This window comes from Acomys russatus, chromosome 13 (genome assembly GCF_903995435.1).
Source record: "Acomys russatus chromosome 13, mAcoRus1.1, whole genome shotgun sequence".
NCBI lineage: Eukaryota > Metazoa > Chordata > Mammalia > Rodentia > Muridae > Acomys > Acomys russatus.
Window position 1 is genome coordinate 55,282,939 of NC_067149.1, and position 71,788 is coordinate 55,354,726.

The 71,788-nt window shown below is 40.7% G+C and overlaps 3 protein-coding genes and 1 non-coding gene across 5 annotated transcripts in view; all 4 read right to left on the bottom strand.

Annotated features, from left to right (window-relative positions):
• Positions 1–323: 323 nt before the first annotated feature.
• Positions 324–24,160, bottom strand: Clec1a (C-type lectin domain family 1 member A). 2 transcript variants are annotated; one of them, XR_007831692.1, is made up of 7 exons: positions 23,854–24,157; positions 14,746–14,844; positions 12,504–12,680; positions 9,967–10,118; positions 6,643–6,709; positions 5,639–5,785; positions 324–541 (listed from the first exon to the last, which is right to left on the bottom strand). XR_007831692.1 is itself a non-coding variant. In XM_051155453.1 (7 exons), exons 1-7 carry the CDS (start codon positions 23,963–23,965, stop codon positions 496–498), a joined length of 852 nt encoding a protein of 283 aa, XP_051011410.1. In that variant the 5' UTR covers positions 23,966–24,160; the 3' UTR covers positions 324–495. The 2 variants fall into 2 exon arrangements, 1 of the variants encoding a protein (XP_051011410.1); XM_051155453.1 differs by having other exon boundaries at positions 6,643–6,761; positions 23,854–24,160.
• LOC127197786 (small nucleolar RNA SNORA17) lies at positions 9,474–9,599 on the bottom strand. The gene has a single exon (XR_007831751.1). It is a non-coding gene; the product is annotated as a small nucleolar RNA SNORA17 (small nucleolar RNA).
• A 5,302-nt stretch (positions 24,161–29,462) lies between the features above and the next one.
• Clec7a (C-type lectin domain containing 7A) lies at positions 29,463–46,818 on the bottom strand. The gene is made up of 7 exons (XM_051155672.1): positions 46,752–46,818; positions 40,896–41,012; positions 39,241–39,339; positions 38,097–38,231; positions 36,764–36,915; positions 35,095–35,213; positions 29,463–29,620 (listed from the first exon to the last, which is right to left on the bottom strand). Exons 1-7 carry the CDS (start codon positions 46,816–46,818, stop codon positions 29,494–29,496), a joined length of 816 nt encoding a protein of 271 aa, XP_051011629.1. The 3' UTR covers positions 29,463–29,493.
• Positions 46,819–56,329: 9,511 nt separating this feature from the next.
• The window catches only part of LOC127196869 (oxidized low-density lipoprotein receptor 1-like), a 15,564-nt gene continuing 105 nt past the window's right edge, over positions 56,330–71,788 (bottom strand). The window contains exons 1-8 of the mRNA XM_051154608.1: positions 71,774–71,788; positions 69,405–69,506; positions 67,039–67,284; positions 63,664–63,801; positions 61,689–61,826; positions 57,497–57,633; positions 56,779–56,894; positions 56,330–56,491 (exon numbers count right to left, since the gene is read on the bottom strand). The exon at positions 71,774–71,788 is cut by the window's right edge and continues 105 nt beyond it. Coding sequence (XP_051010565.1) covers positions 56,341–56,491; positions 56,779–56,894; positions 57,497–57,633; positions 61,689–61,826; positions 63,664–63,801; positions 67,039–67,284; positions 69,405–69,506; positions 71,774–71,788 — 1,043 coding nt within the window. The 3' untranslated portion in view covers positions 56,330–56,340. The remainder of the gene's footprint in view (positions 56,492–56,778; positions 56,895–57,496; positions 57,634–61,688; positions 61,827–63,663; positions 63,802–67,038; positions 67,285–69,404; positions 69,507–71,773) is intronic.

Consider the following 71,788-nt stretch of genomic DNA (forward strand, 5'->3'; position numbering starts at 1 on the left):
AGATCTTCCCTAGATCCACAGGTTAAAAATGCTCCCTCAACGGTGGAGAATGTCCTCTCCACCGTTGAGTGGGGAGGGAGGTCTGACTTTCATACAAACTCTGGGGCCCCATTTCTGACCATGTCCCCTTGATGGGGAGGCCTGGTGGCACTCAGAAGAAGGATAACAGGTCACCAAGAAGAAACTCAATACCCTATGAGCATGTACAGGGAAAGGAGGTCCCCCTCAGTCACAGACATAGGGGAGGGGAGGAGGGGGGAAGCGGGAGGGAGGGAGGAATGGGAGGATATGAATATGAATATGAATAAATTAAAAAAAGAAGTGCTCCCTCTCTGGGCTGAATGAGAACAGCTGTAAGATACGCTGGGCCATCCACTGTTTGCCAACACCTGGCTTGCTTAGTTAGAATGCTGCCTTCCACAGATTGTTCCAGCTATGGGAGCAGTCACAACTGGAGCCTGTCTTCAGCCATGGGTTGATGGTACTCTTGAGCAGCTAGAGTGTTGCGATAGATAATCTTGTATTATTCAAATGCTGACTTCTGTAAGGGGAGAGAGTTGAGAAGAGGCCAGACTTTGATATTGTTATTTTTATGTGGCAACACCTGTCTTAGGGCTTTGTAAACATTCTTCTCCATAACATTCTGCCTGGCTTAGTAAAAAGCTGCATGGCTTATAGTAAGGCAGGAGAGGATAGGCAGGACTTCAAGGCAGAGAGAGGAACTCTGGAAAAGAATCAAGCATGAGGAATTCAGACACAGAGGAAAAAACAGATCTTAGGTAAGCAGGTTAATTTAAGTTATAAGAGCTAGTTAGGAACAAGCCTAAGCCAAGGCCAAGCTTTCATATGGCATAGTCTCTGTGTCATTACTTGGGTGGCTGATGGGTCAAGACAGTTTGGCCATACTAGAGTGTCCTCAAAGTAAGGTGCCCATACTGTTAGCCTGTCATAAGGGTAGTCTGGCCAGTTGTTAGTAAACAGGCCGCTTGGCTGACAACTTGAATTAGTCATTCACAAACATTAAAAGCATGTCTACAATAAAGAATTAACAAGACCTCACTATATTATAGTTCTAATAGCACTTAACGGTACTTAATAATATAGCCCAAAAGCTATAGAGTCATTGAATCCCTCTGCCCTGTCTCAAAAGGAACACAGGCCTCCTTCTGTCTGTAGCGTTGGGCTGCAGAGTTCTGCTGGGAAAGAATCTCCCAGAACTTTGTGTAGGTGAAGGAACAGTATCGGTGTGCCCTACAGGGTATGCGGGACCTTCCATCCTACTGCTCACAAATCAAGCCAGCTCGCTGCACTACCCAGATTAACAGCCTAGCACTCCCAGCTGCCTGTCTCCGTGCCTCAACTTCCTTGATATAAAATTGCAATATGATTCACTTCAAAATCGTGCTTAAGAGTGCCATGCAAACTATAGGAAATGAAAATGCTTTCCATTTACAGGAAAGAAAATGTGCAAATTTCATTGTGTTCCTAAATCTTACTACATAGCATGCTATCAATAAATATTTGCTGAATTCAATTTGATTGTATTCCCTTTTTCTTTCTGACAAAAAGAAGCCGAGTGGTACGAGAATTTCATAATTCCCTTCCCATTAAAAAGGTGCATCTTGGATAAATAATTTAAAGAAAACTTATTTACTGAGGCAGCAGAAATTATTTAAATGAAACTAAGCTTCTTTTAACCTGAAGGTCATTTCTCAGTGGCCATAGTCCTGGAGCAATGAGAAGAGCATGCCTTTTTCTTGCTTTTGTTTATTTACTTCCCATGGTATATAAAAGATGGAACCAACACACACACACACACACACACACACACACACACACACACACACATCCATAAACACACACACACACAAAGGGAAAAGAAATTTCTCTAATTTCCTGCTGATGCTGAGAAAATAAATAGCCCACAGACCATAAAAGTTGTAGGCTTCTTGGTTTTCTCACAGCTGGCAGCTGGTAGCTAAGTATACTAATCTGGAAAACGGAAACAATGGTGAATTTTAACAGTAAAGACTGTCTCTGAGATTCTTCAAAGGCTTGTCATAAAGCTATGTTTAGAGAAAGGATGCAGAGCACTGACAATTCTTCTTCTAAAAAAAAAAAAAAAGCACAAGGAAACTAAATTCAAACATCCTCCTGCTGACATTATCCGGCCTGTATATATACAATGCTGTATTTATAAGCCACAGATTTATCGCTTACAATATCCCAGGCAACATGGCTGCACCTACAGAGATGAGGCAGGTGGGAGACTTCTCACTGACAGTTGCTTGCTAGTGATTCAGGACACCTGTCCTTTTTTTGTGGTAATTAGCCATGAGAGGACCAGTTTCGTGTCCTAATCCTACCAATGATGACTAGGTCCTTTTAATCCATCTCATTGAGTGAGCTTTTTAAAAAGAGAGAAAAATAACAATTCCTCTACAGTTGGAAACAGATTCTGCTACATAAACAGATTACTTCACACTAAATGCATCAATAAAATACAGAAATATTAGTGGTAGAATAGTAAGCTTGTTGTTAGAGTCCAAAGATCTATTCATACAGTGGGTTTTGTGCATCTTAAGTCACATGGTACTTTTGTGTTTGTATCTCTCAAACACTGAAACATTAAGGCTGGCTCCAGGACAAGCACTCAACTCTTGCACCTAGTTTGTCATCTGTTTGTATTCCCCAAGTAAAAGCTGCCCAACACCCTTCTCAAACTTCCTGCTGTCACCAGGCCCCTGACCTGCTTCCTGCTGATAAGTCCTGAGTGTGTTCAATATCCTCAGGAAAAGAAATAGCTCATTGTGTACCCGAGGGAGCTCACTCCATGGGAAAAGCCACATTCTCTGTATGACTCTTCCTGCATTTTCTTCACAATTACCTACGCAGCAGAGACTAGAAAAACATCTTCTCATCCCTCTAATTCTGGGTGACCCAGTTCCTGCGGCTTCCTTTCTTTTTTAATCAGCAAGCTTTTTCTTCAAATTTATTTTATGATCATTTCTTATGTCATAACTGCTTGTGGAGACGATAATGTACCAACCCCCCTTTCTCATCTTTTGAAACATTTGTCTATGACGTTAGCAATATTATGAAGTTTGGACACAGATTAAAGGCAATGATGAAGAATACGCTCAAGAAAAGAAAATATATCAAACAAATACAATTTTTCTCTTTTTCCAGCTGAAATGTCATGTTGCTTGAGGTCTCAGATTGCAAATGAGAATGCTCTTCATCTTCTGGATTGGCTAGACTCTTCCAATCAGTGGTAATTGGAGGCACACATGCCATCACTCCTGAAGCCCAGAATGCCAGGAGTCAAAACTTAAATGAGAATCATGGCCCTAGTTTACATTTAAGTACAAAAACTTGTTGACTTTCTCTTGCTGAGTACCATTTCCTTCTGCAGAAGGTTTATAAGACAATTGCTTAATGATAAACTTGATCGTTATTTCTTATTTTGCAATATTGTATTAGACACTTTATCCAAGCAGGGGAAATGGTTATCGTTTTGTTAATTATGCAAAATATTTGAGAATACTTTTCCTCTTTAATGAATACAGATGCTGCATTTGTATTCCTTTATATTTAAATAAGAATCACTAAACCCTTTTAAATATTTTCTTAATTTCCAATACATTTTTATTACAACCTAGGTGATGAGACTAAATTCACACTTAATTCATTTTAAGTAGCATCATAGGGAAATTATGAATATTTCTTTTTAATAAGCTATCTGAAGCGAGGTGACTTGTTCAGTTAATAAATCAAATCAAGAGAGACTTCAATCACTCAAGTTTTAAAACCACAGTTGCGCTTCTGCTTGCTTGACGCAGTAAACCTGAACAGAACCCGACTCATCATTGGAGGAACATGCTAGCTAGTCAGAAGGAAATCTGAGAGAACACTCGAGCAGCCTGCCAGCAATGTTTAGATAAGTGACAGTCAGCAAACTAACTAGTATGAAAATTAATACAGAATTGGTTTTCACCACTAAGTGCTAATGTAATTGTAACTCCACCACAAAGCAGAGGTTTCCCATTTTTTACTGCTGAAAAGTAAGAGTGTAAAGTCTGATGCTGGTACAGCGAACCTCTAATGCTGGTTCATCTATAACCGATGAAGCCAGTTGACATGGTACTATTCACCAAGACCCCTGTTGTAGCTTTGAATGACATCACCCAGAGAAACTTATGAGTAGTCAAGAGTCTGGCTGCGTAGACGTCACAGCTTCTCTTTTTCCTCCCACGACTGTTTAGAAATCATGGTGTCTACCACACCTCAGTTAGTCAACATACCAACCTCGATGTTGTAATTTTGTCTCAAACATTTCACTTTAAGAATCTTTTAAAGCCTTCTTTTTAAAAGACAATATGCTTTGTACACTTTCTTATCTTCAAATAAAATCATAAACACTATCTTTATAGTGGCCTCACCAATTGTCAGTGCACAGGTATTCAGAGTGATTGCTACCATATTGTAAAGAGCATTCTCTTGCTGACTGTCATTCAAATCACAAATCCATCCTAAAGCCACATCCACTTCACATTATCTACACTTATTATTATTATTATTGTTAAATATTCAGTACCTGAGAAGTATAAACATGGTTCAAACATCAAACTATTATCTGTGCATGTGAAGAGACTAATTGTTTGGGGTTTTGTTATTTGTTTGTTTGTTTGTTTTTCTGTGCTTCAGTCTCCTCGTTGGAGTACAGGGACATTAATTCTAACTAAGATCAGAGGTGAGGTGGCCTCTTTCCTAGGAGACATAATTAAGGGAAAGATACAATTGAAGAAGAGGGGATTGACAAAATGAGAACCATCTCAGTTGGAAAGCTGGCCACGGTCATAGCAGGGGAAGTCATTTTTGAAAGGCAAAGTGTGAGCTGGAAATAAAAATAATTGGCTCTGTGTACAGCAGCACAGGAGTGGAGACATCGGCTAGTTTCTCTTGAACTGCCTGTCAGGACAAAAGGATGCTACTTCCTTCCTCTGTTCTTTCTTTTGCTTTGCTTTTCACATTTCTTCTTTCTTCTCTCTCTCTCTCTCTCTGTCTGTCTCTCTCTTCCTTGTCCTTTGTGCCTTCTCTCTGTCACTTGAGAAGATGTCCTCTTGTAGCATAGGAATAACCTCCAACTTGCTATGTAACTGAGGCTCTCCTTAAACTTCTCAAGTCTTGCCTCCACCTTCCAATTTCTGAGACTTGTAAAACACCAACACTTGTGTGGACACCAGCCAGTTAGTGGCTTTGTATCAATTCCTCTGTTTTCTTATGTTTCTCACTTTTCCATGTGTAAGGAAGACATGAAACAGAGGCTGATAACAGACACTGAGAAGGAGAAGGCTTAAAGTCTTCTGCAAATCAAGGACAACTGTATGGCTTCCCAGGGCTAGTTGGTGGTTCACGGGTAAGAATCTTTGTGACTGCTAAACGTGTGCAAGAAGTAAAGCTCAGGCATGGGTGATGTTGAACTGGAACCAGGAGAACCTCTCTAGTACTGGTTCCAGCAGCTACCTCTCTGTTTTCCAAAGTTTTGCATGTCCTTTGCATTGGCCTCACTTAGTTCTTTTGCTGGTGGTTGAAGATGATCCATTGACTCCCTCCACCCAATGTTCACGTCACCTACAGGAGGACCTCAGGTACCACTCTCCCTGCTGTCCTCTCACAGGCACACCTCCTCAGCTCTTTGCAGTCTTTTGAGTAAGCCTTTCCATTGAAGATGGTCATACAGTCCCGGTTTCTTAGGTTGGTGGGATCTATTATAATCTCAAACCTTAAGAAAGAAAAAAAATTAATTCAATCAGTTTATTTATTAAATGGAATATTAAGAAACAACAAAAAAGCATTCTTCTTGTGACAAAGATCATAATCTATATCCCCAGGATGTTTTTGCTGAGGAGATGGAGCCAATTAACTCTATTTTCAGCCCCTCTGTCTCCATCTCATTCTTAGAAGTCACAGACCACGCAAAACAACAAGAACTGTTCTTAAAGCAGATACTCACTCTGATTTTACTGCTAATTTAAAGTTATCTACCTTTTCTAGGGCTCAGTTTACTTAACTAAAAATATGATTACATTACTATGTCTTGTTCTCTCATAGAAAGAAAATGGAATCTGCTCTAACAAAGCTTTACATATAATAAACTTTCATTAAAAAGTAGATTTACTCCCATAATAGAATTTCATGCATGGCTCATCTGAATGCTTCTGTAGTAAATAATATTTTAAATTTAATTTTACAGTGTGAAGAGCCAAGACATATCTGAGACCATAGCCTATCCTGGCTATTGACAGATTATATTTCCTTGGCTGACCATTATTACATCCAAGTCTCCTAGGTGTCTCTTTAATTATTTGTCCAAAAGAAATCTTTTCTTCCTTTTTTTTTCTTTCTCCTTCTTACTCACTCATTTCTGAAATCAGTGAGGAAAACATCTGCTGATTATTTGATAACCCTCTTCATCATCTCTCTCACCACTTTTTCTAAGCCATTTCAACACAAGCACCTCTGGGCATCCTCCTGCAAGCACACACTCCAATCCAAAACAGATGCTCCCTAATTACTACTAAATCTCACTGCAAATCTCTATATCAAATGCCTCTCCCACAGAATGTTCTAAAGGCTTACAGTTCAAAGGAATAAGGTGTGCCATCTGTCCACAGCCAGGCCTTACCACTGCCATTGCGGGAGAGACCTGTCCAATAAGAGTAGAAAAACTCAGAGTAGCTCTGAGGCATGGCAAAATCCTGTGAAAGGCACACAAGAAAACCATTAGCTTTGAGATGTTTCAGTGAGGAATACAGGGACATGTGGCCCTAGCACAGATTCTAAAAGAATAATATGGAGACTTCATATGTCTCACACACACACACACACACACACACACACACACACACACACACACACACAGCAGAGTCAAGAAGGAAAGACACATGCCATGAAGCCCTTTAGAGATTTGTCCAGTAAATACCTATTCTTAAGGACTAAGATTAAACACAAAATTGGTATAAAATATGAAAGGAACTGAATGTGATGGTGCATGCCTTTGATCTCAGCATTCAAAAAGCAGAGGCCCATTGGCTCTAAGATAGCCAGTATATAGTGAGACCATGTCTCAAAACACAAATGAAGGAGAGACAGACAGACAGAGACAGAGAGACAGCAAGACAGTGATAAAAAAAAAATAATGAGTAGCCTGTAATATGGCTCTCTTAGATGAGGAGTGCTTGCCTAGCTTGTGTTGTGCTTTGAGTTCAATCCCTGTCTCTAAAAAGTAATTTAATTTTAATTAATTAATTAATTAAAATTAAAGTTATTGCCATTACACTTGGTTAATGAATTAAAACAGAACAAAAGCAAGTGGAAGAAGGATTTACAAAATAAAGTGAAATTATTCTAGAAAATGAAAAAATTGAAAGTACAAAAATGGAGAAGTAATTGCTATAAATATCAGGGAAAAATTATGAGTGAGAACACAATTATGGAGCAAAGAAAAGAGAAGAGAATTTAGAAAGAAGACATGAATCTCATACTAGGCAGAAGGGAAAAATTTTAATTTCTGTATACACATATGTGCTTCTTCCATACACATAGAGTCATACACTAATATATGACAATTCCTTCTCCAATATTTCACTGTAAAAACAAGCATTGTAGTCTTTCTGTTATATTGGGCTGTTAGCCTGGCTTTGACTATTCATGTATGTGTGTTTAAATTGGGGCAATCAAGAGGCAAGAAAGTAGTAGGAGCTCATGTAGATTCCAAGAAAAAGGAAATGAAAGTGGTATGAAGGCAAGAAATGGAGCAGGAAGGGAGAAATGGGGTGCACATGTACATATATACATATACATACACACATACATACATATATACATATTTGATTACAATTATTTGATGGAATAAATTTTCTTTTTCTAACTTTTTATTGTTTCTCTGAATTTTGCATCATGGCCCTCATTTCTACTCATCTCCCCCTCTCCTTATATCTGCCCTCGACCCTTGCAACCTTCCCCTCAACAGAGGAAAAAAAAGAAATCTCATTGCTGAAGCTGTAATGTGTCACAGCGTGCCCCACTGAATACCCTTTAATCCGCACTTCTTTGCAAATGTTCATTGTGATGACTCATCAATCCTGGAATCTCACTGGACCCCTCCTGGACATCGTATTGATGCCCAGTGTCATGGGGGTTCTGTAGTTTTGGATCTATAGGACTGGTTCCTTCATGCATTCTAGCAGTTCATCAATGGAGTAGATGTTGGAGTTAGCCAATTCAAAGTACTGAATCTGTGCCTAACAGGTATCTGAGCTGGTCAGCCTGCTGGCTCTCCCATTTCCATGCCCTCGCGGCCAGTTTACCAGCAACCCTTATTACCAGAGCCAGCTCTATCCTGGAACAGGTCCTGTTCTCGCAAGTGTTGCAGCTGTTGAGGGACATGACCAGTTCTCCCACTCTCATGACCCTCGGGCCAGCTCTTTTCATAGATGGTGAGGGATAAGGGAGGAAAGAAGGGCATCTCCCCTCATTCTCACCACCACCCAGCAAACAAGAAGCAGGCCTGGCTCTTCCACCCTTATGCCATCAGGGATGGCTCATCTGCAACCCCCACATCCAGGGACAACTCTCCTGTAAGGCCCAGGTGAGATGCAGGGTCTGCTCTCCCACAGCTGGCTAGTGGAGGCCTCAGCTCTTCTGCTCTCATGCCTCCAGGGCCAGCTCTCCCATAAGGCCCAGTTGAGGGGTGAGGGCAGTTCTGCATAGCCCTCAGACATCAATATGTCCCTGGGCCACAGCCCAGACCAGCCAGTGACATCTGCCTGGCCTATGGTGGTAACAGACCCTTGCTGATGCAAGGCCATGGAACCAGATGTGACTCCTGGTGGCAGCACAGGACAGGACACCACCATGGTTTCAGATGGCATCATGGGCTGGCTACTGACATCAGGCTGTTCCTCACTCTCCTCGAGTCTCTGGTTCTGCCTCTCTTTATTGTGCACACATCCTTCTGCTTCTCTTTCTCTTCCATTTCTCCACCACTTACTTATTCCTCTTAGAGGTGCCCCAGTCTCTGAGTGTCTGAGGTCATCTCAGAATCTGTCTCAAGAGTGCCGTGTCCCCTTGTGCATTACGGCTCTGGGCAGGGGACATGTTAGGCATGGTCTGCCCCTCCCAGCTCCACCCCCTCCTCCCAGGCCTGTACAACATCCCAGTTGTCATCTGAGGTTAGCCCCCTGTCTCATGGAGACACTCTGGCGGCCATCTCAGCGTGTCACACCTGTCCTGGGTTCACTCCTGGCTAGGGCCCTCAGTCTCAGGTGGGGTTCTTCTAATCTCTGGCTTGCTTCTGATCCTGGGAGCCATCAGGACCTTCCTAGCACTGGTGGTTGTTTAAGATGACCTCCATATCCGAGTCCCCTGGCATGGTCCTGATGATTGCCTGGAGCTCATTTTTTTCAGGGAATGCTAGGCTACTAACTATTCAGATGTGCATAGGTCAGAACACTGAAAATAGCCTCTCTCTGCTCTGCCACTTACAGAGGGACATGTGACACAGTAGCCACACCTGCAACAGGTCTAGGGGCAGGGACAAAATATTTTTCAATTCAAAACTGTATAACATTTATAATGAAAAGGCAAGCAATACTATATCACTTTTCTGAGATAGCACCAATATTTATTTTCTTTCCACCCCATCCCAAACAGATAAATTAGGACATTTTCTATGTGACCATTGATTGAAGGGGTAGTTGAACTATTTCTCATATTTGTGTGCAGTAAGTATTTTAGTAGAACACAGATTTTACCTTCTTCAAGGATCATTTGGATTGGTAGGAGTAAGATCTGAGCTGTTAGCAAATGTAGAAATCTGTGGGTCACAGGCTTGACTTCGTACAATGTTCTTGCCCTGTTCTTTTGTGGAACTCCTTCAAATACTAAAGCTCAGGAACTCACCAGCTCTTCCTGTGTGCTTATCTTCAGCATGGTGGCATTGTCAGTCAGGCAGAAGTATTCACAGCCCTGCCAGTTTTTACTCTCTTTATAGAACTGGTAACATTTGTCCCCATGCCACTTCCATTTTTCTGGGCAAGGACTGCATCTGTGTCCTTGGAAGAAAGCAAACATACTTTGGTTAGCTATTTCTTCATGGATCTGCTGCTTCCTCTTTTGGAAATAAGCTATATTTGATATTCCATGAAGTGGCTTATAGCTCTTAGATATTTGAATGAACACCTGTGCTACCCATCCACTCAGCACCAGGAATGATCTATAATTGGTGGTGAGTCAGTGAAAGTTAAAGCAGACAGTGCAGTATTGGATTTGGTGATGAATGACTGAAGCATCCTTGCCTTTGTCACATGGAATGTGGACAGAACATCCCTTCATGGAGGGCCTCGTGTGACTATGCTGTGGTTAGGATATGAAATTCTTCCATAGGGCTCATGAGCATTGGGGCCATAGTTTTGAGCTGGTGGGCTTTGGGCAAGAGATTGGACCCAGGTGGCTTTGGTATCATTAATGGCCTGATTTCTTGATTGGCTCAGAAGATAGTGGAAGGTGGTGGAAATAGGAGCTAAGTTAGAAGTCAGCCACCAGAGCATATTCTTGGGGCTACATCGTGCACAGCACTCTCTGTGTATGCCCTTCTCTCTGTTTCAAGTGTGGCTTGATGTAAGCTGCAGTGGCCTTCACTGCCACCATGGGCTGGAATGTCTGAAGCTGAAGCTAAGCAGAGTCTTTCCCCATTTCAAGTGGTTTATTAGGTATTCTCAGGAGTATATCTCTTTTAACTGTCCATGGTTGCATCACTGTTTTCTTCTGGAGAGGATGGAGATTTGGATACTGTTTACTATACATTTGGGCTGCATACTGAGACATATACTGTGCTTTCTGTTAACATTTTGTTTTGAGACAGGGACTTATAAAGTGACCAGACCAATAATAGAAAAAAAAATTCCCCAAGACACAGCACACACATGAATGTTATATGAGCAAGCACATAAACATTGACATGTTTCAGGGGAAATGCATACTTTTGATGAGCTATATGAATGGATATCATGAAATGTACTGCTTTCATACATTTAGCTCATGACATATAGAACTAGTGAAATAATGGCCATAGAGTTCCCAAATTGAACATGTGTACTCCCTTTGAGCTCCTCATACAAAGTCCCTGTCTATGTAGAAGGCACCACATGACAATATCTACCCCATGGTGAATGCAGCAAAAATGTTCAGCAAGGCAACACTCTAAGGCAGGTCAATCAGTCTTATGATGCATGGAAACTACATTGTCCCAAAATATGTGGTCATTTTTCATTTGTTTTTTCTTTTTTCACTAGATTTTGAGCATACAGGATATTACTCAGTTTATATCTGTGACTCAGGCTTTCTTTCCTGCATATTAAACTCCTCACATAGCATTCATCCTTAGTTCCTGACTTTTATATATCACCTTATATTTAAATTGAATATAGTTTGCATAGATTTTTCCAGGTTTTGTTTTGTTATTATTGTTTTGTTTTCTGTTTCTGTTTTTGTTATTTTTTGTAGTCAGCTGGATGAGAATCCTGGATTATCTTTTTGATTATTTTGAATCCTATAAAGAAAAAAAAAAACTCCACTGGGCTGTCAGAGAAACAAGAAAAGAGTGAGTTATAGTAAATGAAGCTACTAGTCATGTGGAAAACAACAACTTAGAGAAGTGTGCCTTGAGACACTGTTTACCAAGAAAATCACTGACTAGTCTGCTTACGGGGGAAGTGGTGTAGGGAGGGATGATAATGCAACTGTGGTGTTTTAGAGTTTCCAAAGAAGAAACCAATGAGGCGTGAGAAACGTAGGTTGCTTCCTATGCTTGCGTTGTAGAGAGGGCAGAAGCGAGGGCTGACTTGGATATATGTTCTACAGTGAAACTTTCAAGAGAGGAGAACAGTGAGACTGGGGGGGGGGGCAAAGGCTGAAGTGATGTTTACAGTTATAACCAGTGATAAGTTTGGTTTGCCCATTACTGTCATTGTCACTACCCTTGATCCTTTGTGAGATTCACGATTTGAAAGAGAAATAAACCACAGTGAACTAAAACATCTGTGACTTATTTCATGTTCTCTGAAGTTTGAAACAATCCCTGCATGAGTCTAAAACGTTGAAAATTGCAGTTATAACTTTCATTGTGCTAGATTAGTATGCCACTCTAAGTGAGCCACATTCCTGTGTTTATTTGCTGATGGTGCTGTTTTGATCACTCTAAATTAACTACCTTTCTTGTTTTAAATTCTCACATTTGAAAATTCCTTTTCTGTATCATGGCACAGACATGTATAAGCAATTATATTCCAATGTCTGATTATGATTACGCAGCTCAAACTGTTTATTGAGGTAGCAGGAAAAAATACTTCTAAAAAATACATGGTTCTAGCTATGCAGATGCAAAACTGAGATTTAGGTAGAACAGTTTCTGGAGGCCAGAGTAAGAGGGACATGCTCACCTCCACTCTTGTTGTAAAGTTCCTGACACAGTTTTACAGCCACCTGCTGCAGAGTTCCCACGAGCTTCCTGTTCTGTGTCTGGAGAGACTGCAGTTGTCGGGAGATGTTCCCCAGCCTTTCATCCTTTTCAGTGATGCTGTCTTGCTGGATATTGGAGAGCTGGTAGAACTGAAAAACTAAGGCATGTGACCAAGTCAGACTCCTCATATGATGATCTTATGTCTGTTTCTATTTTCCACACATGGGGGAGACAGTAAAGCATAAAGTTTATCAGCTTAGTACTGAGAGATCATGGTGCCACATAAAATGGCATAGTTAATTGCATTATCTCAGGCAAATTTGCATTTATACTGCTGTTGAAAAAATGTGAAGCCGTAATAGTGGTTCTTAACTTTAGAAGTGAAGAATCCAATCCCAAACTATTTTCCTGCTCAATAAATATTTTATGCACAGCCTAACCAATCTAAAACTATAAATCTCTTCATCTATTGACTATTTATTATATTGAATATTGGAAATATGGTATATGCTATTGTTCATTCCATTATTAAAATATTCAGATCTCATTTCTGCATTTTTGTAGATTGGCAGTTAGTGTCCATGAGGATAACTAACTTCCTTAGTGTCACTCAACTAAAAATATTTCAACACAGATTTGACCTTTGCTTTTCAATAGCTCAAGAAATGTGTCTTATATTTTGGTTGTGAGCCTAGCCTTTAACGGCTGAGCCATCTCTCCAGCCCAGGAATTCCCGAAATTTGTGGATAAATGGATTGAGCTAGAAATTATCATAATGAGTGAGTTAACCCAGAAGCAGAAAGACTCAAATGGTATATACTCATATTTGCATACTAGCCCAAGGGGCATGTCCCACGAAAACCTTCACTTACCAGGAAACTGGGACAGAGGGGAGGACATCCTATTGGGACTCTAAATGAGAGAAGCATGAGAGAATAGCAAAGTAGAAGGATCCAGAGGGTCCTAGAAACCTACAAGTATCACATTATGATAGGCAGAGCTGGGCCCAGGGGTCCTGCTCAAACTAAGGCACCAGCCAAGGACAATACAGGCAGTAAACTTTAAACCCCTACCCAGATCTAGCCAATTGTCAGAACATTCTCCACAGTTGAGTGGAGAGTGTGATATGACTTTCTCACGTACTCTGGTGCCTCACATTTGACCATGTCCCCTGGAGGGGGAGACCTGGTGGCACTCAGATGAAGGACAGCAGGTTGCCAAGAAGAGACTTGATACCCTATGAGCATATACAGGGGGAGGTAATCCCCCTCAGGAGCAGTCATAGGGGAGGGGAATAATGGGAAAATGGGGGGGGGGAGGGAAGAATCGGAGGATACAAGGGATGGGATAAACATTGAGATGTAACAAGAATAAATTAATAAAAAAATTTAAAAAAAGAAAGAAAGAAAATAAAACGTGTCATGAGTCATGAGAGTTACTTTGCATCCTTAGAAAAAAGGTGATTACAAAACAGTGCTATATCAAGATTATGCAAATGTTGCAGTAGAGAGAAGTAACAGGATCTCTTTTTAATTTTCTAATTGAAGTTCATCAATTCAACTTTTACTTCAGACAAAATCAACTTATGACCCCTGATCCACTTTCCTGTGTGGCATTTGCCTGTAGTCACCTTCAGAAGTTCAGGAAGGGCCTGTGCATCCTTACCCTAATGAAGCAAATTTACCCAAATCTATTAAGGAACATACCATTGGGGCTTTGAAATGCAAAGTTATTACACAAACAATCTTCTTTATTTGATTTTTTTACACTGTTTTCCAAAACAACTGTATCACTTCCCAGCCTTTTTTTCCCCACAAATGTGACTTAGCACTTCTATGCTCCCTGTGTAGAGAAGGTGGATGCGTGCAAAAATGACTTTCTCCTGCCATTTATGCTCCCTAAAGTGGCGATTTACATACCAAAATGTAAACAGACGCAGTACTTATCTCAAGCAGAATAATTTCTGCTGACTGAAAAATGCTTGCTCTACTTCAAGACATATCAACTCCTAGTCAATTAAACAGTTGTCTTTAGAAGGAGGGAGGGTGGGACCGGGAGGAGAAGTGGGATGTAAAGTGAATTAATAAATGAATAAAGAAAGGAAGGAAGGAAGAAAAGAAAGAGGACAAGGCTCCAGAATTAAGGTTTTTAAAAACTCATAGGAAGTATTCTAGACAAAGCGAGGAACCAGGAACCTCTGCCAGGGTAAAGTGCAGACTTACACACAAGGCCCAGGGCTGCCAGGCCGATGAGCAGCACCAAACACAAGGTCAGCAGGGTCAGGGCCACTGGGCGCCAAACTGATGAGGGTGTCCCACTCTCTGCAGGGAACAAAGAGAAAGTAAGGTTGCCTTTTCTTTCTCTTGGGTTAAAGTCAGTCATCATCAGGCACAGAGGCTGGAGCACCGTCTAGATGCAAAATGAAGGCAGGCAGGGCTTTGCCTTCTGTCCTCAGAATCTTTACCACAAAACTCATTTAAGCCTCACTTTTACGTTTGGTTCATTCACAAGCCCCACCCTTTATCCTCTCCTTGAGGCACACATTATGCATTACCATGACATTCAAATGGTTGTTTTAGAACTTAGGCTTGTCAGAATTCTGACTGTGTACGCCAGGTGTGATACACACCTCCACTCCTAGCATTAGGGAGGCAGAGATAAGCTGTTCTCTGTGGGTTGGATGCCAGCCTGGTCTAATAGTAAGTTCTAAGCCAGCCAAGGCTGCATTGTGAGACCCTGTCTCACAAAACAAAACCAACAAATCGAATGTGAAAGATCATTGCATATGCCTGACATGAAATTAAACACGGTGCTACACACCTGTAATCCCAGCGGCACAGGTAAAGGTAGGGGCATTAGGAGCTCAAGGTCATCTTTAACTATGTTAGAGAGTTAGAAAGAAGCAACCAGTGTTGACACAAACAAAGAAACAAACAAAAACCCCAAAGTCAAGAATCCCAAACCTTACCAAGGGTCAACTTTTCACATCATCAGGAAAACCATGCAATTAATTTGTTCTTAATTTTGCATAAAATGCCATGCCCCCAGTGTTCCACCATCAGAAAGGATGGTTTTATTGTTTTGTGTGTGTGGTGGGGGGAGGTTCTTACACGAAAGTTGCAATTGGTAGGAATGTTACATATTCACTTACTAGATTCATATCTTCCCCAAACTAAAATATAGAGGGACATGACCATCAGTTTCTCAGAGATGAGTTTACCTATATCAAGCTTCACACCAGTCAAATACTAAATAAAAACAGAGAATGAAACACTATCTTGGGTTCATGGGAAGTGTAAACCAACTTTCCTATAATTATGGTGAAGTGCCAGGATTCATGCTAACATGTGGAGTGGAGGCTTATTTGAAGCCACGAATCTGCTTCAAAGCTATCCCCTAGTGAGGCATCTGGAGATCCACAAAGGTACTTATTGCAGCCTTAAACTCTCTAAAATTGTTTTAGAAGATCTAAAGCAATTTCACTATTAAAACTATTTGAATCAAATCAGGAATTCCATAATCAGGGATTGATTCATCTGAATGACAAAGAGTACACTCTCAAACAATATCTTGTAGGAAGTTTGCTCAATCAGAGCTGGCCAATACCTAGGAAGTAACAGTTCACACCAATGCCAGATATTTTTTCTTTTTGGTTTTTCATGACAGGGTTTCTCTGTGTAACCTTGGCTGTCCTGGACTCACTTTGCAGACCAGACTGGCCTTGAATGCAGCCTTAATTGTCCTGGACTTGCTTTGTAGACCAAGCTGACTATAGACTCATGGTGATCCACTTGCCTCTGCCTCCCTGGGTGCTGGGATTAAAGGCATGCCCCACCATGCCCGGCTCTAATGCCAAATTTTAGAGAGATGCAGCAGTGCACAATTGACAGGGTAGTCAGAGGTTGGAAGCAGTTCTGGAGTACATCAAGATACAGACCTTGTGAATACCGGATCACCTCCTAGATGGCTCAGATGCCTAGTGAGCTCCTTTAACAGGATGACTCTTTTTTTAAATTAGTTTATTCAGATTACATCTCAATTGTTATCCCATCCCTTGTATCCTCCCTCCCTCCCACTTCCACCTTATTCCTCTCCCCTATGTCTGTGACTGAGGGGGACCTCTTCCCCCATTATATGGTCACAGCCTATCAAGTCTCATTTTGGTAGCCTGCTTATCCTTTCTCTGAGTGCCACCAGGTCTCCCCACCGAGGGGAAGTGGTCAAATATGGGGCACTAGAGTTCATGTCAGAGTCAGTCCCCACTCTCCACTCAACTGAGTAACAGGATGTCTCTTGACAGAGAAGCTTCTTCTGGCAACAGAGAACCACAGCTAATGTGCTGAGAATGAAACCTTGAAACACTCAGTCCTAAATGGTATGCCTCCATCAAATCCCTCCCCTCAGGGTCAGAGAATCTTGCCAAAGAGGAGCCAGGATGAGTGTAACTGCCAGAGGGGATGGAGAACACCAGGGAAACAAGGATGTATCAACACAGCTGGACCAATGCACCTATGAACTCACAGACTGGCAGGCAGCATGCACAGGGCCTGCATGAGTCTGCATCAGATAGGATTCCAATACCAAAATGAGAAGTGAATACATGCCTCCATTCCTAACCTAGAAGTTGTCTCTACCTGGTAACCACTTGCAGATGAAAAATTAGTTTTCTCCAATGGAAGCTCATTGGAGAAACAAACCACTCTTAAGAGCAGGCCCCATGGCCAGCAGTAGATAGACAACACAAAACGAATTCAATGGCAGCTTTGGCTTTTCTTTGTCTCATAATGTTTAGTCAGGGCACTTATTTAATTTTACTTTTATTGTTAGTACTGCTGCTGCTGCTGCTGCTGCTGCTGCTGCTGCTGCTGCTACTCTTTAGCTTACAGATCCTTTGCATATAAATTACAGATTCCAGTTCTGTGTTTTTATGGGATTGCTGTGTGTGTGTGTGTGTGTGTGTGTGTGTGTGTGTGTGTGTGTGTGTGTGTGAATATGAATATCTTGTGGGTTTTTTTGTCTCATTTTCTTCTACTTGTTTCGTCCTATTCAATTTATTTTATCATTATTATCTAGATTCCTATTTGTTTTCTAATGAGAGACAGAGAGGATGTGGATTCAGATGGAAGGGGAGGGACGAAGAGTGTCAGAGGAGTTGGAAGAGGGGAAACTAATCAGAATATATTGTATGAGAAAAATCTATTTTTAATAAAATCTAATAAAAACACTGCCTTCCAGAGACACCCTCTATATTATATATTCTAGGCACAATGACGTGAACTGGCCACTATTGCCATAGAGAAGAAGGAAAGATAGCAGAGACACAGGACATATGACGCCTATCCTCCTGAACCTACATGGAGTAAGGAAAATAAGTCAAAATTCATAGAGGACATACATGAGTGTAATTTATTTATATTTTAAAATATGACTCATTTTCTTAACAATAATCTCAGTAGTTAGAAGCATTACAAAGCCCTTTTCATTGATTATAGCAATTTTATTGTTACACCACCTGATTTAATGACCACCAGTAACTTGAATTGCATTTGAGACAAAAGTCACAGAATGCCCTGCTCTTTTCTTAATTTCTCAAGAACACTGATGTTCTAATGCCCTACTCATAAAACCCTTCTGCAACATCGCTGCAGCCCTCAAACTTAACTCTACCGCAGTTCTCTGTGTTCTCCCTGCCTCTGCTTCTGCAACCAAGCTCCCATGAGAGAATGGAGATGAACTTCACAGCCCTTTTTTCCTGGATGCTGTTTTCCCCCTCTGGCTGCTTTTTGCTGTTGTTATGAGTTTAGAGTTTCTTAATTCCGCCCCAAGTATTCCTAACAATACTGAACCATCTCTCTAGGGACCACCTCCACCTTAGTAAGAGATTTTTCACAAAAATAAGCTGCCTGGGAGGTGCTTAATTTTGGCTTGGCTTCCTTGTAGTTTTGGAGGAGAATCCTCTGCTCTCTCCTGAGGCATGTTTAGAAAGAGGCATGAGTAGGCCAAAGAATGATATAAACATTCCCAGGAATGCTGAGATATATATAGGAGAGAACATCATCTTCCTGTGTCCTCTTAAAACCACTCTGCTCTAAAACACTGGAGTGCCAGCATAAAGTTTTGAGTACAAACCCTTTTGTTATTACAGGAAACTTGGAAGATAAAGAATACTGTCACAAATGGCTAGTTATTCTTCATCGGGCAGCAGAGGAAACCTCTACATTCCTCCAAACCAAGAGCACACCAGAAATGAAACAGACATCACTAAATAAGGGCTACCAGGAAAGCCCTGAAGGGCAGGTGGTCTTAGAACCTAGACCAGAAGCAGAGCTTCACCAGTTTGTGCAAGGCCATGCTGGATACTCACGGCAGAGCTAGGATGCACTCATAATGTTTAGCGCTCCATTTCTTCCTAGGAAGAGTCCCCTGTGACCCTTCGTAATAAGTTCTAGTAATTCCAAAAGCCAGTTTATCCTGATTTAAATCCTAATCCAAAATTAGCACCTTGTTTTCCCCCTCCAAATTCTTGTCTTAATTTCCCTTATAATACATTCTGTCTCTGACATTGTACACCAGGCTAGATGTCCTCTCCACACTACTATCCACAGAGTGGAAAAATCATCTGGTGCTCCAGCTTGCTTTTCTGGCAAATCTAGGCTGAGCCTTGTAGATCTGGCACAACTGATACCTTCTCTTAGGATGCACAAAACTAAATAGTCATCAGTTCAGTCCTAAGTGCCCTCCATCCATGGTCTCCGACACGACTTCAACAACACTAAGAACATTTCTTTTAACCGTTGATTGAGATTATTCTGTGTTTTCTAATGCCTCAAAAATAGGACCTCCTCAGTGCCTACCATGGTGTTTAATATTTAGTGGGTATGTATGAAAGATTTATGATATCATGGAAATGTGACTTATGCCTTATTGCTGCAATGGTAGATATTTAGAAATGAAACTAAAAAGCTGGCAGAAAAATGCAACAACACTGCGATAACAAAAGTAAGGCAAAACAGAACTCGAATTAACTTTTAAGTGTGTTTTGCAAATTATTACTAATGAAAGTGGGTTTTTTTTTTCATATCATTTTGATAGGATAGGATTTGCCCTTCAGCAGGAATCTTGGTCCGTCTGTGACAGGATTCCACTACTCTTGATATTGTTCAGGTGAGCTGGCCATCCTGGGTTTCTTTTTAATTTACAGTGTGGTTTGGGTGTCTCTCATCTTAAAAATCAAATTTAAGATGTCTTCATTCAATCATGTGGCACCTGAGCAATAACATATTATATTTTCTACAAATAATAGGAAGAAATGAAAAGAGAAAAAAATAATGGTTTCACTTCATCAGGTGCCTTTTTTTTTTGATACATTGCTATAAAATAACCAATAGCCTGACCTTGGGTGGTGGCATACAGCAGTGATCTCGGCTCTTGAGAGACAGAGAGGGGATGATTTTTAAATTGAGGAGCATTCTGAACTGTGGACGGAGTTTCAGCCTTTAAAAATGATGACTATGATGGTAATAAACTTCTATTTTTCCCCATATTGTTGAAATAGTAAATTATGTTTAAATGATTTGTGGTATTTACTATTTTTTTTTAATATTCCACTCTTGCCACCCGTTGTCTTTGCCATTATTGAGTTAAGTCTCCCAATGCTAAGGATGCTTCTTTCTGCCAGGGTCCTGCTTCTACCTTTTCTGCTGCTCCTTTCTAGTGGCCTCCGGGAGTCTTCCTCTCCAGGCCTTGAGGATGATGTTTCCTGGGTTCATTCCTACCAGTCGGTTTTGTTTTGGAGATTTCTGGCTTTCTGTTCCCTCCACTGGTGATCTGATTAGCTCACGTAAATTTTAATTTCCTGTTCATATTACTTCAGTTATTTATTTATTTATTTATCATGCCAGTTATTGCTAAATATACATTTACCCAACATTCTTACCCTGAATCCACATTCTTATTACATACATATTTAGCCAAAAATTCTTACTGTGATCCCACACTCTTGAAATATATGTGTCTGTAGACAGCTCCAAATGTGTCTCACCTTCCAGACCCTTGGACTTAGGCTGAATTTGTCACCCTAGGGTTCTTCCTGTGGTGTCTACTGCAAGTCAAGACAGCGCCTGCCACACAGTACCTGACAGAAACACCTATACCACGTCTGGCAGTACTCAGTCAACCTTGGACTGACATCCCTTCCTTATCTCCTTGTGAGTAGCCTGGAGCAAGGCTTTCCCCTTTCCCCTCACTCCCTATCCAATCACCTTCTCCTCTTCCTTCTTCCTCGTCTTCCTCAGATGGTGATTCTGACATGTACATTGACTAGAGATAATACAGGGCATTAGCTCAGGCAGCTCTGTAGATTCTCCTTCAGTCTATCCTCAGCATAGCCTAGGGATACTTCTAACAACACATTTGTCTCACTGTATCTTTCTCTCCTTCACTGATCTCTTTTAGACTGAGCTACACCACTTCAGATTGCTTCCTTAGCTTTGCAGACCTGCTCCTCATAGCTTCTCGGCTCTGCACATGAGCCATACTTACTATTCAGAGTTCTCTGAAAACACAGAGGTCCTTAAGGTCCCCCTTATTTTCCTCTCATAAGTCTCTCTGCAGAGCATCCTCAGCCCTGCATACTCCCACCTCTGGTTCTTTATAAGATGGAAAGTCCTAATATCAACTCTGTGCAGTGACCACTTTTTCCAGATCTTTCTGTGTCTCCTTTAGCCCCATACACATAAATGGCCAGTCTTTCATGTTCTTGCATATCCTCCAAGGTAGAATGTTATTATACATAAAGCTGAGCAGCTGGGCACCAGCTTTCCTCAAAGCTCACACCAGAGCATCTACTGTATTTGGCGCTGTGTGCCCAGTCCTTCGCATGCTTGATCTCAATTTGTGAAAATTCTGTGTATGGCTATTTCTTTTAGTTTTGACTTTCTGTCTTCTTAACTGTTTGGTATTTTTATACAAGCATGATTGTTAAATGGATAACACTAAAATCTCAAAAAAATACCTGTAGGGTTTATTTGTATTAGTTCAAACCTTCAAATTGAGTCTGAAATTGTCAAAAATTCTGATTTCTATTGATGTTTCTACAGTAGAGGTATATCAGAAGCGTTGTTAAGAAAAAGAAGAGAGAATTATGACATTCCTCTAAATATTGGCATATCACAAGATGAAACCAAGATATCGCACAGGCAGGCTGAGGAAACCTTTTCCAGATGTTTGCCTTGGAGTCACTTCCTTATAGCCTTCTCGCCCTCTGTTCCAATTTCCATTTCTCTCAAGGAGGCTGCCGAAAGTTGGACCAAGGGCTTCATCTTGCCCCACCTCTGCCTCCACCTCAATCTCAAGGCACTTATTTGTACACGCTGTTCCTGCTTGTGCAGATCATTCGCCATTTTCTAGGCAGAGGTTAAAAAACAAAATCACACACTCTCCTCTTGAAAGCACAGTCCTGGGAGCTGATAGCTCATGAGACTCACTGGAGGAAGGCCTTTTCCCAACTGTATCACCAACACCCTGCGTCATTTTCCTCCCTCCTATAGCCACTTGGTTCCAGGTGGAGGAAACTGGAAATCCCCAACATCCTTTAAACAGATCTCCTGGTAGTTTAGTGGGAAAACAAGAAACCACATCATTCAGCCTCAAGTGCACGGTCATTTATAAATAGAAAGTGTACGGAATGGCCAGAATGGCTTTATGGAGGGAAAGGGGGAGCCTAAAATTTATTTAATAAAAGAAAGAGAGAAGAGTATGAAAATATGTCCTGACTCACAGACATGAACAGACCCTGGATCTGGTCACAAGGGAAAGTACCTGACTTGAAGACCCAGGTGGGGCATAGTTATTGCTGATAGAGGCTGACATGAAAGTGTTAAACAGAACACTCTTGGAATTCACAAAGGATGGGATGTGGAGAAAAACACTTTCAGAATGTCTGTTTTTGTAGGTCTTGATAGCCTTGGATACTTTATAATGGGGTTTTGTTACTTCTGCTTACAGTTAGACGAAGTTAATATGAACAAATGTGCATAAGGTACTTAAAGCAATGCCAGACGTAGCATATGTATTGATGCCCACCATCCATCACTAAAGCTTTATAAGCAGTGAAATCAAAATCCCAAGACACTAAGGTCATGCAGTGGCAAGTGGCCTACTTGATAACAGAACCTAACCATATGGCTCGGTATCTGAACTGTGCAGTGAGGCCTTTGCTCTAGAACCAAGTCCCATGTCTGCTGTAGACCAAACAGGGAAGTTCCCTCTATGTGTGTGGATTATGGAAATGAGTAGAACTGGAATTTTCTACTCTGTTGTAAAGCAGATAATAGTAAAGAAAACTGTAAGACATAGCTAAGTTAAACATCTTCTAAATGTGATCCAATCATTTTAATATTCTGAAATCAACAGAGCAAAGGTGTGGGGACGGAATATGGTGGCGCGCACTTAGAACCCAGCTACTGAGGAGACAGAGATATAGGAAGGTTGCAGATCTAAGGCCAGTGGGCAACTTAGTGAGATACTCTCTCACACTGAATTAAAAGGAGTCGACAGCATAGCTCAGTGCTATACTGTTGCCTACCTTGAGGAAGACCCTAAAGGAAAGGCTTGTGGGAGGGACTAGGAATCTGATGTAAACGAATCTGCTCTCCCTATGTAGATTACCAAAACCATGGAACTTCAGACCTAAGAGGACTCATTAAGAAGGATTTACTTCCAACGACCTTGAGATCACAGAGGGTAAAAGCCAACACCTGGCGCTGACATGATTCCTCCAAGGTCTTGCAGATTCAGGATGCAGAAATTTAACAGATAACCCAGTGAATTAGCCTGCTAGGAAATATCTCCCGTAAAGTCAAGAGTTCGAAACTGGCAAAAATAATATGGTTACTTTTATTAGCCTAAATTTCTAAATCACGTCACAGTGGACAATCCTCATAGACAACAACAACAAGCTGACCTCATTAGGCCTTTGTGGGAAAGGAAAAAGGAAACTGATGTTGCTTTAAGGTATACACAATCTTATCTCTCTTTTCCTGCTATATCTAATCAGAAAGCCCACGTTCCCTCCTTGCAAACTGCCAAGCCAACGATAGAATATTGAGAATCAGACCTCTGTGTATATGCTGTTTCCATTTTCCAAATGTTCCATGCATGTAGACAAGTTGTGGAAAGTGCAGTTAGCTCTCACTGCAAGGCAGAGGGAAAGATTCTTCCCCGCCCCCCGGCTCCCCCCTTGCCTTGCACATGCTCAGGAAAAGTGCTTCATCTCACACATTTCTACAGGGCTCTATTCTGCGTGGACTCTAAAAGGCAGGAGTAAGTACCTGAATGCCTGGGCTCTGGCCGTCTGGTGACAGTGGAGGCTCCAGAATACAGGCTTACGGTGGTGTCATCGTCATCCAGCATGTCCCGTGTGCTGCTGTATTTGGCCTGCATCCCGATTCCTGCAGAGCTGCGGGTGAGAAGTGCTCAGATTGCTCCAGGCTGCCTGCCTACCTTCGGATACCTCAGGAAACCAGGCACTGAGAGGCATTCTTAATGGTCTCTCCCTGCAGGCTGCAGGGGAAGCCTCTGACTCCAGTTCCTGCGTGGAGAGGCCCGGCCCCTCCCCTGTGAGCCTGTATGCAGAATGCCAAGTTGTTCTGGCTGAGGGGAAATTGCATGTGTTTTCTGGCTGGGCAGTCCCCCGAACAGTTATTACAATATCCTCCTATTTTCAGACCCCGTGTGTATCTGTTTACAAGTCTTTCAGAAATGCAGGGTGGGGATGATGAGCCCTCCCAGCAGCACCGAGGGCTCTCTGACACTAAAGCATAATCAGAGCTGGGTCACGCCTTACCCAGCATGCATCACAGGCTGATTACTCACCAGTACCTTTGGAGAAGAAGGGGAGACTCTTCCAGTCTCCAAGGGCAGAGTGCAAAGCACCATTTACTGAACGCCCCCACAGGAGGCCCCCTGAGAGCATCCAATCAATTTCATTCTTTGACTTTAATCTAAAAGAAATTGAAGGCTATCTAGATGAGGTGATTTCGTTAGAGGTCACATAGATGGCTAGGGTCTGTTTAGTTCTGAAAGTTCTTTCCTGTTGTCAACTTTATGCTCTTTCTTCTCACAGTATCTGGACTTCATTTTATAACACACCAGGCACATTGTGATCATGAGCTCTAATAGCAGTCCTGACTTGCAATCCTGTTACTAACCCCTGTGCAACTTTGCGAAGACAACTGGCTAGGTGTGCCTACACTTGTTACGATAATAAATGAGAAAAAAAATAGTCTCATTCTTTACCCAGAAGGTCCTCCTGAATCAGTACAATATGACTCTATTATTTGTTGTGTGTGGTGTGTTACAATAGCTGAATACCTGAGACCAGATAATTCATACATAATAAAAAATGCATTTCTCATAATTCTGGTTCAAAATCAAAATGTTGGCAAATTCAGTGGTGAAGTGAGGGATACATCCTCTAAGGGAAATACTGTACCATCCTATGTTGGAAAGTGTGACATCAGGCGTATGTATATATGTATGTATGTATGTATATACATGTTTATACAAATGATGAGCTATTGTACTCTCCTCATTCTACCATGGGTACTCTACATGAGTAATGGCTGGTTAAAATAAGCACACTAAACATCAGTTAGCGTAAAAACAGGGTTAGAGCAGCCAGAGCATATACAAGACCACCAAAACCACAGACTGTGAATGCATATGTGTTTCAAGTTGAATATTGTTCACCCAGTTATTATAAATTCAAGGTGGGTGATAATGGGAACCACTTATTGAATAATGACTTTTTAAAAAAACAAAAATAAAAATATTTCTGTCTGTTTGCACTGGGGTATTAGAATGCTGTGGAAGGAAGCAGACAGTAAGAGGGGTGAAGGTCAAGGTATGTGAACCACAGAGTGTGATGAAGTATCAAGAAGATAGAACGTTAAAAAAAAAATTACAGAGCAGCTGTGGGAGTACACAGTTGTAATCCTAGCACTGACAGGGCTGAGCAGGTAGATACCAGGTTCAAAGACAGCCTGTACTATGTAGAAAGATTCTGAGAGAAAGAAAGAAAGAGATGGCAGTGGAGAGGAAGGGAGAGAGGGAGGGAGGAAGGGAGGGAGGAAGGGAAAGAGGAAGACAAGGCAGTGGGAGAGGGAAGTGTGGAGTGTGTGAGAAGAGGAAAGAAATTACAAATAGAGCAGAAAAATAGTTTCTCAAGAAACAAAAAACAGTAACCAGACTGCTTGTCATGCTGTAGTTATTCAAGTAGGACCCTTGCCAATGTTTTGACCACACGCGTGCACATTTGTATTATGTTCCTTAAATTTATTCATTACAACAATAATGAGAATACTTTTTAAAGCATGCTGTGCTATAGGGACAAAGTCTTTTGGGTATAAAAGTATTTGGCTCTTTTAAACCCTATCTCCTATGGAGAAAATTTGACCAAGGAGTCTAAGGATGGTAATGAAAGAAGGCTGGTGCTTTGACAATAGAATACCTGGAAATATGCCTCATTTTCTTAAGAGGTGATGTGTGTTCAGACTTGGGAGATAAGACAGAAGGCTCTGCAGCTATCTCAGGGAGGCCTATTTAAAGAGGGAAGAGAAATCACTAAGACTTTGAGGTAGAAATATGCAGATGGGCCCAAGACACCACAGAGAAGCCAGTATCCTCACTGGCAAAGTAGAAAGGCCAGGGGAACCTCAATGGATGAAGGGACTTAAGCACATGAGGTCTTAAAGGCAATTGTAAAGGCACTTTTTGTTATAAGATTTGGTTTTTATTCTGAAACATGTTAAGAGGTTAGTGACAGCTTTCAATAGAGACCTGGCATGGGTGCATTTGAATTTAACAGAGCTACTCTGCTAAGATTGAAACACACTGTAGAGGGCCAGAGATAAAGATTAGGGACAACTCCCAACATTATTGTGCTGCCCAAGGCAAGTGAATACAGGAGTCCCTCAGGAGGTGTTTCTTTAAATTTAGCTATCTGGAATGTATCCTTCAGACTTGAGTTCAGCCAGCAGCATAGGACAAACGTGTGTGTTTCTGTTTACATGTACATTTCCATGTAAGTTGCCATGTAAACTGGCAGTCAGCATGTCAGGTGACAGGACACCCTGGACCACCTGGAGCAGTTCCCTCTACGCCATCACTTTGATTCTACTTGATCCATTGCCTACATACTGAGAGGCTTCTCAGCTGCCCTTTCTTGAAATGAAATCTTGATTTCAGCATCCAGACTTATTTTCTTGGATGATGATGGTTTCTTGAACATTTCTCTTCAACTCTGGGAACCCAGAAAGAGCCAATCAAGCCAAAACTAAAACTAAAATACTTGCACCTGAGGCTGGAGAGGTGGCTCAGTAGCTGTTGAGTAAATATGCAAGTCCAATTTGGGATTCTTACTACCCACGGAGAAGCCATTTACAGTGGCCTATATCTGCCAGGACTGGATGAAAGGGAGAAACAGAGGGATCTGGGAACTGCCTGGCCAGGCTGCATAAGGAAACAGTGAATTCTAGTTCAGTGGAAGACCCTGTCCCAACAAAGAAGGTGTGGCAAGTGATGGTGGACAACATTGAATGTCAACCTCTTATCTCCACATACGCATAGGTAAGTGAACACACTCAAACAAATATACACACAAGAGCTCATGTGTGCACATACACAACACTCATGTCTTCCCCAAATCCCATCCTGTGCTTTACCTACTTGAGCTAATTAGTCACACTTCCCTCTTATCTATCACTGTCCTCTCTATAGTATTTTCAGATGTTGACAATTTAAATTTTTCCTCCAAGACTTTTCAAAATCTTTAAGAATCCAAGTTTACGCTTCGGCGAAATGCTGTGGAGTATACACAATCCCTAACTAGTATCAAACCAATCAACCCTTTTAGAGAGAAGGCAAACCCACATAGGCGGGTTATTCAGAGACCAACGATATTTTAATAAGCAGGTTTTCAATTGAGGTGACAGTGACATAAAATCAATCATTTTCAAGTCAACAATACAATGGACTTAGCACAATTTCTGTCCACATATTAATCAATGTAAGGAAGCTGCAAACAGTTTCCCAGCAATTTGGAAACCCCCACTGGAAATACAGGTGGATTTAATGGAGGATCTTAGAAGTTAACAAGACAAATCACACTGGAAAACAGTCACATTTCAATCATGCTTTTGTAAAGGAATGACTAAGGATTTAGTTGTTAACTGCAAAACAGTATGTATTAAAAAATAAAATATGTTCTGTGCTCCAAAACACTAATCCTGACTAGATGTTTTTTAAAATACTCATTATCATATCTGATTTATCTGTCAAATTATAATACTTAAGGACATGCTTCCTGTAAGAGCAGCGCCTCTGTTATACCACATTCTGCTATAGGACACAAGGTGGACAGACTCTCTGGCTTATCTAATTGAGGAAGAAGTTGGGGCCACTGCTTTTGGGTGATGCTTATTCTAATAGTGATCATGTGGATGAAAATAAAAGCTTTATTTGTAGTGAAAAATTTCTTCCCCCATTTCTTCACTTATTAATTTAGGAGTGCATTTTGCCTTCTGCCTATGTCTGATGTGCTGCTAGACTCTAAGGAAATCACACAAACACAGTGTATACTCGAGTAATATTTGTGTTTGGGGTGGTAGTGGTGTGTGTGTGTGTGTGTGAGAGAGAGAGAGAGCATGGTGTGGTGTGTGTGTGTGTGTGTGTGTGTGTGTGTGTGTGTGTGTCTGTGTGTGTGTCCTACTAGTCCACTTCATGTTGCTGGTCTGTGCATGTGTTTAGTGTGGACCACTTGGGATTCAGTAACGCATTAGGAGGCTTGTTCTCAGAGAAAGATCTTCTCTTTTAGCATCATTCATTGCCTGTAGTTCTTCACGTATGGGGTAGGACCTTGTGAAAACTATACATCCATGTTGGCATGCTAACTAAAGTTGTCATTATGCAGGTCTTGTTTAATGGACTGTATCATTGATAGTTCCTAGATACACCTTCAGTGTCCTGTCTAGAAAACACTAGCAGTAGGTATCCTGTTCCCTTAGCTCTTACCGTCTTCAGCTCCCCTCTTCTCAATGTTCCCTGACCACTATAGGGCTTTTGTTCTGGTTGTACTATTTGGATCTGGGTACCTCAAGTTCACTCACTCTCTGTATTTCTGAGCTTCCTTCAGCCCATGTTTAGTGGCTTACTACCTTGAAGATGGTGCTGCCTTCTTTATGAACTGCCAAGTGCAGAAGTCTCAGCTCCTTCATCCAAGTTATCAGCTAAAGTTAAAGTTTGCCAAGGTCTAGCTGTGGTCTTGGGGGCTACGGTTCTTCCCTTGGGATATCCAGGCGCTGTTGGGCACTGAGCTGGGAGGGATGAATCAGAGCTGGAATGGGTAGATCTGAAATATCCAGGTCCAACGAGGAGTGCGGCGGGAGAAGGCCTTCTCCAAAGAGTTTAGTGCTACAGCTCTCTAAAGTGATAGTCAGTAAAACCGAGTGTGTACAATTTATTCTGGTGAACAAGGGCTATGTGAACCGTGGGGAGTAGGAAACGGTTTTCCTGGTGGGTGTGTATCATTGGCTGTGGTTGAGATGCTGTGGATGCTTTATTTGCATGGAGAGGAATTCCAGGTGCTAGGCTATGTGACTGCTTCAAGAATTGCAAGGGTGGAAGTCGTAAGGCTATGCGTTCTGGGGCGTGCAGGCACAGAACAGGGAGGGAGAGATCCTTGCTGCTGCTGGTCTCAAGATTGAGTTTTTGAACACATCTCAACCTTGCTCTAGCTCCATGCCAGTTTCCTGGTGGCACAGTTCATATGGCCCACACCTAGCATCTTAGCATTTTCTCTGATTTTCAATAGTCACCATTCCTTTCCTTTTCTGTTCTGTTGCTGTTATTGTTATTGTTGTTGCTGCTGCTGCTGTGTGCCATCCTTACACCTTCCTTTACACACATTACATTTACAGCTGCTTCTCACAGATGCTCAGTGAGGAAATATTGCAGATTTGGTTGTAGACCTCTGACCCATGAATCCATACACAGTTGTGTAGTAAGCTTTCTTGGGAGCCTGTATTTCTGATTTCAAATCTGTTAAAAGGAAATACAATGAGTCAATTCGAACAATTGGAGACCCAGCGAGGACTTTAATGGAGATAGAAAGTTTAAGGACATTGGTAAAACATAGTTTTGAGGCATGTACATTATTAAAAAAGGAATCTTTCAAACTTCTCTCACCTAGAGTCCCAATAGGAAGTGGGGAAATAGAAGGATCCAGAAGGTCCTAGAAATCTACAAGAAGAACATCATGATGGGAGGATCTAGACCCAGGGGTGTCTACTCAAACTATTGCACCAATCAAAGACAATACATGCTGTAAGCCTTGAACCCCTATTCAGATCTAGCCAACGGACAGGACATTATCCACAGCTGTGTGGAGAGTGGGGACTGACTCTGACATGAACTCTGGTGTCCCATATTTGACCACTTCCACTTGCTGAGGAGGCCTGGAGGCAGTCAGAGAAAGGATAAGCAGGCTACCAGGATAGGACTTGATAGGCTGTGACCATATGGTGGGGGAATATGTCTCCTTCTGTCACAGACCTACGGGAGGGGCAAAAGAGGGAGGGGTGAAAGAGGGAGAGAGAGAGGAATAGGAGGATACAAGTGAGGGGCTAACAACTGAAATGTAATCTGTATAAACCAAATAAAAATAAATTAAAAAAAGAAAAGGAATCTTTAATTTAGATTGTATTAATCCTCAAGTGGTAATAGACTTGTCTTTATAATTAAGGTAAGAAAATTACTTTAAAAAAAAGAAATACTACTATTATCAGTTGCATGAAATTAAAAAAAAAAAAATACCAATTAGTCACACTCAAAGGACCCACTGGGCCATAGTACAAAAGTTACTACCTGAATGGCCACCTTTTCTTGACCTTGTGATTGGTAGACTGAAAGCATCTGCTCTAGGAAGGGCAGAGGCTACAATCAAGCACCTTGACTCAGGCATGAGTTAGGTCACTACCACCCTGGAACCCAAGGTGTAGTAACATGTTCAGCGCATTTTGTGAATTTACAGAGAATCATCTAACTGCATGGTTACAGTCAGAAAACAAATCAAGATTAATAAATGCTGTAGAAGAGCGGGGAGTATGTTCTATGGATTGTGAATGAATTCATTTGGATTGCATTAGTAGAGATGAGGTAGCTGAGCGCTGATGATGTGACCTTGGGTTGGGATGGGGAAGTGGGCCTTTTATTCTCACCAGTGCCTGCAGGAAGCAAATGAGAGGCTACTCTGTGAACTTCAGGTTGATACAAAAAACCCCAAACAATTCATGATGCAATGTTGACAAGAAGCACTTATCAAACACAATTAGGTATTTATGAAAACAAATCAACTTGAATAAAGGACTTAAGAAAAAGAAAACACACACAGAGTTTTCAGGTACAGGTCTTAAAACAATTGTGCTGAGTGGACTCCAGGAGTCAATAGACAGTATTGAGAATATAATAAGCAAGATACGAGTTTCAAAGTGGTGACTGATCACTCTGTAAATGGACCAAGCTAAAATTATAAACAAAATTTAACATGAGCTGCAAGTGAAAAAAACAACAGTTAGAGAGAGAGAGAGAGAGAGAGAGAGAGAGAGAGAGAGAGAGAGATCAAAGCAAAAATCAGTAAAATAGGAAGAAAGGAAGAAAAGTAACACCAAATAAGAAGCTGCAACAATTGTAACCCTACATATGCCTCTTAATATGCCTCCAAAATGCCAAGTGAAACTTTTAAAGAAACACAAGAAGACCTGTGTGGGTGTTGTTAATACTAATCTCTGTGCTGGAAGAGGGAATCACCATCATGTGAAGTGTGTTCTCTGACCACAGAGGAAGTAAGCCTAAAGTCTAAAGGGTAAGTAGGAATGTAAGACGCATGGGCATGTATGAAAATTGAGAAATCTATTTCAAAGTAAGTTGTGGATCAAAGAACAACTCATAGTGGAAATCAGAAAGCATTTGAACCAGATGATCACAAAGTCGAAGAGAGACTGGAAAGGGTGAGCTAAGCATCACAAGAATTTAGAGAAAGAATTCAATTTGACACGAAAAAACTAGATGGAATGTAATGGTCAATATGAGAATCAACATTAACCAAAGAAGTGATAAAAGAGAAAGGGAACATCATAAAAATCAAAAGATTTTTTTAAATTAATTAAAGTGAATTAGGTGGATAGATAGATAGATAGATAGATAGATAGATAGATAGAATGGGAAAAAGATACATGCACACTGCAGGGATGGTTTAATATACGGAAATCCATCAATGTAATCCACCATATAAACAAACTGAAAATAAAAAACCCATGATCATCTCCTTGGATGCAGAGAAAGCATTTGATAAAATTCAACACCCATTCATGTTTAAAGTTTTAGAGAGATTGGGGATACAAGGTACTTTCCTCAACATAATAAAGGGTATATACAGCAAGCCAATAGCCAAAATCAAAGTAAATGGTGAGATACTCAAGGAAATTCCTCTCAAATCGGGAAAAAGGCAAGGCTGCCCACTCTCTCCATATCTCTTCAATATAGTACTCGAAGTTCTAGCCAGAGCAATAAGACAACAAAAGGAGATCAAGGGTATCCAAATGGGAAAGGAGGAAGTCAAATTATCCCTATTTGCAGATGGTATGATAGTGTACATAAGTGACCCTCAAAATTCCACCAGAGAACTCCTAAAGCTGATAAACACCTTCAGCAAATTGGCTGGATACAAAATTAACTCAAAAAAGTCTGTAGCCTTCCTATACACAAATGACAAGCTTGCAGAGGAAGAAATTAGGAAAACCACACCCTTCACATTAGCCACAAGCAATATAAAATATCTAGGAGTTACCCTAACTAAGCAAGTGAAGGACTTGTATGAAAAAAATTTCAAAACTCTGAAGAAAGAGATTGAAGATGACCTGAGAAGATGGCATGATCTTCCTTGCTCATGGATCGGGAGAATTAACATAGTAAAAATGGCCATCCTACCAAAAGCAATCTACAGATTCAATGCAATCCCTATCAAAATACCTACACAATTTTTTAAAGACATTGAAAGTTCAATTCTGAACTTCATATGGAAAAACAAAAAACCCAGAATAGTTAAAACAATCTTGTACAATAAAAGGAGCTCTGGAGGAATCTCCATACCTGATCTCAAACTGTACTATAAAGCAATAGTAATTAAAACAGCATGGTACTGGCACAGCAACAGGCTGGTTGATCAGTGGAATCGAATGGAAGATCCAGATATGAATCCACACACATATGGTCACTTGATTTTTGACAAAGAAGCCAAATCCATTCAATGGAAAAAGGATAGCATCTTCAACAAATGGTGCTGGTCTAACTGGAGGTCTATGTGTAAAAAATGCAACTGGACCCATATTTGTCACCTTGCACAAAACTCAAATCCAAGTGGATTAAAGACCTCAACATAAAACCAGAGACACTAAGCCACTTAGAGGAAAAAGTGGGAAAGAGCCTGGAACATATTGGCACAGGAGACAACTTTCTGAACAGAACACCAACGGCCCGGGCCTTAATGTCAACCATTAATAAATGGGACCTCATGAGGCTGAGAAGCTTCTGTAAGGCAGGAGACACTGTCAAGAGAACAAAGCGACAGCCTACAGACTGGGAAAAAATCTTCACCAACCCTACATCTGACAAAGGTCTAATATCCAAAATACATAGAGAACTCAAGAAATTAAACACCACGAAACCGAGTAACCCAATTGAGAAATGGGGCTTAGAACTAAACAGAGAATTCTCAACAGAGGAGTATCAAATGGCTGAGAAACACTTAAAGAAATGCTCAACCTCCTTAGTCATCAGGGAAATGCAAATCAAAACAACTCTGAGATTCCATCTTACACCCACCAGAATGGCTAAAATCAAAAATTCAAGCGACACCACATGCTGGCGAGGATGTGGGGAGAGAGGAACACTCCTTCATTGCTGGTGGGAATGCAAACTAGTACAGCCACTTTGGAAATCTCTCTGGTGCTATCTCAGAAAAATGGGAATAGGGCTTCCTCGAGACCCAGCTATTCCACTCCTTGGAATATACCCAGAAGATGCTCCAGCACACAACAAGAAACTTTGCTCAACCATGTTCATAGCAGCCTTATTCATAATAGCCAGAACATGGAAACAGCCTAAGTGTCCCTCAGTAGAAGAGTGGATAAAGAAACTGTGGTACATGTACACTATGGAATACTACTCAGCTATTAAAAACAAGGAATTCCCGAAATTTGTGGATAAATGGATTGAGCTAGAAATTATCATAATGAGTGACTTAACCCAGAAGCAGAAAGACTCAAATGGTATATACTCACTTATATCTGCATACTAGCCCAAGGGGCATGTCCCACGAAAGCCTTCACTTACTAGGAAACTGGAACAGAGGGGAGGGCATCCAATTGGGACTCTAAATGAGAGACGCATGGGAGAATAGCAAAATAAAAGGATACAGAGGGTCCTAGAAATCTACAAGTCAACAATATGATAGGCAGATTTGGGCCCAGGGGTCCCGCTCAAACTAAGGCACCAGCCAAGGACAATAAAGGAGGTAAACTTTAAACCCCTTCCCAGATCTAGCCAGTGGTCAGAATATTCTCCACAGTTGAGTGGAGGGTGTGATATGACTTTCTCATGTACTCTGGTGCCTCACATTTGACCATGTCCCCTGGAGGGGGAGACCTGGTGGCACTCAGAGGAAGGACAGCAGGTAGCCAAGAAGAGACTTGATACCCTATGAGAATATACAGGGGGAGGTAATCCCCCTCAGGAACAGTCATAGGGGAGGGGAATAATGGGAAAATGGGGGGGGGGGAAGGGAGGATACAAGGGATGGGATAAACATTGAGATGTAACAAGAATAAATTAAAAAAAAAAAGATACATGCACACATACACATTGACTGGGAGATGCAATTTCATATTTACAAATATTAGTAAACAGATGAATAGAAATTGCAAAGTCTTCAGTATACAATGAAGAAAAAAGTGTAATCTCACAATTGTAATGTGCACTTAAAATAACATTGTAAAATATGTCATTTCCCATTGGCTGTGGACAAAACACTTATGCTAATGATTTTTACTTTTCTGCCCTTTACTTCATTCTAAGGGATAGCTACTCTTTCTGTTCTCCATTTTGGATAAAGAACATGGCTCTAAAAGAAATAACCATGGTGTGTCTAACGTCTCGTGTCCAATGAGTAGGCTAATCATTACCTTAAGCTGAGATCTGACTCCCAAGCCCATGCATGTTCTTAGTCACAGAACTGCAGTGAACAGCAGCACCTCTCTCGCCTGGACAAGATGCCAGGGGAACTCCTGTGTCGGCAGCACCAGGTGTCCATCCTCTACAGACTTCCTCCATCCTTTTCTCTTTACCCCTTTCTCCCTCACCCTCCACCATGACTTGTCCTGTTTCTCATCTGTGAACAGGGAAGCAGGTCTGGACTGCATGGCTGGCTTCCACCTCTCCATGCCTCTACAGGAACTTACACGTTGGGAATGAATACTGTTCCATCCTCCCAGAACCACGGGCCTTCAGTCTGATTCCGGGAAAGGCCTATCCAAAATGAACTAACAGGCTGAGAAGAAGTGTGGCTTTCAATGAACTCCTGTAGTAAAACAAAAATACAAACACACATCAGCATGTGTTTTACAGAGAATTGTCAATCTTTGAATACCATTCAATGTCTAGAGAGGCGTAGTTGCTCATTTTAGAGCCGTTGTCAATTTTCCCAGCAATAGCAGATTCATAATGTTGATAAAGAATGTAGGCTGAGAAGATGGCTCAGTGGGTAAGAGTGCTTGCTGCCAACACATGAGGACATGGGTTTGAATGCCCAGCATCCATGTTAAAAACCCGGATGTATCCTTGCATGTCTTTAACTCCTGTACTGTAGGGGGTAAAAACTGGAGAATCCTGGGGTTTGCTAGTTATGAGCCTACTCTCCAGGTTCAGTACATAAGCATACACACACACACACACACACACACACACACACACAAACATAGAAGCACTCATACAAACCAAAGGGGAGAAAAATAGGCTTATCTTATCAATATTCTCCCTCATTCAACAAACTATACAAAATCCAGCAATGTCCAACTCCCAGGCAGTTTCACGGGAAATGGGCCATTAGTTTTTGTACAAGTTGCAAATATAAATTCGTAATACCTTTGCCAAGGAATACAGTGCTGTGGATGAACCCAGAGCCTGGCAGGTGCCGGATAAGTGCTCTACTCCAGATCTACATCTCAGCCCTTCTCTGCATGTTTTATGATTAAATAACTCAGGTTTCAATGACGACTCTTGAATTGGTCACAGAAATGGGATAATTCTTTGCCAGTTACAGGTTGATATCAAAGGCCACATGGATTTCTAATATTATTGTTTTCCTTGTTGGTAGTCCTGCTTTAATTAACTTTAACAAGAACTACAACTCTTGGGTACGGGATTGCAGATGGATAAAAACAGAATGGTGAAGAAAGAACAGAATATACGGATTAGAGCTGTGTAGTGAGCTCCAGGTCTGTCTGGGATAATACAGAAACTGTGTCTAAAAATAAGACAAAATCAAAAACCTGCTTCTTTGTCTTTCTCAGTGTTGCAAAGAATAAACAATTCATAAATGTATAATATTGCTGATATCTTTCATGATACTTAAAGTAGCAAGTGGGTAGTTTTTCTCCTATATTTCAACGTAGAGAACTGCAGTACAAACATACAAAAATTAAGGGCTCTTACCACTATATCCAAACAATCATAAAGCTTGTTTTAAATGATTTGTTTTCATAATTTTACATGTACTTCTTTGTTTTTTGGGGGGATGTTCTGTGGCATGCCACAGTGCTCATGTGGTCAAAGGGCAATTTGTAGAAGGCATTTTTTCTCTTCTATCATATCGGTTCTAGGGATCAAATTCAGGTCAAGCTTATTGGCAAATGCTACCTCGCAATCCCTGACATTATTTATTTTAAAGTAAAACATGATTCCTTTTTAAATCAATTAATTAAAAATAAAACCACGTATTATGTACTTTACATGCCTACTGTATGATTTTGCACTTACATAGAACATTGATATTAACATTGTGAGTCCAGGAGTCTCCCTTGCCCTATTGAATATAGACCACAGGTAAATACAGCAGAAGTTTGTGCTTACAAATTCTTTTAAGTTGTCTATCTTCAGTAGATGAGCGTGTAGCTTGGAGCAGCGTCTCTTACTTCCATACCAGGAATTTTGTGACATGCTAAATAGATAACAGCTCTTCTCATGTGTGATCCAATTAGGGGGGCAAGGCCCAGAAAAAAGTCCTGGAAAGAAAATTAATATCATGAAGTTCACAGTACATAAATTAATTCTTTTAGTGCATTTTGACACATATCTAATAATGAGTTTTCATTACAATAACACATACTTAATTTTTGACACAATTAGACTATATTTTTTACAGAATATATTAAACTTCTTTAGTTCGTTTAAAAAATTAAAAGGTATAAAGAGTTGGTCTAGTGATGGAGAACACTAGCTGCTCTTCCAGGGGACCTAGGTTATTATCAGCACCTGCATGACAGTTCACAACATTTATAACTCCAGTTTTGGGGGATCTGAACCCTCTTTTGGTCTCTTAGGGTACCAGGCATACAAGTGGTACACAGACAAAAATGCAAGCAAGACACTCATACACATAAATAAAATTACATTTAAAATTAGTTGAGTAATTACAGTGTTTTACATAGAAAACTAGATTTATCTCTTCCATGACTTCAAGTATAAGCCCACATTCCCTTTCTCTACTGATCCTCTCTAAAACAAAAACACTCCAAATCAATTGGTACACATAGTAATTACACTTGATTTATCCTATAGAGGGGATATGTGATTATTTATATTTCAAAGACTCTTTTGTGTTTCATTAACTAAAAACAGTGGGGACATAAATCCAGAGATGGAATGCTGGAGGAAAAATATTGTCAGTCATTAAAATGCAATCAGAAACACAGACTGGGTATGGAAAAATGTTATTAAATCAACTCAATGCTGTGATTGAATATATTTAACCAGAGTTCTCAGTGATTTATGTATTAAGTCCATTTCTTCTGCATATTCTTATGAACATTTGCACTCTTGTCCTCAGTATCCCTTCCCCACTTTGCCCTGACATTCCGTTTCCCTTACTTCTACCACTGTAGAAATATCAGTTCCACAGAGGCACTGAGCACTGCGTCTTCCATTGCATCAGTAATATCATCTCTTGTAGGTCTCAGCACAAAAGCAATTACTGATCCTTTTAATAAGTGTAAGAGCTATGGACTTGTGCTTTCACTTTATCAGGTGTCTGATGGGATATGTTATGCTAAGGAATTGCTGTTAGTCCTGCTTGCCTCGAATATGCTGTCATTGGATGTGAACTTATTTCCCAGCCCACCCCTCAGCACCAGGAACAGAACCTCTGGAATCCAGGGTCCCACTGCTCCTTCAGTTCTGCCCTTGCCTGTAGTTTGGGGTGCCTTGGAGGGATCCACCTTCTCATCTAAAGATGATTTTGTGGGCTTGTGGTTCTCTTTAGTTCTTGACAGGATGTTGTCTTTCTCCTCTGGATTTCTCCCTGAATTGAATCTCCAAAATGCTTCGTATATCATGAACAATAGTGACAGGAAAAAAGAAAGTCATTCTACTGTGTTTGAAAATTGAAATGCTATCAGCCATATTTTACGGAAGCACATGGGGCATGCCTATAACTAATGATAAATAAATGATACGTTGCTGATAAAAAGACACTCAGATGGTTGATACATAGACGATACGTCAAATACACGGAAAGGAATAAGTAACTTTTATGAAGAAAGTAGCAAGAAGAAGATCTAACTACAATTGTAAAAGATGTGAAATGATAATTTAATGACAATAATACTCCTTTGCTTTCTTTTATTATTTTTGGACAGCAGCTCTTTGAGAACTATCCAATATGTAATACATAGACTACGTTTTCACTCAATAAGCATTTGTCTAATTTGGAGCTATGAAGATTCTCTGAAGATATCATTCAACTTTATTGCCACAAGACCCATGAAATATGGAAACCTAAAGAGATCTACTCATTCTTTACAAAATATTTACTTAGTAATATTGAAGTGCCTCAGGCAATACTTAGCAGAGTCAATATTTTTTTTATTAAATATCGTCTGTAAATTAATTTTTATGTATCACTAGGCTCACAAAAATTACCTGCCACTCATTTAATACCTCCTAGGGAAAGTAACAGCATATTGTATTTTCTTCTCTAACTCTGTACGTTTACATTCACTAACTTATATTTTATCTACATTCCATTTAAAAAAATCAGCTATCCATGTAGAATACTAGAACAATATACTTAAGAACTTGTTTTATTAAGCACATTGTCTACATTTCTACTAAGGATCTCAGCACTAATTAGCTTATAACTATGGAATAGTCAATCCTCCAGCCTCTCCATTCTCCTATAAGTGAAATGGAAATTAATAACATAAACTCAATGGGTTTAATGTACAGATTAAATGTGGCTGTACGTGCCAAGCCCTTGAGAGAGTGCCTAGCATAAATTAATTGCATAATCATTGTGTGCAGCTGCATCAACCTCCCTCACTTATACTCACCCAGGATACCCAGGACTGTAGCAACCACTACTGCGACCAAGCACAGGATTCCCAAAGCCACCGCAACAGGCCGCCAAGGAGAAGATGGAGCCCGGCTTCCTGGGAAACAGAGAGATAAGAAAGAGAGTAAGGGAAGTCTGTGGAGCCCTTTAATTTCTCATCTCACTGAAAAGTGGATGGATCTAAAGGGATCATCAGTCACTGGGCTCTAGGGGCTTGAGAGTCTAGTCTGATAGTATGAATCTTCATTGTCTGCCAGTTTCCGGATGTCTCTTCTTCAGTTGCTTCAACTGTGGTATCATTGCCTTACCATCTGTACACTCCTCGATTGCAGGCTCACAGGATAGTCCATAGGTTTAGGCATTATTCATTCCCTGAAGCCCTACTTGTTCATAGAGCAAACAGCTTTCCATAGGAGAAATAGCACCAATTACTAAGGCTAGATTTCTCTATTCATTTATTTGATGCATGATTTGAGCAAACTATTTTTGCCATACCCTCCTTAATAATATTTTTTTATTTTATGGTTGTGAAATTGGATCAATAACATCTTCAAATATTGTTATTGGAAGTGAGCTAAGATACACAGAAATACCCCTGTTAGGAATTACGGACACTCTGGTTCACATGGCATAAACACATATGCCTTGCCCCTTCCCTCACTCAATTTCTACTATTTTCCAAGCAAATTGCACAAGAAAGGAGTTGTGTAAGTGGTTAAAAGAGGAAAATAATTGCATAATGTGAACACCAAAAAGCAGAAGAAAGCAAACTGTGATGTCAGGACCTGTGAGTCTACTCTTCCTTCAAGTTAACAGTGAACTGATTTTGTTTTAAGCTTACAATACCATAACCAGAAACCCAACTTACAGAGCTGCCCAGTAGGTGACCCAGAAAGAGACTAAAACACTCTGTGAGAAGAAAGATCCTTTAAAGTCCTCTATATCTTGTATTGTTTCCATTTTAAGATCTATCTCCCACTAATGGGACATTTTTTAATCTAGCATATGTCTCCCATCACCAATATACTACCATCTCACTTTTAAAAGTTCACATTAATCTCTTATTACAAAAGTATAACAAATTTGGGACTTTGAACCATGTGACTCCTGAACTCACTTAGGGTTCAACCAAAGACATATTCGTTTTTACTTGCCATACACTCTCCCGTGATTTCATCCCGTGCCATTTTAGCACTGACTGTTGTACGGTTGCACATGTTGTTCATTTACCTGTCTCCTGGCCCCCTCACCACTTACCATGAGGCAAGCAACAAAAGACACTCCACTATATCCCTTCATCTTTGTCTGTTACTCCTGTTACTAGTCCCATCTCCTACTGATGAAACATCTGTGGAGTGGAGTAGTCCTGCTTCCTGCCACAAATCAAAAGCAATTTGTGGAAGTTGCTGAGTACTTTTCAGGAAAAGAGGCTTAGTGAACATTCAAAGGATCTATAATGGCTTCCAGCAGCCTTTAAAATGATATACCACATATACGAATGTGTATATACACATACATATATATGGTACACACACGCATCAAAAACTATATTAGTATATAGTTTTTGTAGGAAATCCTACAATTTAAGAGTCTCCCCATTTGTTGTTTAGTTAATGAGAATGAAGGTTTTATAAGCAGAATGAAAATAGATACCTTTCTCTGATCCCGTGGGTCTTTTGTGGATATCTCGAGTGCTGAAGTCTAATTGAGTATACCCATCTTCATCCATATTCTCTATACGCGAGTGATATTTCGTTGTTTCACAGGATCCTAGGTAGGCAGAGCACTTGAATGTTCTTTCCCATTAAAATAACTGCCAGGGTGATGATCTTGAAGCCAGAGCCTGACACAGTCCTTTGCTGAAGTTTATGGAGCTCAGCTTAAGTAGTCTAGACAGTGAGCAGAGCAGGAAATGAAAACCACGTTGGAGTAATTTCCCATCCTTTGCCTCTAGATCCTGTTTCTGAGGTTGTGAGTTCTGAAGAAAACTGCAGTGTCACATAGTGCTCGGGTGGTGTTATAGATGAACTCTACAACCGATGCACGGATTAGTCTTAAAAGATTTTCGTTACACTCCCCACTGAAGTTGCCATAACTAATTGGTGTGGCTTATGTAAACTGCTAAGTAGTTTGGGTACCTTGAATCCACCATTAGTTTGTTAGAATTGTGCTTGCATGCCCACATCCTTGCATGGGTGCATTCCACAAATATGCATTAAATACCACCACAACTGCCAGGAGTTGGCAACACTTGCAAGGAGGCTAGCCACTGAGAAACACAATACCTAATGGAGAAAAGCACAGGTGAGTATCAAAGCCACATTTCCTCTAGCAACACAAAGCCAATTATTCTCTTTGGGACTTGTCATGGACTAGAAATACACAGGAGTAAACATTTGTTGGTGCTTACTTTGCCTTCGGTCCTACACAGCATATGTGCTTTCTCATTCTGTCTCAGCCCTCTAAGAATTCTACCTGAGCAGAAATTACACTTACTATTTTCAAATGAGGAGAAAAAGACATCGATACTCAGAAAATGGAAAAAAAAAAAAAATAGATCTATTTATTATGTATACACTGTTTTGCCTGAAAGTACACCTGCGAGCCAGAAGAGGGCACCAGAGTTCATTATAGATGGTTGTGAGCCACCATGTGATTGCTGGGAATTGAACTCAGGACCTCTGGAAGAGCAGGCAGTGCTCTTATCCTCTGAGCCATCTCTCCAGGCCCCCAAAATGCAAAATTTAAAACTAGAACAAGTAACTGAAACAAAGTCTAATATGTTTTTAAGACTTTGAATTGTGTTTGGTAAGATGGCCATTTTTATTATGTTAATCTTACTGAGCCATGAGCGTGAGAGATCTCTCCATCTTCTGATATGTTCTTCAATTTCTTTCTTCAGAAACTTGAAGCTTTTGTCATGCACATCTTTCGCTTGCTTGGTTAGAGTTACACCAAGATATTTTATATAATATTTTGGCTCTTTGTGAAAGGTGTTGTTTTTCTAAATTCTTTCTCTGCCCATTTATTATTTGTATAAAGGAGGGCTCCTGACTTATTGTAGTTAATTCTGTATCCAGCCACTTTGCTGAAGGTGTTTCTCAGCTGTAAGAGTCCCCTAGTAGAATTTTGGGATCACTTGCTGTCATATATACGAATAGCAATATTTTGACTTTTTCCTTTCCAATTTATATCCTCTTGATCTCCTTTAGTTGCCTTATTGCTATAGCTAGACTTCAAGTACATATTGAATTGAATAGATATGGAGAATGTGGGCAGCCTTTTCTTGTCTCTGATTTTAGCAAAGTTGCTTTAAGTTTCTCTCCATTTAATTTGATGTTAGCTATAGCCTTGCTGTATATTGCCTTTATTATGTTTAGGTATGTGCCTTGTATCACAAGGACACTTGCTCAACAATGTTCATAGCAGCTTTATTTGTAATAGCTGGAAACTGGAAACAAGCTAGATGTCCTTCAACTGAAGAATGGATAAAGAAAATGTGGTGCATTTACACAGTGGCATACTACTCAACATTAACAAAAAAAATTATAAAATTTGCAGGCAAATGGATGGAACTAGAAAAGATCATCCCAAGTAAGGTAACCCAGACCCAGAAATAAACACATGTGGAATGCACTCACTTATAAGTGGATATTAGCCATGAAGTACAGGACCACCAGGCTACAATCTACAGACCCAAAGCTGACAAGTAACAAGGAGAGCTCAAGGGAGGATGCTTGAGTCTCATTCAGAAGGGGAAATAAGCAGACATTGGAGTAGACAGACAGAGGGATCTGAATGGGAAAGGGGTAGGGAGGGAAACAAGGGTTAGGATCAGGAGTGGAGAGGGAGAAGGCTGGGAAAGAGAACTGAAACCAATGAGAGGGCCTCTCTGGGACAGGGAAGCCTCTGGAAGTCTATGGCAGTGACCCTCTCTGAGACTTCTACCAGAAAGGGGGAATATAGAGCCTGAAGAGGCTACCTCCTATAGCTAGGCAGGACTTCCAGTGGAAGATAGGAGACACTTTTGACTCAAAATTTTCCTGCCTATAAGTAGTGCAGAGATAAAGAAGGAACCGCCATAGAGGAAATGGCCAGCCAATGACTGGCCACACCTGAGAGCCACTTCACTGGAGAAAGCCAACCCCTCGCATGATTAATGGTACCCTATTATGTTCGCAGACAGGAGTCTAGCATAACTGTCTTCTGAGAGAGTTCACCCAGAAGATGATAGAAACAGATGCAGAGACCCACATCCAAACAATAGTAGGAGCTGGAGGAGACAGGTAGAGTGGGGGTAAGGCAGGATTTAGGGGGCCAGAGAGATCAGAAGACCTACAGAGTAAACTAACTTGGACCCACGGGGGCTCACAGAGACTGAAACACAAACCAAAGAACACGCACTGGCTGGACCTACACCCTCTATACAAATGGAGCTGATTGCAGCATGCTCAAACTGTGGGTTCCCTAACAATCAGAGCATGGCTACCGCTGACTCTGTTGCCTACCTTTGCATTCCTTTTGTATAGCTGGGCTGCCTTCTCTGGCTTCAGTGAGAGAGGATGAACCTAGTCTTGCAGTGACTTGATGTACCAGGATGGGTTGATCCCATGGGGGGGGGGGCTCCCCTTCTCTGAGGATAAGGCAATAGGGAGATGTAGGAGGGAGTGTGAGGGTGGGACCTGGAGTTGAGGAGGGAAGGGTCTGTAATCAGGCTGTAAAATGAATAAAAATAAGTAATTAAAATTTTAATTAAAGAACATGATTTGGTATCATTTTCTTCTCCAGTAGCTTCATTCTTCTGGGCTCTTGACATGCGTGTAGTAGACTGAAACAGAAGTCTAAAATGTCTGGGGATGGAGAAGTAGGTTTAATGTGAACTGATGTCAGAGTCCACAGAACAAAATCTAATGCCCTCTTCAAGGCTGGAGTGTGCTAATGAAAAGAAACTGCAAACTGCAGAAGTAAAGGGGCAGCCAGAGTGAGTCTTCATCTGGACTTGTCTGTCGGCACTTTTTAATTAGGAAACTTCTCATCCTTATGACAGGAGGCAGTGTCACACTTTGAAGCAACATACATACCTGCAACTCTAAGAGACTGAGAGAGAGCAAGAGTGATCTCTTTGAACGCTTGCCCTTGAGGAAACTGTTCAGGGTACTGGGATTCTTATGCCAAGAGCAGAGAAAAGATACTGTGTTGGAAATCCCAAACATATATTATAAGGGTGGATTTACCTACCATCTGCTGCCAAGTTGGATTTTTTTCTTTGCTTGTTTTTTACAGACAGGGTCTCAAAAATTCCTCATTCTTCCTGACCATGAAATATCAGACTCAGCTCTGACTTGAGAAGCTGGTAGCACTGTGCGCACCAAGCTTGTGTAGGCAGCTCAGGCTATTGGACCCATCAGTCCTTAGAGATGAAGCCTTCCGTTATTTGGAAGCCCAGTGTGCTGGTGAAGGTGGGAGGGGCTGTTATATGCAAATAAGTATGTACTTCTCAAAGTCTAGTGTGGATGGCTAGAGTAGGTGAGCGCTTAGCGGAGAGTAAGCGAGATTATTTTATTTTATTTTATTAATTTATTCATTTTACATCTCAATGGTTATCTCATCCCTTGTATCCTCCCATTCCTCCCTCCCTCCCATTTTCCCCTTAATCCCCACCCCCCTATGAGTGAGATTCTTCCCTTCTTACATCCTCTGCCATACAAGTCTTAGTGACTTTCCCCGGATGTGCCATAGAAGAGCCATGTCTATCTATTCTCAATATCCACTAGCCATTCAATCCAATGATGTAATCTTTGCAAAGCAGCAGGATGGAATGTAGAGAAGGGGAGGTGTCAAGAGAGCCACCCTGCTAAGGGAGCTCACTAGGCATGTGGGCTGTCTAGGAGGTGATCTGGTATTTGCAAGGTCTTGTGCCATGATGCACCCCCAGAACTGCTTCCAGCCCCTGACATGCTGTCAGGAGCCATTGATTTGGGGAAGTTCAGTAGGCATGAGAGATCTCTGGAAGGCATCTAGTATTTTTGCAAAGTCTGTACTGTGATGTACCCCAGAATTGCTTCCAACCTCTGTCTATTGTGCATTGCTGCATCTCTCTAAAATCTGGCATTAGAGCTGGGCATGGTGGGGCATGCCTTTAATCCCAGCACCCAGAGAGGCAGAGGCAGGTGGATCACTATGAGTCTAAGGCCAGCTTGGTCTACAAAGCAAGTCCCGGACAGCCAAGGCTACATTCAAGGGCAGCCTGGTCTACAAAGTGAGTCCAGGACAGTCAAGGTTACACAAAGAAACCCTGTCTCAAAAAACCAAAAAGAAAAAACATCTGGTATTGGTGTGAACTGTTACTTTTTGGGTATTGACCAGCTCTGATTGAAAAACCTTCCTACAGGATCTTGTTTGAGGATATACTGTTTGTCGTTCAGATGAATTAATCCCTGATTATAGAATTTCTGATTTGACTCAGTTTTAAAGCTAAATTGTTTTAGATATTCTAAAACATTTTAGAGAGTTTGTGGCTAAAATAAATACCTTTGTGGACATCCAGATGCCTCACTATGGATAGCCTTGTAGAAGATTTATGACCTCAGATAAGCCTCCACTCCAGATGGCACCAGGAATCCTGGCATTTCACCATAAATATAGGCAAGTTGGTTTAAACTTCCCATGACCCCAAAATGGAATGAAGCTACCTAGAGACGTCTGAATTTACTCTGTTTCTTAGACTGAAAGACAGATAAAATTATTGTCCTGGACTCATTATGACAAATCATATATTCTTGTAACTTTTAGGCCTTGTCACTCTGAACTCACTGTGAACTTATGTAATGGATACCTAGATAAGAAATGTTTATCTTTAAAACCTGTAACCTGTTGTACTTTAGAATTCATCTGTTTTCGTGATTAATTGTCCTTTTTCGACTATGAGGTAATACCCTTTTCTCAGAAGTATAAGTACGGTCACCAACAATAAACGGCACTGAAATTGGGAAGCTTAACTTCAGTTGAAGTCATGATGCCTGACTTCATCCACCTTTTCTCTTGAATGTATTTGTTGAAAATTGGAAACTTGACTTAAGATGAAGTTGAGATGTCTAATTTCATCCACCTTTTCTCTTGAATGTGTGTGTGTGTGAGAAAGTGGTTTTTTTTTTTCTATCTCTCTCTTATCTTATTTCCCTATAGATTCACAAATAAATGACCAGTCTCAGGGCTTTATCATCAGCCTTTTAGGATTCGCAGGCCTCCACAAAGAAGCCTATCTACAGATCAAAGAGCCTATTTCTACCACCTTCATGCACCTTGGCTAAAACCGCTTTTACAACCTCAGCCATAGAAAAATTGTGGTCAGTTTAAATTTTTCCTACAGCCAGTCCCTAGAGAAGAAAGCCTGGCCTCCCTTTCCTCTTTCTTCTTTCAATCCTGATCAGTTGCCTGAGCCATCAGCTTTGGCACCCAAGAGATAAAGTGAACTGAAAGGGCATCTGCATCCAGCCCCAGAGACCCTACCCTGGACCTCTTCAGAGCTGCAGCCGGGCTTTAACAGGGAGGCCTCCCAGAATGTTCCGTAAGGCATTTTGAAAATTCTGAGAAAACAAGGCAAAGAGGAAGATCCGCCCTGACATAGGCCATGAGACCTTCATGTGACCGAGAAAAGGAGGGAAATATCCTCTTTCAGTGTCTAGAGGAAAGGAGTGCCCTTATTTTATGAGAAGACACAGACAAGAGGATGTAAAGCAATACTGCCAAGTTCCCCTCAGTCCTCGCTAGTCAATTAAACTCAATGGGTCACACGTGAGGAGACATGGAAGTGTGAGGGGGTTGTTGAAATGATGGCCCCTGGGCATGAGCGTAGTGGGTGAGAGAGGAGTATGGGGCACGAAAATAACTAAATTTCATTATATATATATATATATATATATATATATATATATATATATATATATATATATATATATATATATATATATATATATACATATATATATATATATATATATATATATATATATCGTCAATCAAAGGAATCAAAAACTGCTTCTATTAGTTAAGAATCTTATGTGTATTAGTCACACTAATATTTCCTAAGAAATTAAGAGTTTTTTATTCAACACAAAGAAAAATGTGTTTTCAATGAATACACATTGATTCAATTTATAAGCATACTTATGCATTTATGTGTCTATAAATACCAAAGAACATGTACTTTAAAATCAATAACAATTATTATTATTCAGCTCATGATTCTCTTTTTTCTTGTTTTTAGGTTATCATATGAAATAATGGGCTGCATAACGACATTTCTAGCCATATGTGTCATTATGCCGTATTCTCACGTCTTCCCCTTCCTACTTTCCTCTGATTAGGAACCTGGGTGTAGTGTCTCTCACAGCACATGAGAGACTAACGTAAGCAGTTGCAGTCTCAAGTCCAGCCTGGGCTACATGAGATACCGCCTTTAAAAATCTGCTACTTGAGATGCCAGGGTGGGTTAGCACCCCTTGGAGGTCCCCCCACCCCCACCCCCGCATCTCTGAGAAGAAGGAGATGGGAGAAGGGGGATGGGTGGGGATAAGGATGGAACTGAGAGAAGAGGAGGAAGGGGTCTAGGATCAGGCTGTAAGACAATTAAACAAATAAACGAAAAAGATCATCTATCTATACCTGATATAAAGATGATTGATAATGCTTCAAAAGCATACATAATCTCTTATGTTACAGTCAATGCAGTGTATGGTTCGGTCTAAAACCCTGAAGGAAGAGCAGCCTATCTTTCCAGATACGCTGAGTTCAATGTCCAGCACGGTGCTTGGAGCCAGACGGCAAAGCGTCCATACTTCCCATGGCACTCATCATGCTGAACTATCCGCAATTCCAACCTCTAGTCCCATGTCACAACTGGGTTGTCTCTAAATTGCCCTGGGAAGGTAGAAAGAATTGAAGAAAGAATGGTAAGGGCTACTTTCAAGGAGGAAGAATTTTATTAATTTATTTTTTGCTTTGTTTTAGTGGTAATATACATGTAACTTACTTAATTTAAAAAATTTGTCTTACATTTAATTGAAAGTCGTAATTGTTAATGTATCAAGTATGGTGTAATGTTTGGGTATCTCTGTGGAGTGTGTGTTGTTGGTGGTTTTTTTTTTTTTCCCATATTTATTTGTGTGCCTTTGGTGACCTATGCTTTGTACTTCATTCTTCTACTCATGGTGGCTCTTCTTTTTTTTTTTTTTTTTCCACTGCATTCACAATGCATACACAGTTTTATTTAGAATAAAGTAACTGAGCTTAACCTATTGGAAGCAATTCATATGGTGTTCTTACAGAGAGAAGCAGGCATCAGCTCACTGCAAATAAATCACTAGTGCTGCTTCTAAATTCAGGATCCAGAGACACAGGTGATGGTGTCCTTTCTCCTGTGATGCCTCAGAGCAACTGAATGACTTTAAAAGTGTGCTTTCCGAGCTGGTTTCCTTCTGCAAAAATGTCTACTGAGATCTGGGGAAAAGAGCAAAAACTGCTGAATGAGAACAAATATCCTACGGTGTGTGATCTAAGCCAGGTTGGCAGGAATAAACGAAAATCACACAAACAAAAATCACACAACTAATGGACAAAGTGATGGCGCCATCTACAGCCTTGTTTTAGGGACTTCATGGCAAATTAGACAATAAATCTCAGTATGGTTAAGTTGCAGACTTATCAGGGTGGAAATGCTGCTAAAGGTTGCTGTTCCCTATTCTACAACTGTGGTTTTTAGAAGTTGTTTTTTTTTTTTCTTCAGGCTCACGTGGCTTACTCACAGTGATGTTTGCCTATTTTGTTTCTAATTTTTAACGTTTGCTACAAATTTACAACTTTGCAGACTGAAAAAAAAAAAACTTGCCTATACTTGCTTTACTTATTACGAATTCTAAAGTAACCACTTCCTTGCATTAAATTAATGCAATTATATACATGCAGTTGTTTTAAACTCTTTTTCTTCCTCAACACAGCCCCTGAGCATTATGGGAATGACCTCTGTGTTCCTTTAATTGTTCTCTCCACTCTTCCTGTTATAGAGAGATTCTCTTTAGCATTAATTCTCACTGAACAATCATTTAGTGAGTGAACGAATAAATGAACTTTAAAAAATTAAAGAATTCATATTTCTTTGTCAAGGCTAATTAGAATAATGGAAAATAAAAAACATTTGATATAATTACTTCGTCATCTAAGTTACTGAAGCATGTAGTCAGTTGAGGTATTGTGTTTTGTTTCTGTTTGTTTGTTTAGACAGGATCTCATATGTAGGCCGAGGCTGGTCTAGAACTCATGGTGTATAGACCAGAACAGACTCAAACTCACAGATTTCTACCTGCCTCTGCATCCCAAATGCTATTTCTGTTGTTGTTGAGACAGGGTCTTACACTGCAGTTTTATTTCTGTGCCTGTTGGGGTGACATAGGGGAAGAAAAGGTTTATTAAGCTTGTAGTTTCAGGCTACTGACCCTCATTGAGTGGAAGCTAAAGCAGGAACTTATGCCACCAGTCACTTCACAGCCATAGTCAAAGGCAGAGAGAGACAAATGCATCCTGCTGCCCCACAGAAACCCCTGTCCAGGGATGGTACTACGCATTGTGAATGGGGGTGAGTAACACCCCACCCCCACCCTCACCCCTTGCCCCAGCCAATCTGATTTAGCAATTCCTCAATAAAGATTTTTTCCCCCAAAATAAATTTAGGTTCCATGAAGGTGACAGTTAAAGCTAGCCAGGACACGCAGACTGGCCTGGAAACATGTAGCCCAGATGGCCTTGAACACAGCATTTTTTCTGCTTCAATCCCCTGAATTTAGACGTTGCAGGTATGTCCTTCCATATCCTGTTCTGGACAGATTTTTAAAAATCACATATTAAACACTCTGTATCATTTCTAAAACATTATTTATTAGGTGGGCATACACTCATAGGAAAACTACTTAACTTTGAAATTGCTACCAAGTGAGAGAGTGCTTTACAAGCAATCTTAACAAACAGCTTAGCAAAAAACAGATGATTTGACATTTATGAATATACTGAGCTAGATTTCTGTTGCCAGTGCTATGAGATGTTTTATTGGGCTTAAATTATTCATAATTCAATTGATTTGCTTATTCTGTAAGTGTTAAATAATAAATGAACTGCTGGGTGTGCTCATAATGAAGCTAGGCAACCAAGAAACAGCTGAGGCCTGTGGTGGCTGTTGGCTGAACCATAACATAGACCATTAAGTTTCAATACGTTGTAACTGAAAGCTAGCTTAATAACTGTAAAAGCCCAGATTGCTTGAAGTTCACACACAAGGCAACTGGTAATCCAATAACACCATTCCTTACAAGTCAAGCCCCATTCCTCTCCCAAATTTTTCTATTTGCTCCAAGGAAACTGGGGCTCTGTAGGTTTTCTGGCTCATGACATCATCCAGGAGTAATGCTTTGCCCATCAAGGAGAAAGCTGGTGTGCGTGGGTAGAGTTTGAGGATTGACAAAGTAGGTTCAGGTATAAAGACAGTAACTTTGAGAAGTGATGGTTCAGCTGCCAAATCTGATGGCCTGAATTCGATCTCAGGATAGAAGAAGCAGACTGATTCCCACAATTTGTCCTCAGACTACCATGTATGCCATGGTATACGTGGCCACATATAAACAAAACCACACACAGAATATATAAATATAAATAAAAAAATTTTAAGTAGCTTTGATACTAAGATATACATATTAGATACTTTTTATTTGTTGTGGTTTGTTGGGACAGAGTCTGAGTCCATAGCCCAGGCTGGCCTAGAATTCAGTAAGTGATTCAGGCTTGCCTGAAACTCAGCAATCTTCCTGCCTTTGACTCCCAAGTCTAGATTCAAGATGAAATATTTTCAGTTTATTCAACTTACTTGATAAGTTAAAAAAAATAAATTAGCAGTACATACAGGGGGGAAAAAAGCGTCTTCTGTGCTCGTGTTACCAGCCAGAGCAACACAGCTTTGTTAGATGAAGCTCTCTGAGGAAACCCAGTCTTTGAAAACGTATGCTCTTCTCCATCTGCTCCTCTGTTGAGCTGAATGTCCTGCAGAGCCCTGAGAAATCCCACCAGAAACTTCTATGATGAAAGACAAAAAGCATGCCACTCGTTTTTTATGTGCCAGACAGTATGTTCTGGGCCACAGTGCTTCAACACAGACTCCTAGAAAACACACATAGAGTTGAGGCCAAGTTGATTTCTTTAGGCTGTTCATTCACTACGCATAAAAGTTTTAGAGTCTGCTAAGCAAGCAAGAACGCCTTAGGGTGTTAAAAAAGACAAAGAACAGTAACTAAAAGTACTCTTTAAACATTATAGATTCTCAGGTAGCCGTGAGCTGTAGCAAGTGATGTTATTCTTGGGTTTCATCTGAAGAAATGAAAACACTTAGTGGCCAGCAAATTGCCCTTGATAACTGGGAAAGTCAGCAGCTGAATTTGAACTCAGATAGGCTGACCTCAGAGCCCTTGTGCTAAACCAGCATGCTCAGTTCTCATGAAAGAAACGCATGAGTAAAGTCAGCAAATTTATACAGCAATCAGGAAACTTTCTCTGAAAAAAAAAAAAAAAACTGACATTCTCCACAGTTGAGTGGAGAGTGGGGTCTGACTTTCACACGTACTCTGGTGCCTCATATTTGACCACGTCCCCTGAATGGGGAGACCTGGTGGCACTCAGAGGAAGGATAGCAGGCTACCAAGAAGAGACTTGATATCCTATGAGCGTATACAGGGGGAGGAGGTCCCCCTAAGTCACAGTCATGGGGAGGGGAGTAAGGGGAAAGTGGGAGGGAGGGAGGAATGGGAGGATACAAGGGATGGGATAACAGTTGAGACGTAATATGAATAAATTAATAAATATATATTTTAAAATATTTATTCATTTATTACATATATAGTGTTTTGCCTGCATGTATGCCTGCAGGCCAGAAGAGGGCACCATATCTCATTATAGATGGTTGTGAGCCATCATGTGGCTGTTGGGAGTTGAACTCAGGACCTTTGGAAGAGCAGTCAGTGCTCTTAACGTCTGAGCTATCTCTCCAGCCCCCTGAGTTTTTATTTGTAGCACACTAGTTTTTTGTTTGTTTGTTTTGTTTACACGCTTGATATTTTTGTTTTGGTTTGTCATCTCTCCAGTAGAAGAAGTCATATCAAGGTGGGGTGAGAATAATAAATTATTTGTCACAGAAACTATAGCAATGAAGACCGGAATGTGACTGTGATGATAAGGTGTTTGCTATGAAAGCGTAAGAACCAGAGTTTGGATCCTATCCCGAGCAGATGTTACCAGCCTGTAACTCTGGTGTAGGTGTGGGGAAACAGGAGGATTCCTGGAGTTTCCTGGCCAGGCAGTCTAGTCAAAAGTGAAGTCCCAGGTTCAGTGCAAGAAACTGTGTACAAAAATAAGGTAGGGAAGTGTACAGAATACAAGGCTAATACAAAATCCATTGCTTTTCTGTACACTAACAACAAATACTTACAAATTAAAATTGTAGGTGGCCATTCCATCTATAGTAACTTGGAAAGTATGAAGTATATAATTATAGCAAGATACCTATACAGAGGAAAATACAAAACATTGTCCAGAGAGCTCAAAGAATGCATAAATAATTATTTTTTTGTTTGAGAACCAGTATTATTTTGTTTTATTTTGAGATAGGATCTCACTATGTAGTTATGGCAGGCCTTGAACTCATAAAAATACACTTGCTTCTGCCTCTTAAGTGCTGGAATTAAAGATGTGTGCCACCATTCCTGGCTATTAATTAGCATTTTAAAGGTTTAGATTTCTTAAAATTTATTTATAGATTCAATATAGCTAAAATCAAAATTCCCACAGGGGTTTTGTAGAGTTGATGAGCCAGTTCAAAACTGCATATGGAAACAGTAGCACAAATCAACTGAAACAGCTTTGGACAATAATATATTTCAAGTGTCATCGTTGCATGATCTCCGTGTTTGTTATAGAACTATAGTATTCAAGATAGTGCTGTGGCTGTGGCAGAAAAATGCACAGAGAAGTCAGAGGGAGAAAGCCTGTGGAAATAGTAAAGGTCTTTTAAAGGGCAATTGCAACTCCTTGAGGTTGCTGAAGCAATTGGGTGTCCATATGGAAAACCAAGAGCTTCAAGGCATAACTGGCAAAGAATCTGAACCAGTCATAGACCTCAAGGTAAACCCAGGAACTACAATTTTTTTTTAACTAAAAGGCATAATGTTGAATTAGGCAGTGAGTTCTTAGAAATAATAGATGAAATACGAAAACAAACTTCATCAAAGTTTAAACTGTCTGTTTTGTGAATGTTCTGTTCAAAGAACCAACAACAAAAAAGAGCTGTAACCAAAACAAGCAAGCAAGCAAGCAAAGAAACAAACAAAAACACCCTTGTTCCATAACAGGCTGCTTTTAATTCTCAAAGTATGTAAATCCTTCAGATTTAGAATTTAAGAAAATAAAATTCTCAAAATATTCAGTTATTTCATCATAGAAAATGTACAGATAGTTAAGGATAACATGAAAATAAATCCAAGACAATTTTCCATTTAAGAACTTTAAATTAAAACTGCAGTTACATACAGCTACATCTGTAAGATTACCTAAAGGGCCTAGAGAGATGGCTCAGTGATTAAGAGCATTACCTGTCCTTCCAAGGGACCTGGGTTCAGTTCCCAGGACCTACAGGATGGCTCACAATCATTTGTAATTCCAGTTCCAAAGGCTACAATGCCCTCTTCTGACTTCCACCGGCACCAGGCCTTCACCTAATATCCACACATACTTTCAAGCAAAGCACTATTACATAAAAAATACATAAATCTAAAAATTGAGATCTTCATAGGAAATGTTCCTAGCCTTACTGCAACTTGACATGCCAAGACTGGTTGACATCTATGCCATGTGAGGTCTCCATTTTCTGAAAAGAAAAGGAGGAGGAGGAGCCAAAGGGGGGGAAGGAAGGTAAAAGAAAGGGCTAGAGAAGAGAAGGGAGGGAAAAGTGTGGTTAAAATAATGAGCTTGACCATACCAAATTGTGGTGTGGATGAAAAAGAACTAGTTCATGTCTACATTGCTGGAGGGAAGGCCAAGTTCCTTAACTCTGGGATGATGCTTAGCAGTTTCTCGGATCACTAAGCATATTTTCACATACCACATGATCTAAACATCGCACTCCTAGGTGCTTACCTGTGAAATCAGATCCTGCCTTTAAAGAAAGATTTGTCCGTGGATATTTATAGCAGCTTTATTTGTAGGTGACCCCAAACCCAGACAACCCAAACGGCATCAACAAGTACAGAGATAAACAATTGGTAGGATGGACCCACAGGGAAATACTCAACATTTAAAAAGAATGAAGAACTGATAGAAACACTGAGCTGGAGATGTATGAAAACCAAAAGAATGGCACCAAGTGGAAGAAGCTGGACTGAAAAAAAAAAAAAAAAAAGGACGTATTATGTACTTCCATTCACACAAACTATATGAGCCGTGGGTGGCAGAGTATTCCTTTAATCTTAGAACTTGGGAGGGAGAGGCAGGAGGAACTCTGTGAGTTGGATACCAGCCTGGTCTATGTAGTGAGTTCTAGGCCAGCCAGAGCTTCACAGCGAGACCTTGTCTTAAAAAAAAATTATAAACTCTATGAAATACAAAATGAAAGCAGATTGGTGTTTGTTCTAGGGAGCAGGCATTGGGAAGGGGCCGAAGTGACAGATATGTTCATTGTTTTGGCGGTGGGGATATGATCATCACAGGGAACCATGGGAAAGACTTACACATTTGGTCTATTACAAGTTCATTACACACAAAACTACCAATGTCTCATCCTCGCCAGAATGTATCTAGCATATGAACACACACACACACACACACACACACACACACACACACACACACACACACACACCTGCTATATCATCCCTAGAACAATGGAAAGCTCCCTTTGAAGTTGAAGAAGCCAGAGATGTGTGGAGAGTGGAGGTTCTGAGAATAAAAGTACTTAAATCTGTCTGTTCCAACGGAGCAGTATTTTTATATCCGGTTCAGTTTGCTCTAAGAACATGTTCTGCAACTCAGTTTCTTCCGTTTTGGTCATGTATGTTTCTGAATCATAGCATTGCATGACAGTGTCAAGGAGAGGTTGTCTACAAAAGGTATGCAATTGAGGGAGAAATTTCTGGGTTTTTTTGATGAGCCATATATTCTATGACTCTAAGAAATACTATTTTAAAGCGCTAAATTTACAACACTTCTTTTTGGTAGAGAAAAGATCAAGAAATAACTGATACAAGAATTAATCACAGGGACTGAAGAAACAGCTCATGGTTAAGAGCCCCAGCTGTCCTTCCAGAGGGCACTGAGCTCAATTTCTAGCACTTATGTAACAGCTCACAACCATCTGTAATTCCAGTCCCAGGAAATCTTATGCCTCCTTTTGACCTCCAGTGGCATCAGGCACTCATGTGGTACACAGACATACATGTAGGCAAACCACCCATAAACATAAAATAAAAAATAAAACCGTGTAAAAGGTGCAGTCTGGAGATGAGCCACAGACACAAAGATCTAGCCATGGCGTTTTAGAGAGCGTGAGTTCCTGCTTGCAGTGCAACTCTCCCGCCGTTCTGTTTCTTGGGGTGCTATTTTTTGGGCACGCTTCCCCTCTGAGCCCTCTGCCTGCACTCGGGCAGGTTCTCCACATTTTCTCTTCTATGCAGCACCAGAGCACACACTGAGGTAGAGGAGAGTGAGTGGAAACACTCCCCAGGTCAGGCAGGAGTCATCGCTCAAAGGACGAAAGGGAAGAAGGATTTGCAAGTTGGTTGGGTAGCCTGTGAGGGGCAAGGCCAACGTAGGTGGATAAACAATTGAACGTACAGGTTTTGATACAAAGACGGCAAACAGCTGGGTTCCCAGTTTTTGCTTCTGGTTCTTGTCTCTGCTGAGGTGAGCTGCAGCTAGCAGGGAACTGAACAGCTGTCAGGGTCATCATGTTGTACGCTCAAGTAAGGAGGAGGAGCTTAAATTTCAGAACAAGAGTCAAAGCTCTTCTCCAGGATCTTTAGATTCGCTGCATTGGCAGTAGATTTGCCTTCTTCTGGCATATGCTAAATGCAGTTAAAATGCAGTTTTCAGCAAACACAGACCCCTGTTGAATATATGCACAGGTGCCTGCTGGATACATCTGGAAAGAAACACCCCTGATCTTAAATCTGCAGGTAGAGAGAGAAAGAAAAAAAAAACAAAAACAAAAACAAATACATATATCGTCATTGTGTTAGAAAGCAATCTCATCTCAAAGCTTGAAATCAGTAATGTGAGAGGAAATGCCAGCAATGTCTGAAGGAGCCAATGGCAAACCCTATTGTGATTTTTATGGAGTCCACACTCCTCGCTCTGACAAGAAGAAGTTGTAGGTGGAATGTGACAGTGACTTCAAAGTAGGTCCAGACAGGACTAGGACACTCAAAATGGCCACCAGGAGGACTGGTGAACTTACATTTTAAGACTCAAAGGGGAGCCATTCTCCCAGAGCCACGGCTGGTTGGCTGTCTTCCGATGCAATCCCATCCAGAATGGGGCGGTGGAGTGAGAGGTTGCTTGTATGACAAATTGCTGTGGAAAGACACCACTCTGACTTTTAGATTCATCAAACTAAATATAAAGAAGATCTTCAACATGCCTTGGTGGTTTAATGAAAATGTTTATAGAGTCTTATGGAGACTTTACATCCTGTGCGTTCAAGGCCAATTATGCAATCGGGTGAAAAACAGCTATTATCTCTCTCAAATGTGTCCTTCCTGTGGTGGTTTGAATGAAAATGGCCCTCATAGGGAGTGACGTTAATGATGGTGTGCCCTGTTGGAGGAAGTGTGTAACAGGGGGTGGGCTTTGAGATTTTTAGAAGCTCAAGTCAAGCCCAGTGTCACTCTCTCCCTGCTGTCTGCAGATCCAGATGTAGAATTTTCAGCTGCTCTCCAGCACCATGTCTGCCTGTGTTTTGCCACGCTTCCCATAAAATGAAAATGGACTAAACCTCTGAAACTGTAAGCAGGCCCCAATTAAATGCTTTCCTTTAGAAGAATTTCCATGGCCATGGCAACCATTCCTAGGAGTAAAACCCTAACTAAAACACTCCCCCAAACTTCTAAGCCTGATTCATTTTTTTTTTTTTTACTAACCCATAATCCATCCCACTATTACCCCAAACAACTCACCAGGTCATCTGTGCTATTAATATGTAGCAACTTGGCATCCAAAGACAGACAGTTCTTCTGACTATTTGCCCAGTTACGCGGCCCAGCCAACAGGTAACAGTTTTCTTGATGCCAGGTCCAGTCTTGCGGACAAGGACCTAGGACATATTAGCATAGAACTAATGAGTTCTGAGTAAAAGCACGTATTTTATCAATTCTTCATTAGAATGATACCCAGATTCTACAGACACTAGAATGGGCAGGGTCTTTATTTCCCTTTTTAACAAAAATAATGTTTATGTTTTATTTTACGTGTGTGGTGTTTTGTCTGTGTATATGTGTATTCACTATGAGTATTCAGGACTTTCAGAGGCTGGATGAGGCATTCAGATCCACTGGAACTGGAGCTGCAGACAGTGATGTGCTGCTGTGTGGGTACTGAGAGCCCAACCTAGGTCCTCTAGAAGAGCAACCAGTGCTATTAGTCAGAGTCATGTTTTCAACCCCTATTTCCCTTTATATATGTTTTCTTTTATGGGTTTTTATGCAATATATTCTGATTATGGTTTCCCCTCCCCTGACACCTCTTCCCCGTTTCTCGCCCTTCCGCGTATGTGTGTGTGTGTGTGTTCTTCAAATATATATTTGAATAAAACAAAATAAAGCAATCTGATTTTAGAAAACTAGGCTGATATTCCATTTAGCATTTCATTTCCCCTCTTAGGAGACATAGATTGTTATGCAAGTTTGGAATTTGGGGTTTTTTTTTCCCCTTAAAGTTATATTTGAATGTTTTTAGGTCTAAAGAAATGTTTTAAGTTGATAATGACAAGATATGACAGATATTGAGGTCCATTCAGAATTTTAGACTCACCAAGATATGAAAGATGTTTCCTTTAAGGCTGCCATATGCCACATACAAATAGCCAAAACACTATGAATGTAACATTTTATATATATATATGTATACATATACATATATATATATATATAATTCCTGGTTCTTTATGGTTCTTCTTGCTGTAGGTAGTTTATTATATATTTGTAATAATATCAATGTATATGTAAAAATATTTAATAATAAATTGTAAAAAATAGTTATTTTTGAAATGATGAAAATAAATGTTAAAGAAATGGATGTCAGCAAATCATGGTGGTGCATGGCTTTAATTCCAGCACTTGGGAGGCAGAGGCATGTGGATCTTTGTGAGTTTGAGGCCAGCCTGGACTACAAAGAGAGTTCCAGGACAACAAGGGCTACACACAGAGAAACCCTATCTGGAAAAGCATAGAAACAAACAAACAAACAAACAAACAAAAAAGATTGCCTTTTGGCCATTCTATTATTACAAAGTTAAACAGGCATTTAAAAACTTCATTTTTCTGAGTAATGGAATTAATTCTGACTACTTTGTCTCCTTCTTTTATTTGTGTGTGACCCAATATAGTTAATAGAGGCAACAATGTGGTTCCTGAACTGCAGTGAGTTTCCAGCCACCCCTGCTCATGTTTCAGGCACGCTTTGAGAGCCTGGTCAGAACCACGCAGGCTAGCCCGTGGAGAATGGCGTACTGGTTCCTGCTAAATGAATATTTCCAATGTTATGGTTAAGTAAAGCATCTCACTACAATTGATTCCATCTGTTTCTTTTTTTCTTCTTTAAACATATGCATGCTAGAAAATTCACCATTGCTCGGTGGCTCACATCCCTTTGGACAAGCTTGTTTTACAGAGAATGTTGTATTGATATAAAATAAAGATTCTCAATTTGAATGTCATTTCAGAAAATAAGGTATTCTCAGCATCAATTTTTCTGAAAAAATTAGCAGACACACCTCTTGGAAAAAGCAGTAGGCAAAGGTAGCAGCATCTATTGCTGACAATGCCCAGACCACGAGTAAGGTTATTACCAGCCTGGCTGTGACGGTAACACACAAGGCATGAGGATTACCATGAGTTCAAGAGCAGTCTGGTCTAACTAATCCCACACTACAGACAGACAGACAAACAAACAAACAAATCAAACAAAACTACAAAAAAAAAAAAAATCCAAAATATGTACACAAAGGATAAACTAGAAAGGTTCTGGAATAATGTAAGCAGAAATTAAAGTAGAAAGAAAAGACAGCAGTCTAAAGCAGGAGGCACAACTTTTTCTATAATTTGCTCAGTCCCATGATATTATGAAAATATATTCTAAAAAACAGGTATTTTGGACTCCAGAAATGGTCTGGACACTTTATCTTATAGAAAAGTGAGAAAAACATGGCTTTATGTATGTTACTAAAATGAATTCTATTACTTTGAGTGTGTGTGTATAAAATATTATGTAGCGTATAGCAATATCAACTACTACATATAAAGTGTAATGGACACTAATATTACAAAGTGAACAAATTGTTGGTAGTACTTGGCATATATGAACTCATTTAATCATGTGAAACTCAGAGATAGACTCCACTAATTGTCATTTCATGGAACAAGAAGTCAAGGACTGAACTTAATGTTGAACTCTCTGTCTGACCCACTGTTCCTCTTTGGCATCTCTGACAGAGAGTTCTTCATAATCCTGACACAGATTGAATCTCATGCAATTTATGGCTGATAAATGTGAAACAAACCATTGGCTGGGATTTTAGCTGTCTGTGTATGGAGGGGCTCCCATCCTTGATATTTAAACCTCCTTCCCTTAAACTTGGTTTGAAGTGTTGGGTCCTTTTATTTATTGAAGAGTCACTCCCTAGAGAAAATAAATATATGTTTGGCACTATTCAAATGTCAGTTGGCCTTAAAATTTATGCTTATTTTTGGAAATTTGAATTAACCCTTGCATACAGAAAGGACACACACACATATGTATATATATATATACATATATGTGTGTGTGTGTGTGTATATATATATATATATATATATATATAGTCTCTCCATGTAGCCTTGACTAGAACTCCCATGTAGATCAGATTGACCTTGGATTTAGAGACCTACCTGCCTGTACCAGTTAGGATTAAAGCTGTGCCCCACCAAGCTGGGCATGGAAAGACTTATAAACTGAATAACTTTACATCAAATCACTTAACCTCATTATTGTTAAGAATCTATTGTGCCCTCGGTATTTTTGCCTATACAATGAACTGATGGCTATCTACAGCATTGTTATATAATCTGTATTCAAAGACATTGAACATTTAAACTGTTAGCCACATTAGCCACACAAGCAAGAAGTTGGAGAAATTTTCTTTTGAGTGGCACTTAATTGCTAATCCTGAGAATAGAAACCTCCTATGTGCACTTCCTAGGAAGGACATTATAGTAAAAGAGACTCTGCCACACCCAACTCTGTAGTTAAAAGTACGTAGGTCACTGCAAAAAGAGCCCAAAAATGCAGTCATGTAGTTACATTTTATAATGACAGACAAGTTGACAGCCTGTTCTCTCTCTCTCTCTCTCTCTCTCTCTCTCTCTCTCTCTCTCTCTCTCTCTCTCTCTCTCAGATTTATTTATTTATTTTATGTATATGGGAGCTCTATCTGCATGCACACCTGTGTACCGGAAGAGGCATAAGATCCCAGTATAGATGCTTGTAAGCCACCATATGGTTATTGGGAATTGAACTCAGGACCTCTTAGAAGAGCAGACTGCTTTTAATCCTTTAGATAGATGAAGTCACCTCAATCTCTATATAAACCCAATTTCTAGACCTTTTACTTTTGTTCAATCTGAAGTATCTCCCTACATCTCCAGTCAGCTGACCTCCTCTGGTTGTGCTTAGTGCCCAGACATGTAGTGCCCTTTTAAGAAACAGGGGCAGAATCACACTAGCGCAGGAGTTGGGGTAAAGAACTGCACTGACAGGAAGACCCCCTAAGGAAAGGGAAGCCAGTGACTAAGATGCATTTGGATAGAAACAATAACATATCTGTGGCAACTGGAGACTTTGGAACAGGATGGCACTTCAACACCATCCTCAGAGCTAGAATATGAAAGAAAGAAGAAAGAAAACTTCAAGGCCATGAGGAAAGAGAGCACCAAAAGATCCTATGTCTACAAGGCTTGCCACAGGCTAGAGTGGAATGACACCAGCAGAGAGCTCAGAGAGCTTGTGCAGGGCACTATTCTGAGTTCCTGGCATGTGTGTGGAGTGGTGGTTTTGTAAACATAATTGAGACTGAGCAGAGCACCCACCACTGCCCTTCACTGCCCTCCCCTGTACCTGAGGTGTTGGCTGCTCTCTGCAGGGCATCTTGGAGGCTCTGGTTCTGCTGCAGAAGCTCCTCCTGCTCTCTGGATTTCTCCTTCAGCTTCTGGGTGAGCGTGTCTATCATTTCCTTCAGTTCTCGCTGTGACTCCTCTACAGTGTGGACAAGGTGGGGAAATATCCTTAAGAAGAGTTACAGTGCAATGGCAGTTTCACTGTGGCACAAACACCCCTGGTAATATGATAGAAGCAAGCTTCATCTGAAAGACAAGTGTAGGACTAAGAATGTGGTTCTTGCCTGCAACTCCAGCACCCAGGAGACTAAGGCAGGGGGACTTCCATAAGTTCAAGGCCAATCTGGTCTAAATCATGAGTCCCAGATCTCTAGCATTTATCATAGAGGCTTCTTCCTGATCCTGACACACATTGAATCCCACATAATTTATAGTAGATAAATGCAAAATTTTTTTTACTGCTGCATTTGGGAAACAATCCATAGGCTGGAATTTTGGTTGTCTGGGTGTGTAAACACTTCCATCCTTGATATTTAAGCCTCCTTGCCTTAAATCTGGTCTCAAGTGTTGGATCACTTCATTTTATTTAAAGATCCTTCCCTAGTAAGATCAAATATATGTTTGATCCTAATCAAAGGTCAATTTGTCTAAACATTTTTATTTTTGCAAATACAAACTAGCCCTTTCATACAGAAAGGATTTATTACTTATTTATTCACTTAATTGCTTTGTGTAATGATGGCTAGAACTTGCTAAGTAAACCACACTGGCCTTGAATTCAGAGCCCTATATGCCTCTGTCTCCCCAGTTAGGACTGAAGGGGTACCCTGCTATGCTGGTCCTGAAAAGACTTATAAACGGAATAATTTTATATCAAACCACTCCTCATAATTTTGTTAAACTCTGTCCTGCTCCCAGTATTTCCCTCTATACAATGAACTGATGGCTATCTATATCATATTTTATAATCTGTGCTCAAAGAAGGCACACAGTTAAACTATTAGCCACACAGGCAACAAATGGAAGAAATTTGTTTTTGAGTGGCACTTAATTGTTAACCCTGAGAATAGAGTCTTCATATGTGCAATTTCTAAGAAGGACATCATAGTTAAAGAGACTCTGCCACACTCAATTCTGTACTTAGAAGCACAAAAGTCACTGAGTACACTGCAGGAAAGCTCAAGAGTGTAGAAATGTAATTACATTCTTACTGCACAAAAGTTGACAGCATTATGTACTCTTTCTATACCCTCTAGATTCTCAATGCTCTAGACAAAAGAAGTCATCTCAATTCCTATATAAGCCCAATTCCCAGACCTCTTACTTTTGTTCAACCTAAAGTATCTCCTTAAGTCTCCTGTCAGCTGACTCCACTGGTTGTACTTATACAGATGTAATGCCCCTTTAAGAAACAGGAGCAAAAGAAAAAAGAAAAAAAGAAAAAGGATGAAACAGGGGCAACTCCATCATAGACCTAGGGGAGGGGAATAGGGTGAAAGTGGGAGGGAGGGAAGAATGGGAGGATACAAGTAATGGGATAACAATTGAGATGTAATCTGAAAAAACAAAATAAAATTAAAAAAGAAACAGGGGCAAAATGAAGGTAATATGGAAGTTGGGGTGAAGAATTGCAATTATAAGAAGATGCCAAAGAAAAGGGAATACACTGACTAAGGTGCATTTGGATGGAAACAATAACACAGGCAACTATGGGACAAGAAAGCACGGCAACACAAACCTCAGAGCTAGAATATGAAAGAAAGAAGGAAAAGAACCTTCCAGGCCATGAGAAAGGAGAGCACCTGCAGATCCTATGCCTACAAGGCTTGCCACAGGCTGGAGTGGAAATGGCACCAACAGAGAGCTTGTGCAGGCCACTCTGAGTGCCTGGCATGTGTGTGGTGCGGTGGTTTTGTTAAACCCAATTAAGACTGAGCAGAGCACCCACCACTGCCCTTCACTGCTCTCCCCTGTACCTGAGGTGTTAGCTGCTCTCTGCAGGGCGTCTTGGAGGCTCTGGTTCTGCTGCAGAAGCTCCTCCTGCTCCCTGGATTTCTCCTTCAGCTTCCGGGTGAGCGTGTCTATCATTTCCTTCAGTTCTCGCTGTGACTCCTCTACAGTGTGGACAAGGTGGGGAAATATCCTTAAGAAGAGTTACAGTGCAATGGCAGTTTCACTGTGGCACAAACACCCCTGGTAATATGACAGAAGCAAGCTTCATCTGAAAGACAAGTGTAGGACTAAGAATGTGGTTCTTGCCTGCAACTCCAGCACTCAGGAAACTAAGGCAGGGGGACTTCCATAAGTTCAAGGCCAATCTGGTCTAAATCATGAGTCCCAGGCTAACATGGACTACAGAGTGAGAATCTATCTACAACAGCCAAATAAGAAAATAAACCAAAAATACAGAAAATGAAAACACATACGTAAAGGATAAAGTAGGGAGATCCTAGAATAATTAAATCAGAGTAAAGTAGAAAGCGCAGACAGTAAACCAAGGCAGGAGGTCCTACTTTCACTATAATTTGCCTAGGGCCATCCTAGTCTGTAAATGTACACAAATCAGGTTTTGGTAAACTAAAGAGTTGATCTAGTGGCTCATTATGGCTCTATTATGGCTGAGTAAAAAGTCCATACCATTTGAGTGGTATTAAAATCAACTATGTGTCTGTGTTTCTGTGTAACTTCTTATTTAGCATGTAGCAATATCCATTACTACATACAACACTTAATAAACACTAATATTATTACCAAGTGCACAAACTATTGGAAGTACTTGGCATACAAGAACTCGGAGATAGACTCCATTAATTGTTTTCATTTCACAGAGCAAGAAGTCAGGAATTTGAGCTGAAAGTGTATATTTAATGCCCGTGGATAAACCTTGGTTGTCAACCAGTCTGGATCTGGAGTGGACTAAAAGCCAGGCCGCTGGGCATGCCTGTGAAGGGTTTTCATAATCAGGTTATGTGAAGCGGGAAGACCTCCCCTAAGTATGGGCGACTCCGTCCTGAAGCATCACAAAGACAAGCAGGGAGAAGGGACTTTTGCTTTGTGCCTATGTGCATTTATTTACTCTGCAGGCAAGTTCATCCACCCCATGGCTGCATCCTTTCCCTGACAGGAGAACTTCTTCTTCTTCCTCCTCTGGCTCCTGAAACAAACTGAAGATCAGTAGCTCTTCAGGGATACTCCAGACCTTCAGTGCCAGACGTCAACAGCCAAGACATGCAGGCTCACTGACTAATGGACTGCCAAATTCTCCACCCACCCTGTGCGATATAGTCATTGTTGGATTCCTCAGACATAGGATATAGGATGTAAACCAGACTGACAAATCCCCTTTAATATACAGTCATCCTGTTGGTTCTGTTCTTCTCAAAAACCCATTCAGCCACTGTAGCACACCTCCCTCTTGAAAGCCTTTGAGGATGAACTAACTGAAGAAATATTCCTCTGTGGGCTTTAGACATGTTGATTCAGGATTTGAGGGCCTACAAGGAACCTGCCATTTCCATTAATAAATTTTCATAGATAAAAATTAAGAAAGATGACCAATTCTGGTGCTAAATGTAAAAATCTATTCATTTGAAGGCATCGCATCATCTTAGCTCACAATAAATCATACCGGATCTGTTTAGTGGGACAGATAAAACCTTCCTCAAATTTGAGAAAACTAGAGTCATTTTACACACAGGACTTCAGTATTATGATATGTTTATGAGGCTCTTCTGGAAGCCATATGGTCAAAGCTTTCATATGGGGTCTCTATTCATTGGTTATATCTAACATTAGAAGCCAAGGAAGACAAGACCTGGTGTATCTGCCAGAACGGGGCCTTCCAGTTCTGTGTCTGAACCACCCACTTGTCATCTCTGGCATCTCTTACAGGGCTTCTTCAGGGTCCTGACACAGATAACGTCCCACACAAGATATAGCAGTAAACAGTTTTACTGCTGCATCTTGGAAACAAAGCAGAGGCTGGGATTCTGACTGTCTCTGTATGTAAACACTTCCGCCCTTGATGTTTAAGCCTCCTTCCCTTAAACATGGTTTGAAGTTTTGGGTCCCTTCACTTTATTGACAGATTCCTCCCTAGGAATATTAAATGTATGTTTGATACTAGTTGAAGCTGAATTTTCTAAAAATTTCTGTTTATTTTTGCAAATTTAAATTATTCCTTTCATACAAAAAAGTCTCCTCTCTTCTTTCTTTCTTTCTTTCTTTCTTTCTTTCTTTCTTTCTCTTTCTCCTCATTTTCTTCTTTGTTTCTTTAATTTCTCTATGTGATTCTGGCAGGAGTTTGCCATGTAGACCAGGCTAACCTTGAACTCAGAGATCTGCTTGCATCCATATCCCTATTTAGGAATAAAGGCGTGCCCCACCATACTGGGGCTGAAAAGACTTAGAAACTGAATAACTTTACATCAAACCACTCCTCATCCTGCTCCCAGTATTTCCCTCTATACAGTGAACTATCTATATCATATTTTATAATCTGCATTCGAAAAAGGCGCACAGTTAAACTGTTAGCCACACAAGCAACAGATTAAAGAAATTTGTTTATGAGTGACAATTAATTGCTAATTCTGAGAATAGACTCCTCCTATGTGCACTTCCCAGGAAGGACATCACAGTAAAAGAGACTCTGCCACACCCAACTCTGTACTCAGAAGCACATAAGTCACTGATCACACTGCAGAAAAAGCTCAAGAGTGGAGAAATGTAATTACATTCTCTGTTGCACAAAAGTTGACATCATGATCTGTTCTTATCTCTATCCCTTAGATTCTGAATTCCTTAGACAAATGAAGTCACCTCAGCCTCTATATAAGCTCACTTTCTAGACCTCCTCCTACCTACTTTCATTCGACGTGAAGTATCTACCAAAGTCTCTGGTCAGCTGGCCTCCACTGGTTGTACTTAGACTGATGTAGTGCCCATTTAGGAAACAGAGACAGAATGAAGCTAATACAGAAGCTGGGGGAAAGAACTGCAATGACAGGAAGATGGCAAAGGAAAAAGAAGACAGTGACTAAGGTGCATTTGGATGGAACAATAACATATCTGTGGCAGAGGCGACAATGGGACAGGAGGGCACAGCAGCACAAACGTCAGAGCTAGAATATGAAAGAAAGAAGGAAAAGAACCTTCCAGGTCATAAGAAAGGAGAACATCTGCAGATCCAATGCCTACAAGGCTTGCTACAGGCTGGAGTGGAAATGGCACCAACAGAGAGCTTGTGCAGGCCACTCTGAGTGCCTGGCATGTGTGTGGTGCGGTGGTTTTGTTAAACCCAATTAAGACTGAACAGAGCACCCACCACTGCCCTTCACTGCCCTCCCCTGTACCTGAGGAGTTGGCTGCTCTCTGCAGGGTGTCTTGCAGGCTCTGGTTCTGCTGCAGAAGCTCCTCCTGCTCCCTGGATTTCTCCTTCAGCTTCCGGGTGAGCGTGTCTATCATTTCTCTCAGTTCTCGCTGTGACTGCTGGGAAGAGTTTTCTGCTGCCTTCTGAGCTAATATTTGCCCTTCCAGGACACTGTCTTGGTGAGTAAGGTTTGCTTGGTATTGCTTCAGGAGATTGGATGCCTGGAGGACTAAATCATAGAGAATTAAGTGCCAGCTTCACCTCTCCATTACAAAAGCTGTCACTGCATGCCCTGGACATGAAAACACAGACCCAAATAGTCTATCTTGACAACAGATGAGTGTTGACACAAATAGTTTACTAACTTGAACAATGATGGAAGAATAAATACACTGCAAAGACTTCTGGGAAATGGTCCAAATTTACAGGCTTAGAAGTTACTCAGCTGGATTTTTGTAATTGCCATTTCATTTTAATTTTTATTAGCAATCATGCAGATATTTCTGAACAAAAATTGCCAGAGTTCAGTTTTAGTTGAGATTTACACCCAAAGTATAAGTAATAATGAAGAGTGGTAATCTAGAAATTCAGTGGCAGAGGGGTGAGGGGTGAGGGGTGAGGGGTGAGGGAATGGCGCTCAGTGTCAGAAGATGTGGTCAGCATCCAAAGTGTCCTCGGTTTCATATCTAGCTTGGAAATAAAAAGGGAAAAGGCAGTGAATGGTTGTGGGTTCACTCTTAGTTGAGGAACTACTGACAGTTGATGGCTATGAGAAAGGGAGAGTCAGCTTTTTGATCCTGGTTAGGCTACCTATGCTCCAGCAGATGGCCCTACACCCATGTCTGAACAGGCAGCATTAGGTGGACTCAATGGGTTTTACAATAAAAAACAGAGTCCATGAAATTCAGAGAAAAAGTGTGGTTGTGGGAAGGAATTGAGAGGGAAGAAAGTGGGCATGTGTTTGATCAAAATGCATTATATACATGTATGCATTTCTCAAAATTAAAAATGTAAAATAAAAAAATTAAAGAAATGATAAGGAGCCGGGCGTGGTGGCGCACGCCTTTAATCCCAGCACTCGGGAGGCAGAGGCAGGCGGATCGCTGTGAGTCTGAGGCCAGCCTGGTCTACAAAGTGAGTCCACGATGGCCAAGGCTACACAGAGAAACCCTGTCTCGAAAAACAAAAACAAAAACCAAACAAACAAATAAAGAAATGATAAGGTAAGAAATAGTATAATGTAGTAAATAAAATACTGGCAATCTATATTAGTCACTTATCCCCTGGACTCTGACACATAGAAGGAAGTGTCATTAGCACTTTTTTTTTCCCCAGTTCAATTTCTTTGTAGCTCCCACTTAGTCTACACTGCCAGACTTCCTAATTTTAATTAGGACTTCTGACATTTGCCTTTATTTTTGAGGCAACCACCCTGGAAATATGTAAATTTTTCTATAGTGGCATTAAGCTTAAATTTCGTTTTAGCCATAGAAGTGTCTAAGAGGGTGGAGACGAAAGGAATGTTGTGTAATTGTGAGGTTGAAGAATTCTGTGCTCAAAACTCAGCTCTGTTTCAGTGCAAGGGGCTGCAAATCCTTTGCCTCTAGGCCAAATCTGAGCCTGCAGAAAAGTCATCAACACCTCCAAGGAAGGTTCTTCTACCCTCTGCAGAGTGTGATTCCCCCACCCTATCATTAGGAGAGGCCTCAAGTGGTCACAGACCATTAAAGAAAATGACCCCAAATTACCCAGTGTTAGACCCTGGGAAGCAGATGGTGCCCCTGAAGCCTTATTTCTTAGCCCTAGTTGGCGGAATAACTTAGCCCGGCAACCTGCTCACCCAGGCTCCGCATGGAAAATATTCTTTCCTTCTTAGGTGCTCTAGTCCTTTTTCTCACCTCTTCTTTTTCCCTCATAGTATCTCCACTTTCTTACATGTTATAAACTCAAAGTACATTTGGCCAACAATGTTTTACTTATACTAAGGGGACCATTATGATTCTTAACATTTAATCAGATCAAAACAGAACTAAATGGAATTTCTTTCGCTTTGGGGCTGTTCAGATGACCCTCTGTTTTAGAAACTTCAAGTTATTACCAAATTGCTCTAGGATATAAATAGGATCCTCCACGAAATTATGGAGGGAAACAAAAACACTCTACTGTGAATAATCTGCATTCCAACCCCCTCTCTGGTGGAGGGATGAACCACAATACACCCATTCAATACTTGGCTTATTCTCAAAGCAGTTAGCCTAAAATGGCTCTACATCTAGGCTGATCTGAATTGGTACGAGCTGTGCTCATAACCCTCACTGCCCACTCCAGTTTCCCTATTTCAGCACTTACCTTGCTTCCACTGTATAATAAGGATCACTGAGAGCCCCAGGCAAATGATGGCCAGAGTCGTAGCAACAGGGCACCACCATTGTGAGGAAAGAAGATGCAAGCCTGCAGGGAAGGAGAATCAGAAAATTGCCAAAGACGAAGAAGGTCATCGAGCCAGGCCCTAGATCCTATCTGTGCTTTCTCTGTGCGCCGCACCCCTTAGCCCCTCCCCAACCCCATGGGCTCTGCAGCTGTGCAGATAAGACAGCTGATGGTTTTACCTCGAACTGAAGTAAATTACTCATGGTCTCACCTGAAAGCACAAACAAGCAAACAGCTGCGACTGAGCATAAGGTATGAGGCACTAAATACATGATTCTGAAGCTTGTGCATTATTGATTCTATACACAATGACCTTCTAGGTACTCTCAACACAATTTCATCCACTATGCAGAAAGCCTGATGTTTACATACAGAAATACACATAGTAAGAAACATTATGCAAACAAATGTCAGATGTCAAGCAAAGTATTTTAGTGAGTCACGTGAGATTTCCTCAAGAAACTCTGTGTGTAATATACCATTCAATGCTTATTCCACTAAGAATACTTCTTAACACTAGAGCTAATGACAAAAGGATACTAAGACTAAAACCTTGCTAAGCACTTGGGTTATCATGATAGCTGCCTTACGCTTATGTTAGGTGTGGCTATTTATCCCCAGGGGAAAAGTCGCCTTTTTATGGAAATGAGTCAGGCAGCTCTCAGGCCTGTGAATGTTGTGACTTGTCCCAGCACTGAATAATGGCAAACATTACCAATCCTAGAGGAAAACATCACACAGCATGTATGTGGTTTGCTTCTCTTGTAAGATAAACAGAACATTGATGTTATTCTCCACTCCATGTAAAGAAGAAACTAAAAGCCCCAGTCACTAGCTTGAAAACACACATGTAACAAAACTTGAGGTCTAAGTGGCTTTATTGGGCAATATGCTTGTAACAAAACGTAAAACATAGCTCTTTGGGTTTTATGTTGTTCTTGTTTGAGACAATGCTTACTTTGTAGCCCAGGCTAGCCTGGAACTCACTAAATAGCCAAGGCTGGTCTTAGACTGGTGAGTCTTCTTGCCCTAACATCCCTAGTGCTGGAATAGCAGGCATGCAATACGACAACTGGCTCCAAACATAGATCATTAATCCAATGCTCATAAGCTATAGTGTCTTAGAGTACCAAGCTTTTGGTGTGAATCTGGCTCCAAGTCAACAAACAGTCAAATATATTCAGAGTTCTCATGTGTTAACAATCTTTGTCAGACTCTACAGATGATACCAAAAACAAAAGATAGAAAATATGACAGGGAGAGATACGGCTTGTTCTCTGGCCGAACCATTTCTGTCTCCACACTAGTGGTGAGCTGGCAGACAATAGAAGACAGAAATATCTTTTAGAAGTGGTTGCCTTATCCTGACACCTGGCATCGGATGTTAAATCACACAACACTCACCAGTATTCTACCCATTGAAAGATTCCAGTCTTGCTTAAAGAAACACAGTTTAACTTTCTTCCCCTTCTTACATTTTGTTCCTTTTTTTCTGGGACATCGTTTCTCTGGTGTAGCACTGGCTGTCCTGGAACTCACTCTATAAAACAGGCTGACCTGCTTCTGCCTCCTAAATGCTGGGATTAAAGATGTGTACCACCATCACCTGGACCTTTTCTCTTAATTTTATAGAAGAATAGACATTTTAAGCTTATAAATTAAACCTAAATACTTAACCTTATTGTACTGGACAAAAATAAATTATAATTTTGAAAGTAACAATAGACAACAAAGTCTAATGTTTACCCAGCCGTGCCAAATATACTTAATTTGCTTTAGGTAATTCATAAGACACTTAAGTTTTTGCAGTACTTCAATAGCACTTATAAAAAAAAAATAATCACTGTGTGCTATGAAGGAATGCATTTCCTGCCGTGTTTCATTGACTGGGCTCCGCACAAACGAGAGCCTGTAGTACTATTTTGGCTCTTCTGTCTATGATTCAATTAAACCGAGTGACTTTATTAATCCTCCTGATTCTGGGGTAGCTTTCTGTAGAAGGAAGATGCTATCAGTTCCACTCTTGAAGCCTTCAGTGTAACAATTTGGAGAAGCCATTAACTGAAAGCCTTAGCCCGCAGAACAGCTTAGAGTAAAGATGTAGAGGCAACTGGTTCTTCTCTCGAACTCTACTTCCTTTTCTTCTAAGGAAAAGGTATTGGTCTCTTGTATTTCCTCTTCTCTGAACATTTTTTTGCTGTCTAGCCTCATCCTACAGTACATTTAATCTGCATTTCTGAGCTAAGCCTGGCTCTCTGTTTCTATACGCACCCACCCACCCCTGGTACCTTTAGCCTTCTTGC

What these genes read in the sequence shown, in the direction of transcription:
- Clec1a (XM_051155453.1), bottom strand. Translation starts at nt 23,965, where the DNA reads ATGCAGGCCAAATACAGCAGCACACGGGACATGCTGGATGACGATGAC. An exon ending in ACACCTTATTCCTTTGAACT is followed by an intron (nt 5,786 to 6,642) that starts GTAAGCCTTTAG and finishes TTCTTTCTTAAG; the next exon opens with GTTTGAGATTATAATAGATC. An exon ending in GTGGTACCTGAGGTCCTCCT is followed by an intron (nt 542 to 5,638) that starts GTAGGTGACGTG and finishes CTCCCCTTACAG; the next exon opens with AAGTCAGCATTTGAATAATA.
- Clec7a (XM_051155672.1), bottom strand. Translation starts at nt 46,818, where the DNA reads ATGCCTTACGGAACATTCTGGGAGGCCTCCCTGTTAAAGCCCGGCTGC. An exon ending in TACAGTCCTGGGTATCCTGG is followed by an intron (nt 38,232 to 39,240) that starts GTGAGTATAAGT and finishes TGATATACGAAG; the next exon opens with CATTTTGGAGATTCAATTCA. An exon ending in TAGACAACTTAAAAGAATTT is followed by an intron (nt 35,214 to 36,763) that starts GTAAGCACAAAC and finishes GTTTTACTACAG; the next exon opens with GAGTTCATTGAAAGCCACAC.